We start from the raw sequence: 61,885 nt of genomic DNA on the forward strand, positions 1-61,885 counted from the left end.
TTACTTAGCCTCTCTGTACCTCGGGTTCCTCATCTCTAAAATGAGAACAATCATAGTACTGACTCATAGGCCTCTTACCAGGATTAAGTGAGTTATATAAAACACTTAATGACTGGCACATGGCAAACATAAGTGTTTATTAAATAACTCTTTCACATCTAATGGGCTGACTCCTCCATTCATTCTCCACACATTTATTGATTTCCTGCCATATGCCAGAAATGAAAAAGACAGATTGCCTGCCTGAAATAATGGCGGGCATTGTTGTGTGAAGCCTGCACCCCACGCTCACCCCAGAATGGTCTTCCAGGCTGTGTCCGATGCCGCGGGACTGCCCGGGAGGGTTTGGGGCACAGAGTTTGGGGGCTGCAGACTCCCTAGTGTGGACCCCCAGCTTGCTGTAAGCCCCTAGCAAGTTTCTTTCCTGGTACAGTACACTTTCTCTCCCTCTGACTAAGTGTAGCAAGTGGTCCCTTGCCTTCCACAGCCCCATGCCTGGGACCAGAGAGGGGTTGGACAGAGAGGGGCCAGAGAGGGGTTGGACAGAGAGGGGCCAGAGAGGGGTTGGACAGAGAGGGGCTGGACAGAGAGGGGCCAGAGAGGGGTTAGACAGAGAGGGGCCAGAGAGGGGTTGGAGAAGTCAGGCTGGGCATCCAGAGCCCTTGCACCCTTTCCTCCCCCCACATCCCCACCTTGTTCCTCAGAGGCCTCGTGACTTGAGCATAGAATCTCCCTCAGGCTGCCCAGGCCACCAGACAGGTGGCATTTGTCATTGTCCTTGCAGGGCCTTAGGAAGCCCACAGAAACTGTGTTCAAAACTGCACATTTGGGCCGGGGCGGTGGCTCAAGCCTGTAATCCAATCACTTTAGGAGGCTGAGGTGAACGGATCACCTGAGGTCGGGAGTTGGAGACCACCATCCTGGCCAACATGGTGAAACCCTGTCTCTACTAAAAATACAAAAATTAGCCAGGTGTGGTGGCATGGCCTGTTGGCCTCAGCTACTTGAGAGGCTGAGGCAGGATAACTGTTTGAACCCGGGAGGCAGTGGTTGCAGTGAGCTGAGATGGCGCCACTGCACTCCAGCCTGGGTTATAATTCCATCTCAAACAACAACAACAACAACAACAAAAAAAAACTGCACATTTGAACCTGCATGAATATTTGCCATTATAGAATTCGTGCTATTAATTTTAGGTTTAAGAATGTATTGTGGATTTTAAAAAATCCTTACCTTGCAGAGATACAAAAATATTTATGAATAAAATGATATGACGTCTGGGTTTTGCTTCAAAACGATGGTGGGAGAGGAATGTAGATGAAATAAAACTGATTATGAGTTGAGGTTGCTGAGGAAGTGGGGTCAGTACGGGGGTTCACGAGAACCTCTTACCAGATGTGGTCCAGAAGCCTCTGATCTGGGAGCTGGCTAGAAAATGCCGAATTTCGGCTCCACCCCAGACCTACCGAGTTGGGATCTGCATTTTAATCGAATAAAATGCCCGGGACTTCCTGCGCACACTCGAGTGTGAGAAGTGCTGGCTTACTCTGTTCTGCTCTTTCCCGCAGGTTTGACTTGTTCCCTAAGGAAGAGGTTGTGGGGTTTTGTTTTGCTTTCCTGTGTCTTCACAGTCCCGGGGAGCTCTTCCTACGGAGATCCGGGCTGCAGGGAGCTGGGAGGCGCTGCCTCCCGGCTCCTGTTGGGACCCACCAGCCCCGCCGCTGGCCAGCGCTCGGCCGGGAGGCACCGGGGTCCCGCAGGGCTGCCTCGACCCGGTGCCTGGGCGACCTACCGCGGTGGCTCCGTCAAACCGGGCGGAAGCGCGGGAGCGCAGGGCTGGGCAGGCCCAGGCGTGGCTGCCCCGGCGCACCTGGACTAGCCGGCAGGTGGGAGCGTCGCAGCCCGGGGCCCCCGCCCTCGCGCGGGGGAGGAGCGGGCGGCGCGAGGCGGGCGCAGCGGGGGCCGGGGCGCTGGGAGCCCGTTGGGCCGCGAACGCAGCCGCCACGCCGGGGCCGCCGAGATCGGGTGCCCGGGATGAGCCTCATCAGGAAAAAAGGCTTCTACAAGCAGGACGTCAACAAGACCGTCTGGGAGCTGCCCAAGACCTACGTGTCCCCGACGCACGTCGGCAGCGGGGCCTATGGCGCCGTGTGGTGAGACACCCGAGCCAATGGGGCATGAGGGGCGCGGGGGGCGCGAGGGGCTCGGGGGGAGGCGGGGCGGGCGCCGTGCGCTCCCCTTTCCGTCCCGGCCGCCCTGGGCCCCTAGCCAGCGCCACCTGTACCGCGAACCTCAAGGCCCAGCGCCCTCCCCCGGGCCACCCAGCCGCCATCTCCCTTTTCTCACCGGGCGGCTGTGTGAGGTCTCTGTGGGTTGAGTTGAGACTGGGCCTGGCTCTCCAGGACTGTACCCCTGCAAGGCCCCGGAGTACATCAGACAGATCCTCCATGTTGCAGACGAGTACACTGAGGCCCAAAGACGGGGAAGTGGCTCGCCAAGTGGCAGGGAGACTGAGCCTCCCGCCCGTCGGGGGAGATCCTGTCGCGAGGAGACGTTGCTGCCCCCGGCGCTGTACCTCTCTCCCGGCTCCTGCCTGGCTTCCCATCCCCTGCCCTGCGCCCCGCAGCTCCCCCATATTCTAGGTGGTGGGCGTCCCCTCCCAGTCCAGCTGCCCAGCGGGAGGGGTGAGGGCGACCTGGGAGATACTGCCCAGGAGGAGAGCCTCGCATGCTGACCTGCCTGTGCCCGACAGCTCGGCCATCGACAAGCGGTCAGGGGAGAAGGTGGCCATCAAGAAGCTGAGCCGGCCCTTCCAGTCCGAGATCTTCGCCAAGCGCGCCTACCGGGAGCTGCAGCTGCTGAAGCACATGCAGCATGAGAACGTAGGCGGTGGCGGCGGCGGCAGGCGGCACTGGGGAGCGGGAGCGGGGCTGCCCTGGGGAGTCAGGGACGGGGGCTGCCCTGGGGAGTCAGGAGCGGCGCAGGCGGGGCCTCCCGGTACGGAGAGCTCGGGACAGTCTCCTCCCTGCTCCCCTGATGGGGCCTCTCGCCTCAGTATCGAAAGGAGAGGGTGCCGGGACCTGCCCTGCCCACTTTCCGGGAAGGGGTCAAAGGGTGTTTTTGGCAGAATGCACTTTGTGAGGTACAGACTGTCTCATCCTACCGAGAAAATGGGCACAGGGGAACTTTGTAATTGGTTCCCTGTTTGAGAGCTTGTGGCCAGCTGGGACTAGAATCCTGGTTAGTGTCCTGTCCACCTGACCCTGATGACAGCAACAGCAATGGACACATAGTGAGCACTTCCTATGTTCTGAGAGCTTGGCATACACGAACTTGTCTAGTCCTGGCGATACAGGAATACTATTGCTTCCGTGTCACAGATGGGGAAACTAAAGCACAGCAAGGATCGAAGGTTAGGTGGTTAGTTGGTACCAGAGCTGCGGTTTCAATCTAGGCAGCATTGCTCCAGCTCTGAGCACATGACCATCATGTCTGATAGAAGCAGCTTGAACAACCAGGGACCCAGCTCGGGGCCTGGCAGCCAGGCTTTGCTCCAGGATACCTAGATTGGAGGGCAGACATTTCAAAGACTGATTTCAAAATGTTATGTACATTTTAAGTCCATCCCTTTCCAGCAAACCCCTTCCTTCTGGCCTCCAGCCAGGGTGATCTTGCCCTTGGCTCTGAACCAGCCCTGTGACAGGCAAGGATGGATGTGGCTGTAGACCTGAGGTCAGGGGCAGGGAGTTTGCTGGCTAGAAAGCCTCTTCCCTGTTCCCTCCTTTTTCCCTTCCACCCTCCCTTCATGCTTTCCTGCTGCCTATGTGAGTTGAGAGTGGGTCTCATTGCTTGCCCTGAATACCAGACTTGAGAGCAATGAGCACACCTCATTCTTCTCCCCAACTTCCCTTCTCCCCAGCCGGACTCTGTCACCATTTATTGCAAACTCCTTCCAAATCCAGGGGATTCCTCTAGGCCTCCGCCCTTTTTACTGCTTCCAAGAAGGTTGGAGACCTGCCTCCTGCTGGAGGTGGTGTATTAGGAAAGGGGGGATGGCCCTGTGCATGGCCTGGGCCCAGGAGGAGGTGGGAGAAGGCAGCATCTCTCTAGCCCTCATAGGTGACTTCTTCCCCAGGTAATTGGGCTCCTGGATGTCTTCACCCCAGCGTCCTCCCTGCGCAACTTCCATGACTTGTGAGTTGAGCTGCACTGGGTTTCGGGGCATTAGCAGGCTAGGGAGCAAGATGGGGGAAGGTCCAGGGTCTCTATTTCGTGTGTGGTAGGGAGAGCCTCCTTCCCTGCCAGTCCTGTGCCTTTGCCTGTCAAGTGTGATTCTCTCTGGAAAGATGCTTTTAGCCAAAGACAGACAGGAAAAGGCAGGAGCGACTTTGTGGCTGCTTGACTGCGGGGAGCAGTCCACACAGCTACTTTGCTTTTTACCCAGCTTTAACACCATAAAGACACATCTGCCAGTCCTCACAGGGTTAGCACCAACTCGTCTTTCCTGGGGACACAGATGTGAGTCTGGACCTTGGAGCTCTTTCTAGCATGAAGCAAGGATTAAGAAGCCTTGGCTGCCTCTGGCTGATGGGTGTGTTTGAGAGAATGGCACAGAACCAGAACATTCAGTTGCAAAATGTATAGCTTTGCCTGTGCAGTGTCTGAATGAGACTGGACTATTTGGACAAGATGGAGAAGTCAGTGTGGTGAGTGGAGGCCAGCAGCTGGCTTGGCCAAGCTGAGTCTGGATTGGTCCTACAGGCAGCCTCAAGACCTGGGGATTTTGAGCAGGGAGGTGATGTGTTCAGATGGGATTTCGGGGATGCACTTGGGTAGCAGCAAGAAAGTAGTAGGAAGCAGCTCTGGGGCAGAGGGAGAGCCTGGAGGTCAGTGTTAGTGACCCAGACTGAGATCTAAAGTAGAGGTGATGGGACACCGAGAGCAGACTTGAGGCCCCCATTTGGGAGGCAGGGCCAACACAATGTTCAGTCTGTTGGGGCGCAGTGGCTGAGGGAGGTGGCAGAGGTGGGGGGATGTGCACGGTCCTGCTTGAAATACAAGGTGGGGGAAGAACAAGCCTTGAGGGAAAGATAATGAGCTCCATTTAGACACTTTACTTTTAAAGAGTCTGTGAACACTCATTCCGATGTTTAATCACAGTTGCAAATAAATGTGAACCTCAGGAAAAGAAGGTCTGGTCTAGGGATGTGGATTTGCGCTGGAATAATCACCTATGGGTGATAGCTGATGCCCGGGAAAGGTGATTGTAGAACGTGGTAAGATAGTGTAGATTCAGATATCAACATGAAAGAGGAGATCGAAGAGGATCAGCAGGTGGAAGAAGCTGAGGGCCTGATTGGAGGCAGAGGAGTCAGCAGAGAATTGAGAAGGAGTTTCAGGCTTGACCAAAGGTCAGGTAAGAAGAAAAGAGAGTCTCGGTTTGTTTGTCAGGTATTCACTGGTGACCTTGAGCTGAGTGGTCTGGCAGTAGGAGGAAAGCAGAAACCGGGTTAACTCAGGACTGGGAGTTAAGGCAGTGAGTCCAGGAGTGTGGACCACCCTTTCTAGAAGTTTGGTGGTGAGAGAGGGAGAAGGGGCGGTCAATTGAAGAAGCAAAGTAAAGGGAATGTGGTTGTAGCACAGAGAGGCTTCAGGAAGTTTGTGGCCAAGATGGAATAACCAGTGCCTGAGTGGAGGTGAAAGACACGGCAGGGGACCAGGCATGGTAAGGCCCGGAGCGGGGTGTGTGGTCGGGCAGGAGAGGGCTGCCAACATCCAGAGTCTCCTGGAGATGCCTCCAGTATGTCCTTTCCAAAAAATAAATCTATTTTACAATTTTTAAGGTAACTTTTTTTAAATTTTAAATTTATGATATTCTAGAGATAGGGCTGTGTCCCCCAGACTGGAGTGCAGTGGCACAAGCACTGCAGCCTCCAACTCCTAGGCTGAAGCCATCCTCCTACCTAAGCCCCCTGAGTAGGTGAACCTATAGGTGTATGCCACCATGTCCAGCTTTTTTTTTTTGAGACAGAGTCTCATTCTGTTGCCAGGTGCCGGGTTGGAGTGCAATGGCACAATCTCTGCTCACTGCAACCTCCACCTCCCGGGTTCAAACAATTCTCCTTGCTCAGCCTCCCGAGTGGCTGGGACTAAGGTGCAAGTCACCACGACCAGCTAATTTTTGTATTTTTAGTAGAGACGGGGTTTCACCATGTTGGCCAGGATGGTCTCGATCTCTTGACCTCGTGATCTGCCCACCTCGGCCTCCCAAAGTGCTGGGATTACAGGCATGAGCCACTGCGCCCGGCCTCCGCCTTTTTTTTTTTTTTTTTTATGGAGATGGGGTCTCACTATGTTCCTCATCCTGATCTCGAACTCCTGGCCTCAAGTGATCCACCCACCTCAGCCTCCTGAGTAGCTGAGACTAAAGGCTCATGCCACCACACCTGGCTATTTTTTTTTTTTTTGAAAGATGAGGTCCAGGCCAGGCACAGTAGCTCATGCATATAATCCCAGCACTTTGCAGAGGCCAAGATGGGCAGATCACCTAAGGTCAGGAGTTCGAGACCAGTCTGGCCAACATGGTAAAACCCATCTCTACTAAGAATACAAAAAAAAAAAAACAAAACAAAAAACCAGTAGGCAGAGATTGCAGTGAACCAAGATCATTCCACTGCACTGTAGTCTGGGCAACAGAGCAAGACTTCATCTCAAAGAGAAAAAAAAAAAAGAAAGAAAGATGAGGTCCCTCTGTTGTTCAAGCTGGTCTTGAACTCTTCACCTCAAGCTATCTCCAGACACCATCTCCCAAAGAACTGGAGTTGGAGGTGCGAGCCATGGCCCCTGGCCTATTTTATAATTTTTATTAGTTTTTTTGTCCTTATCCTGGACTTTGCTTTACTACTTTGAATAACGGTAACATTTTGCTGGCCTCATTCTGTTGTACAATCCCCTAGGAGACTGCGATAGCCTCCCCATCTCCCCCTTCCACCCTCCTGGGAACGGTTTCCTTCTTGGAAAGGTAGACATGTTCGTTTCTGGGGGCATCTCAGCTGGGCATGATGGATACAGTTTTTGGACAGAAGCCGAAGGAAATACTGGCAGATTTTCTAACTCCTAGCTGTGGCTTTCCCTGGGGTGTGGAAGAGGGCAAGGAGAGAGTACCTTTGACGAGCAGAAACAGCTCCATGTACCTTTCCAGAGCATGCTCCAACTGCCAGCTGGGCGGCTCACCATGGGAGGCTGACAGCCAGGAGCCCAGAGGCCAGTGCGGTGATCTGGCTGGCTGAGGTGGGGCTGGCTTTTGTACACTGGAGGGTGTTTCTTTGGCCCCTGTTCTGCCCTGAGGCCCCTCCTCTGAGCTCAGACCTGGGGCTGAGGTGGGACCTGGGACTGTTCCAAGAAGCCCTCACACCTTCCAGCTACCTGGTGATGCCCTTCATGCAGTCGGATCTGCAGAAGATCATGGGGATGGAGTTCAGTGAGGATAAGATCCAGTACCTGGTGTATCAGATGCTCAAAGGCCTTAAGGTAGGTGGGGACTTGGAGGGTGGTAGAGGGGATGCCTTGGTGTCGAGACCTGAGGTTTGGGGAGGCTGGAGGGAGCGCATTGTTACAGGTCGGAGGTTTCTGAGCCAGCCTGAAGTGCCTGATGCAGAAGCTGGGCCATGGACTCACCCTTCTCTCTCTCCCATACAGTACATCCACTCAGCTGGGGTCGTGCACAGGGTGAGTGCTTTCTCTGCCATGGTCCTCAGAGGCCCCTGTCCCATCCCTGGGTGGGGGACTCTCTGGAAGCCTCGGGCTGCCTTACCTCCACCCACAGCCTCTCTTCCTTGCCTCCTCCATCTTTATGCCTGGCCTCTGCCAGCCCTACCTGCCACCTGAGGCTCCTGCTCCACCTTCTTGGTGGTGCTTCTTTCTCCGGGTGCTTCTTTCTCCTTGAGCTGACTTCACTCTCCATGCTCTGACTGAAGTGGGGTGGGAAGGAGTGGGAAAGGTGGAGGGATAGGACACTTCCCAGGAGCACAGAATGTGGAGTTTTTCAGACCCAGCCACGGCCAGGGAAGGCCTGCTCAAAAGAGTCAGTGTGTCCCAGGGGACTTCCTGGGGAAATTGCTGCAGACACAGTGAGCCCTGAGCTGAGTGTTTCAGGCTTCAAGAAGCAAGAACATTTTAGAGCTGGATGGGCCCCAAGAGAACACCTAGTCCAACCCTCATTTACACATGAGGAAACTGAGGCCCAGAAAGGGAAGGAGCTTGGCTGAGGTCACATCCCTGGGTGGTGGTGGAGCTAAGACTAGCTCCGTCTCTGCCTCAGCCTAGCACGCACTCTCTGTCCTCCCCCCAGGACCTGAAGCCGGGCAACCTGGCTGTGAACGAGGATTGTGAACTGAAGGTGAGTGGGCCACAGGCTCAGCCCAGAGGTGGATGAGCCCTCCCCAAGGGGAGCCTCTGGAAGCTGCTCCCAGAGCCTCTTCCCCTCTGCAAGTTCCTTTTCCGTTTATCCCCTGAGCCATAGATCCTGGATTTTGGGCTGGCACGGCCTGCAGATGTCGAGATGACTGGCTACGTGGTGACCCGCTGGTACCGGGCCCCCGAGGTGATCCTCAGCTGGATGCACTACAACCAGACTGGTCAGTGGTCAGTGCCTGAGAGGGCAGTCCTGGGGCCATCTGGTCACTCAGCGCTGACTGGCTGCCGGGTCCTGGTCAGACAGCCCAGGTGACACTCTCCCTACCTCTGCAGTGGACATCTGGTCTGTCGGCTGTATCATGGCGGAGATGCTGACAGGGAAAACTCTGTTCAAGGGGAAAGATTGTATCCTTTGCTGGAAAAGCCAAACTCCATCTAGGGATTCCTTCCTTCAGCAGACACTTTATTTAAATAACTGTCTTTTTTTTTTTTTTCTTAATGTGAGAGTGATACATACTCCCTGTAGAATAATTTGTAAATGCAGATAAGGCCGGATGAGGTGGTTCATGCCTGTAATCCCAACACTTTGGGAGGCTGAGGTGGGAGGATCATTTGAGCCCAGGAGTTTGAGACTAGACATGGCAACAGAGACCCCATATCTAAAAAATTTTTTTAAATTAGCCAGATATGGTGGCATGCACTTGTAGTCCCAGCTACTAGAGAGGCTGAGGTAGGAGGGTTGCTTGAGCCTGGGAGGTTGAGGCTGCAGTGAGCTATGATTGTGCCACTGCACTCCAGCCTGGGCGACAGAGGGAGACCTAACTCAAAGAAAAAGAAAAAGAAAATGTCGGGTGGGCGCGGTGGCTCATGCCTGTAATCCCAGCACTTTGGGAGGCGGAGGTGGGTGGATCACCTGAGCTTAGGAGTTTGAGACCAGCCTGGCCAACAAGGTGAAACCCTGTCTCTACCAAAAATCACAAAAATTAGCCGGGTGTGGTGGCATACGCCTGTAATCCCAGCAGTCTGAGGCAGGAAAATCACCTGAACCCAGGAAGTGGAGGTTGCAGTGAGCCAAGATCGTGCCACTGCACTTCAGCCTCGGTGACAGAGTGAGACCCTGTCTCAAAAGGAAAAAAAAATGTAGATAAGCAAAATGATGAGAAATGAGTCACCTATAATTCTACCACTATGGAAAATACATGTTGGCACCATCCACATGAATTGAGTGCCTGTGTGTGCAGGGCAGGCCTTTAGACAGAAGACAAGGAAACAAAAAAGAATGACTGAGTGGGATGAAAGCTGAGAAATCCACATGCATTTGTTGAGTAGGGACCCTCGCTCAGCCTGCCATGTTGGAAGGCCCTCTGGAGCCCTGAGCCCTGGAGAATGAGCCTCCTCCTGAGAGCAGGAGATGGTTAGGCAGGGCTGGAGTCTGGACGACCCATTGCCACAGTGCCCAGGTGGAGTGATGGTGGGATCACGGGAAGGGCAGTCTCAGACCCACAAGGAGAGCAAAGCTAAGCCTTAACCTGCCATCAAGACCTGGACCAGCTGAGCCAGATCCTGAAAGTGACCGGGGTACCAGGCACAGAGTTTGTGCAGAAGCTGAAAGACAAAGCGGTGGGTGGTAAATGGGACCTAGGGTGGCCTGGGCTGTGTGCTTGGCTGACGTGGGCCTGGTGGACTGGAGGCCTTTGTGGAAGACGGCTCGCCAGCACCTTCCCACAGCATCCTCCTACCCTGCAGGCGCTCTTGTCTTCATCTCACCATGGACTGTGACCTGAGCCTTTAGCCCTGCTCTGAGGCTTTTCTGAAATTCCTGCTCTATGCACTAAGGCCAGAGCCCTGAGGGATTTGATGCTCTTCTGTTTTCCAGGCCAAATCCTACATCCAGGCCCTGCCACAGAGCCCCAAGAAGGATTTCACTCAGCTCTTCCCACAGGCCAGCCCCCAGGGTGAGTCTCAGGGTCCGCTCCCCAGGGGCCTCTCAGCACACCCCCACGGGTGGGCTCTCCCCAGCCTGGTGTGAGGCTCACGGCTCTGCCACTGCAGCCGTGGACCTGCTGGAGAAGATGCTGGAGCTGGACGTGGACAAGCGCCTGACAGCCGCGCAGGCCCTTGCCCATCCCTTCTTTGAACACTTCCGGGACCCTGAGGAAGAAACGGAGGCCCAGCATCCATTTGATGATTCCTTAGAACACGAGAAACTCACAGTGGATGAATGGAAGCGTAAGAGCTGGGGCCTTGGGCTTCTTCGCCTCCACTCACAGCCTCTCTTCCTTGCCTCCTCCATCTTTGTGCCTGGCCTCTGCCAGCCCTACCTGCCACCTGAGGCTCCTGCCCCTTCCTTCTTGATGGGCATTGTCTCCTGTGGGCTTCTTTCTCCTTGAGCTGACTTTGCTCTCTGTGCTCTGTCTGAAGCGGGGTGGACTTCTCGCCCTCAGCACCTTCTTGCCACCTTAAACCATGCTGCCTTTCTCAGAGCACATCTACAAGGAGATTGTGAACTTCAGCCCCATTGCCCGGAAGGACTCGCGGCGCCGGAGTGGCATGAAGCTGTAGGGACTCATCTTGCATGGCACTGCCAGCCAGACACTACCCAAGGACCAGTATTTATTTGTCACTACCAAACTCAGCCCTTCTTGGAATACAGCCTTTCGAGCAGAGGACAGGAAGAGTCCTTCTCCTTGAGTGGGAAATGGGCCTAGTAGATGCAGAATTCAAATGCTGGTTGGGAGAAAATAACTCTGATTCTAATGGGCCACATTAAACTGCCCATCTGGAGAATCGCCTGCAGTGGGGGGTCTTTCCTTTCTGCTGGAGTGGGGCTGAGCAGGTGCTGAGCCAGGCCGGGGGGCTGCTTTGGTTTCCTAGGGATGCTCTAACCAATTTCCACAAGCTGGATGGCTTGAAACAGCAGAACTTGATTCCTTCATGGTTCTGGAGGCTGGAAATCTGGGCTGGAGGTGTTGGCAGGGCCGTGCTCCCTTTGAAGGCTCCGGGGAAGAATCCTTCCTTGGCTCTTTTTAGCTCATGGTGGCAGTGGGCAGACGGTGGCATTCCCGGCTTGGGCTGCATTCCTCCAGTCTCTGTCTCTTCCGTTCTCTCCTCTTTTAAGAACAACAATCATTGGATTTTGGGCCCACCCTAATCCTGTATGAGCGCATCTTGATCCTTATTAATTACACCTGCAAAGGCTCTAGTTCCGAATAAAGTCACATTCTCAGGTTTCAGGTGGACATGAATTCCGGGGGCAAACTATTCGACTCACTACACATAGCTGGGAGGGAGGGCCCCTTTCTGGGCCTGGTGCTGAGGCCTAGTGCTCTGTTAAGGAACCAAATGTGTTTGGCTGCTAAATTAAGGGAGTTGCGGAGAGAGCTGCAGCTGGTGAGATTGCATTCAGGTTATTTTGGGTGAGTGATAAGCAACCAAGATATGAAACAACAGCAGGCTTGGAGACTGTGAGCTGCACAGGCAGAAATGGGCTCTTGCCTGGCTTGATGGCAACCATTCTGCTCCCTTTGGGAGATGGCCTGGCTCTCCAGAGCTTTGACCTGCCAGTGGCTAGAACCTCTATGTTTTTAATCTGAGAAACTCTGGCAGAAATTTCCATGTGCACAAGCTGTCAGGAGCACAGTGGGTTTCAACTTCCCTGTGCACTAGGGGACTTGTTAAAATGCAGATTCCTGGGCCCCATTCCAGGGCTTGTGACTCAGCAGGTCTGGAGTTGAGACCTTAGAATGTGCATTTGAATGAGGCCCTCTAGCCCTGACCCAAGCCTAGTGATGCTGATGGATATCAGACCATAGTTGGAGACATTCAGTGGATTTCAGCCCCACTTGATTTGTTGAGAGGCCTTAATCAGAAACCTACAGTAGGAGGCTGAGGGGCTTCAGATGGAGCTTCACACTCATCTTACAGGTGTTAAAACAGAAAACGAAGGCTCAGACAGCTTTTTTTTTTTGAGATAGGATCTGGCTCTGCTTCCCAGGCTGGAGTGCAGTGGCACAATCACAGCTCACTGCAACCTCAACCTCCTGGGCTCAAGCCATCCTCCCACCTCAGTCTCCTAAGTAGCTAGGATTATAGGTGTATGCCACCCAGGTGTACCAGGACTACAGGTGGCTAATTAAAGCAATTTTTTTCTTTTTTGTATAGATGGGGTTTCTCTCTGTTTCCCAGGCTGGTCTTGAAATTCTGGACTCAAGTGATCCTCCCAGTTTGGCCTCCCAAAGTGCTGGGATTATAGGCATGAGCTACCCTGCAGGCCCAGACAGCGTTTTTAAGGCCTTGAAACTCTTCTGTATGACACTGTAATGGTGGATACATATTGTGTATTTGTTACAGTCTGTAGGACTGGATAACACAGAGTGAACCCTCAAGTAAACTATGGACTTCAGTTAATAATAATGTATCAGTATTGGTTCATAAATGGTAACAATTGTGCCATACTAATGCAAAATTATACTAATCAGGAAAATTGGGGAGAGGGAAGGGGAGGGAGTACGTGGGAACCTCTGTACTTTTTGTCAACCTAAAACTGCTCTAAAAAATAAACAAGGTCAGGCACAGTGGCTCACGCCTGTAATCACAGCACTATGGGAGGCTGAGGTGGGTGGATCACACGGTCAAGAGATCTAGACCATCCCGGCCAACATGGTGAAACCCCGTCTCTACTAAAAATACAAAACTTAGCTGAGTGTGGTGGCGGGTGCCTGTAATCCCAGCTACTTGGGAGGCTAAGGCAGGCAAATTGCTTGAACCCAGGAGACGAAGGTTGTAGTGAGAGCCAAGTGCAGTGGAGCCACTACACTCCAGCCTGGCGACACAGCGGGACAACAACAAAAATTAACAACAACAAGGCTGGTTATGGTGGCTCATGCCTGTAATCGCAGCACTTTGGGAGGCCAAGCCAAGTGGATCACTTGAGGTCAGGAGTTCAAGACCAGCCTGGCCAAAATGGTGAAATCAACCCCGTCTCTACTAAAAGTACAAAAATTAGCCAGGTGTGGTGATTCTCCTGCCTCAGCCTCCTGAGTAGCTGGGATTACAGGCTACTCAGGAGAATGAGGCAGGAGAATCGCTCGACTCTGGGAGGTGGAGGTTGCTGTGAGCCGAGGTCACGTCACTATACTCCACCCTGGGTGACAAAGTGAGACTCCATCTCAACAACAACAACAAATACCCTGAGGCCCCAGAGACACTGGGTCAGATTCCAACGTCTGACCCACAGCTAGGAAGTGGTAGAGTCAGGACTGGAACCCAAGTAGGCTTGACCTGCGCCCAGCTTGGATTCAAGGGTTGCCCAGCCTTCCCTTCTCGCCAGTCTCGCTGAGACCCTTACTGCTGGCTGTGTCCATGGTCTCCGTTTTCTCTCCCACAGAATGACCCTGCTGTCAAGGAGTTGGGGAGTCCTTGACAGGGACTGGCTCTGTCCTGCCCCAGCCTTGACCTTGCTGGTTACTGAACTGCTGCAGGTTCCTTGAGTCCGAGTCCCTCTAAGTCTCCTGCTGAGAATCCTCACTGTCCCAAGGAAAAAGTCCAGCCTTCTTGGCCTGGCCTTCAAAACCCCTTGTGTTCTCTTTAATCACATCAGCTCCTATTGCCTCCCATAGTCCTTAGGTCAGTGTGGCCTGCCCATGGGACACCAGTCCTGGAGTCCACCACAAGGTTCATTCTGTATTCACAGGTTAAAGGTGTTGGTAAGTCCTGCAGTAAAGAGATTCGTTCAACTCATTTAATTCAGCACTTCCCAGATATACTTAACCACAGGACCCATTTTCTCCCCCAATACATGACACATAGCCTTTTTGGCCCAGTGCAGCCCAATGCACAGGTCCAGATACTGCCTCTCTCCAAGCAGGCTTAGCCTTCTTTTAGTGCCTGTGTGTGGAAGACCCTCCATGCTCCTCTTCATTGTCCTTGGCCTTCAGGGCTCTACATTAGGCCTCCCTCCAGGCAGCTGTTCTAGCATTTACAGTGGTGTGTGGTTTGGCCTCCCCTTCCCTTTGCCCACAGTGAGCAAGTATCTGTGCATGAATGAATGAATAATGAGTGAGTGAATGATGTCCCAGAGGCCTTTTGGTCACTTCTTTGCCCTGACACGGCCACTGTTGTCTGGAAGGTGGCAGAGAACACAGCAGGAAGCAGAAAGTGGGCATCCCCAGGCTTACCTTGAGCTGCTCTCCTGAATCATCTCTGTTCTCTCAGACTCCCAGACCCTCCCTATCATCCCTTGGTGTCTCCCCAAGTCGTCCCCACTTCAGAATTAAACCTCAGCCCACTCCCACAGAGTTTTCTCAAACCTGGGAAGTTTCTTCAAAACCTAGTGGAGATGCTCAGCAGTGCAAAGTTGGGGGTGGAGGAGTGGGGGTGGGGTGGGGGTTCCATGTGTTTGGGTCTTGCCCATTAGTTACATGGCCTGTGTGATAGGAAACAAGTCTCTTCTCCCGCTGCCCGGGGGGCAGAGGAGCTGGCGGTGGGGAGGGGAGGGGATTTGGGCTCAGGTACTCTTGGTGGATGGGCTTTGTTCTGTGGCTGATGGGGTGGCTTAAAAGATCTTAACAGAGAGATCAGGAAGCTTAAAAGATCTTAACAGAGAGATCAGTGCAAGGTGAGGTACATTTCCTAACAGTAAGCGTGCCCTCCATTCCCTCTTTTGAGGAACAGAAGGTATTTTTGCTGGGGCCTGAGTCATCCATGAGAACAGACAGCCTTGGATTGGGGTGGCGCTGCTCCAAGTGAGGGGCAGCTCAAGGGGAGATGGAAATGGAGGAACAGCCCCCATAAGGGTGAGCCCAGTGTGCACCGGTGCCCCGAGCTGCCTGTGCAAGGCTGGAGGCTAGTTTGGATGAGGACATGGCTCAACTTTCACTTGGCACATTGAAATAGCTTTTGCTGTCTGCTAGGATGTGGAAAGCTGTTTTTCCATGGCCCTGAGCAGTGCTGCAACCACAGCTGAGACGGGAGGAATCTCTTCCCAACTCTTGGCTTTTGCATCCTTAAATTTGGTTGCAACAATTCCCTAAGATCCAATGCTGGGAGGCTCCTCTTCCTTCTTTCCACAGTGAACTCTGTGCTATATCCACATTCTCCATAAATCTCCCTGAGCTTTTTGGTAAGAGGCTGGTGACTTTTCCTCTTTCACAATGGGCAGCAGAGGCCTAAGGTCATTCCATCAAACCGAAGATGGCAGCAAGTTGTCCCCACTTCTTTACTGAGCGCCCAGGGGTATGTCCTGGAGCAAGGGTGGTGCCAGGGATTCTCCTGCTCTGATTCCTCCTGCGAGGCCCCTGCTCAGCTGGACAGCTACCCTCACTCTGGGTGGGTGGCACATGAGCGTCAACAGGGACCCTCTCAGCCAGGGGCTCTCGGCCATTTTTTGTGCCATGGATCACTTCTCAAAATAATATTTTCTTTTCTTTTGAGACAGGGCCTCACTCCATTTCCCAGGCTGGAGTGCAGTGGTGAACTCATGGCATACTGCAGCCTCGACATCCTGAAGCTCAGGTGAGCCTCCCACCTCAGCTTCCCAAGTAGCTGGGACTACAGGCATGCACCACTAGATAATTTCAGAATAATATTTTTATACACATAAAATATGTAGGAGTACAAAGTAAGCTAGTTATATTGATATATAGTTGTCATAATATTTTAAAAATGTGTCTCATGAGCTGGGCATGATGGCTCATACCTGTAATCCCAGCACTTTGGGAGACCAAGGCAAGTGGATCACCTGAGGTCAGGAGTTCGAGACCAGACTGACCAACATGGAGAAACCCTGTCTCTACTAAAGATACAAAAAAATTAGCTGGATGTGGTGGTGGGCACCTGTAATCCCAGCTACTCAGGAGGCTGAGGCAGGAGAATTGCTTGAACCTGGGAGGCAGAGGTTGCAGTGAGCCGAGTTCATGCCGCTGCACTCCAGCCTGGGTAACAAGAGCAAGACCCTGTCTCAAAAAAAAAAAAAAAAAAAGTGTAATGTGATGGTATGCACACAGATTTCTTTATTAACATATTGAATAACAAGATCTAGGGGTGGGCCTATTAAGCAATGGCAAACTGAAGTAGAGATGAGTATAAATGATATTTAAAGATACCTGTGGCAAACTGTAAAGGGATATGAAAAGCTCTGTGGTTTCTATTGGGGCTGCTGATACAACGCACTTTGCCACCTTTGTTCATAACCAAGGAAATAGAAGTGACTGAAAATAAAGTTGTATACTATTTCAATCCAAGTGCATAGACCCCTGAACTCTATAGTTTGTGGACCCCAGTTATGAGCCCCTGTTCTAGCTACTGAAATGAGGCTTTAGATATCCTCTGCAAATTCCTAACAAAACCCCCAGCACCACCCTCTATGATCACGGAGCCAGACTGGAAACTCCCAGCCCTGTGCCTGGATGCCCGCACATCACCATCCCACTCCTCTGGACTGCCCAACCTCACCATCCAGGTAGAAATGGGTCTGACTGGGCATTTTGCTGGGGAGGCAGTCCCCAACCTTTTCAGCTCCAGGGACTGGTTTTGTGGAAGACAATTTTTCCATGGATGGAAGGTGGGGAATGGTTTTGGATGAAACTGTTTCACTTCAGATCATCAGGCATTAGATTCTCATAAGGAACGTGCAACCTGGATCCCTCGCAGGTGCAGTTCACAACAGGGTTTGTGCTCCTATGAGAATCTCGTGCCACTGCTGATCTGGCAGGAGGCAGAGCTCAGGCTGTAATGCTCACCTGTGGCTCATCTTCTGCTGTGCAACTCATTCTTAAAAGGCCACAGACAGGTATCAGCCCCCCGCCTGGGGGCTGGGGACCCCTGTGTTAGGGAATTGGTGGAGGCCTCTAGATCTAGTTTGCAGAATGGGTGGAACTCTTCCCGAGTGGTCCCTCCAAACAATTTTACTGATGGAGACACTTAGGCCCAGAGTAGAGCCAGGACCCAAGTCCCCAATCCAGCACTGCACCATTCTTCCTGCTGCCAGTGGCATGGGCACTATGGAGGTGAATGTGTGTTTCTGGCTCCCTGTGTTACTGCTCCTGAGCTCCCCCTGACAGCACTACAGGCACAAAGGTAGCTACATCTTGGGACAGGTTTGTGTTAACTGGCCAAGAGAAGGAGCTACCACAAGATATTCCTCTCTGTTTTCCCAAAAATCTCATTATTGAGAATATTTTGCCAGGACCCTGGGATGGGGCAAGATGGGGGACGAGGGAGGAAAGTGCGGTTGTGAAACACTGTGGCTTAGATAGGATATTTCTCCTGACCAGAAGGACGTAGAAAGAAGCCCAGGAGTCCCCATATTCATTTGGGATGGTACCAGCTCCCCACAACACCCTGGCAAAGCCCAGGAGGGAGCTGCTGGGTTGCCTGGGGAGGCTGGACCTTAAGCCCAGGACTCCTGATCTTGGCTGAAATTTCTGTGTCTGGAGTGTGGCCTGGGGTGGCAGACCATGGACCCCAAAGAGCCCTGTGGACTGGGACAGTGGTCTTCTGGGACAGAAGTATTGGTTACTCACCCAGCAGCCATTCTCCCATCTTCCTTAAACACCCCACATTTTCTTCTAGATGGAGCTTGCTCGGGAATGTGGGCCTTCCCTCCATCTCCAGAGGGTGACCCATAAAAGCCCTATACTAAGTGTGCTGATTTTCCCTTTGCTAGGGATCCATTTAGGACTGCCCAAGTGAACTTGGGGGAATTCTGGGAAGGAGATACAGGTGGTCCATACCTGCCGCCTGCCCTGAAGATGGTTTTGTGAGCTCTGCAGCTCTGGCAGCCATGAGGTAGCAAGCCTAGGGTAAAAGGCCCATACACTGAGGATAATGTAATGGAAGGATGGAAAGATCCTAAATGCTTGGATACATCGGGGAGCTATGAAACCACTCTGGGACTGCCTGCCTCTAGACCTCTTGCTATGTGAAATAATTAAATCACTTTTTAGCTTAAGCCATTATGAGGCAGGCTTCTTGTATGTATGGCCCAAACATTTTTAACTGGCACAGCATCTCAGTGGTTTCAATACAGACTCATACTCACGGGGCTTTCTCCAGATTGTGGGGTCCATAAGATGGCAGAAGTTTTGTAAAGTTCCAGGGAAGAGCCCCAGTAACGACTGCAGGTGGATTTCCTCCAGGCCGGCAGGATAAGGCATTGGCTTTAGAAATTCGAGCTTAGTTCACCCTTTCTTTTTCTTTTATCTTATTTGTTTCTTTTTTAGACACAGGGTCTCACTCTGTTGCCCAGGCTGGAGTGCAGTGGCACGATCATAGCTCACAGCAGCCTCAAACTCTTAGACTCAAGCAATCCTCCCACCTCAGCCTCCCAAGTAGCTAGGACTACAGACACATGCCATCATACCTAGCTAATTTTTTAATTTTTTGTAGAGACAGGGTCTTGCTGTGTTGCCCAGGCTGGCAATCTTTCTTTTTTATCCTCCATCAGAAAAAGTGGCACCCCTCTCTAATGCTGCTCTCTCCCTGTGTGGTACACTATAGTAGTTAAGTGCCAGCTCTGGAGACATATCACATGCTGTTCTTAGCAGCCATGTGATCTGGGGCCTCAGTTTCTTCATCTGTTAAACGGGGACTGTAACACTAAAGAAATAAAGATAAAGAATGTACTCAGAACAGTGCCTGGCACAAAGGAAGTGCTTGCCAAGCATTAACTGTTCTTTTTATTGTTTTCTCTACCACATCCTCTTCCCTCCTCGATTACTCCATCTTCCTGACATTTCTACTTCCTCCTTCTCAGTAGCTGTTTTTTCCACTCACCTTATCTCCAAAGTTAAATCCTTCCTTGATGGGTCTACTGCCTTATTTCCATCTGGGTTCTTTTCCTTCTTGCCAAACCATCTGTTTTGTCACCTCTGTTTTCCCACAACTCCCTAGCAAACACCCTGACACCTGCCTTCAGCATCTACCCTTCTTCCACAAGGACTCTCTCATGTTCTACAACAGTCCCTGATTAACGAATTTCCCGGTCCTGGGTTCCACGCCTTTCCACTATGCCCTCCACCCCTGTTCTACAGGGAGCCCCTGTACCTCAGTGGTGTGACTGTCTCCCACCTCCCAGTGCCTTCCAGCTCTACCTCCCCAGTTTTGGCCACTGGGCCAGTGTCCTCCTGCCTTTGACCTAGCTCAGAGAGCAAAGTCTTTAGCCTGTGGCTTTCGCTTCTTTGCAGCCTTACTGGCCCTCCAGCATAGTCCTTTCTCTAGAGCCTGGATTAGACTCCGGAGGCTTTCTGTGGAATCCTCCCACTGGGGCACCCCATCTCTTCCCACTTAACGTTCCTAAACTAACCTCTCTAGACCATCTCTCCCACCAGACTCCCCTACTCTGGCCCATGATGCCCTCTGTCTCTTGGCCATTCAGCAGGGCCACCATGCAGACCCTCCCTGCCTCTGCCTTGTTTCCCTGTTCATCCCACATCTAGGGACCCCTCCATGAAAATGCCAGTCCCAGCTATTCTGTGTTGGCCACTCTAGGCCCCTTCACACCTGTTCTATTATAATATTAATAATACACAATGATTTCCTCCCTCTAGGCTCTTCCTTTGCTTATCTGTTCTGCTACCAGATTCTTCTACCTTAATGATGCTGAGACACCTCATCCCCTTGCTCAAATGCCAAAGATAGCCTCCTCTTGCTTATAGCACCAGATACAATACCTTGCCTGGCTGTGTTAATTCCCATAGTAGGAACATAGCTGGGTTACAGCTGTTCTTGCTTATATTACAGCTCTGATATCTGCAGCCTTTTAGGCAAGGTTTGCAGAGTGTGGAGTTAAGAGCCTCAGCTTTATATTCAAAAAGACCTGGGGTTGCATCCTGGCTTTGCCACTTATTAGTCATGCATATTATTCATGGTTCTCCAGAGAAACAGAACCAACAGGATATATGCAGAACCTGCAAAAATTATCTATCTATCTATCATCTATCTATGTATCTAGGTGTCTATGTATGTATGTATCTATCTATCTATCATCTATCTGCCTATCATCTATATCTATGTATCTATCCTATCTATGTATCTATGTATGTATGTATCTATCTATCTATCTATCTATCTATCTATCTATCTATCTATCATGACTTATTTTTAGGAATTGGCTCACAAGATTGCCAGGGATTAGCAAGTCTGAAATTTGTAGGACAGACCAGCTGACTAGCAGTTCAGGTAAGAGTTGATATTGTAGTCTTGAATCTGAAATTCATAGCGAAGGCTGGGTAGGTTGGAAACTCAGGCAAGATCTCTATGTTGTAGTCTTGACTCAGAATTCCTTCTTCTTCTAGAAACCTCAGCCTTTGCTCTTAAGGCCTTCTCCTGATTGGTTGAGGCCCACCCTCAATAGTGAGGGTAATCTGCTTTGCTTACAGCCAACTGATTGTAAATGCTAATTCCAGCTACAAAATTTCTTTGCAGCAACATCTAGACTATTTAACCAAATAACTGGGCATGTAAGCCTGCTCATCACACTATGCATTTTGGAAGAGGGTATTTTCCTCCTCTGAGCCTTATTTTTCTTCTCTAAAATGGAATGTTGGAAGAGCTTAGCTTGAAGGACTAGTTAGGGTAAAGTGCATACACAGAGTGCACAGTAAATATTAGCTATTTTTGACTGGGCACGGTGGTTCACACCTGTAATCCCAGCACTTTGGAAAGCTGAGGCAGATGGATCACGAGGTCAGGAGTTTGAGACCAATCTGGCCAACATAGTGAAATCCCATCTCAACTAAAACTACATAAAATTGGCCAGATGTGGTGGTGTGTGCCTGTAATCCCAGTTACTCAGAAGGCTGAGGCAGGAGAATTGCGTGAAATCGGGAGGCAGAGGCTGCAGTGAGCCGAGATTGCACCATTGCATTCCATCCTGGGCAACATGCAAGACTCTGTCTCAAAAAAAAAAAAAAAAAGCTATTTTTACTGTTGTTATGGTTGTATCTGTGGGTACTCAAAAACACTCGTGGACTATGTCAATACTCTTGAGAATACTGGGACCTACAAAACATGGCTTCTGCCCTCCAGTTTTTGGTTGGGCTATGTAGGTATAACACGCAACCACGGAGGTGAACTGTGCTTATTGCCATCTGACTCTGGCCCACCGGATTGGCTCAGAGCCTTTACTTCATGTACAAACTCCCAAAGGAACAAAATCATCCAGAATTCTTCATGTTCTTTTTTCGTGAAGGAAGGAAGAAAGTTTCTCCACTGATTTCTTCAGTTTGAGAGGATTTGGAACAATATGTCAAAAGAATTAAATTTCACTTCTTCAGCAGCCATTTCACATTTTGTAAGAACTGCGTATTTATGCCAGTAAACAACGAAGTAGGAACAAGATGATAGCTCCGTTTTCCTGGAAATCAGGAAATCAATCAAGCTGTCTCAATCTGAGATGTCTGCATTGTGAAATCCTGCTAACATTACAAAAAGCTGTTTTAAATAAGAGTAATTTTTATAAATGGAAATTCTCTCCTCTCTTTCTCCCTCCTCTCCCCTCTTCCTTCCTTCCCTCCTTTCTTTTTTTAAACCAGTGTTACCCACTGACTACTGACGTGTTCAGCCCAGGCATCGATTTTTGAAAATAGGTGGGATGGGATATGGGTTTCTCTGCTCCTCTCTCTGAGACCTTTCCATTGTTTCTGCCCAATTAATTGGCACCCATCTCTGCCTGCCTAGGAGTCTGCTTGCTTACCTTTGTCCACACCAGCCCTGCCTGTTCCTATCCTTTTTTTTTTTTTTTTACAGTGAAGCCATTACTTCAGCTACCTCTTTCAGAACCAGGAATAAAATGATCGCAAAACAACTTCTCTGTGTACAGTATTAAGATTATATATATACATATTTTATTTTATTTTAAGAGTACAGTGGGGCATGACTGTTTTCCCAGCTACTTGGGAAGCTGAAGCAGGAGGATCACTTGAGCTCAAGAGTTAAAAACCAGTCTGGGCAACACAGCAAGACCTCATCCTTTAAAAAAAAATGTATACAATGAACAACTTTTTCATTTTAAATTTATAGAATAGCTGCAAGAAGAATACAGCGAATTTCTATATACCCTACACCCAGCTTGCCTCTTATTAACATCTTAATATGGCACTTTTGTCACAACTAATGAACCAATATTGATATATTATTTTTTTTCTTGAGATGGAATCTCACTCTGTCACCCAGGCTGAAGTGTAGTGGCGTGATCTCAGCTCATTGCAACCTCTGCCTCCCAGGTTTAAGTGACTCTCCTGATTCAGCCTTCTGAGATTACAGGCATGTGCCACCACACCTGGCTAATTTTTGTATTTTTAGCAGAGATGGGGTTTTAGCATGTTGGCCAGGCTGGTCTCGGACTCCTGACCTCGGGTGATTCACCCACCTTAGCCTCTCGAAGTGCTGGATTGTAGGTGTGAACCACTGCGCCCAGCCTGATACATTATTATTAACTAAAGTTCATACTTTGTTCAGATTTCCCTTGTTTTTACCAAAGTTCTATGGTAAAACTTACTTCCTAAAGTTTTACGTAATGTTCATTTTCTGTTCCAGGATCCCATCTAGGATGCACATTGCATTTAGTCATCATGTGTCCTTAAACTCCTCTTGGCATGACAGTTTCTCAAACTTTTCTTGTTTCCAATGACCTTGATGATTTTGAGGAGTATTGGTCTGGGATTTTGTAAAATGTCCTTCAATTGGGGCTTGTCTGATGTTTTTCTTGTGATTGGACTCAGGTAATGTGTTTTTGGGAGGAAGACTACAGTGGTAAAGTAACCTTTTCATCACATCATATCAAGGCTATGATATGACTCAGCCCTGCTGATGTTCACTTTGATCACCTGGCTAAGGTAGTGTTTGCCAGACTTCTCCACTGTGAAGTGATTTTCTCCCCCTTCTTCCCAGTCTATTGTATTTGGAAATAAGTCACTAAGCACAGCCCATACTTAAGGAGGGGAGTGTACTCCACTTCTCTGAGGAGGGAATATCTAGATAAATTATTTGAAATATTTCTGTATAGGAGATCTTTCTGATAATTTGTCTATGGACCCACATGTGTTTATTTTATACTTTGCTTATAATCCAATAAATAGCACAATAAGAATAAGGAATAATAGTGATATGGGTTGGCTGTGTCCCCACCCAGATCTCATCTTGAATTGTAGCTCCCATAACTCCCATATGTTGTGGGAGGATCCCAGTGGGAGATAATTGAATCATGGAGGAGATTCCTCTGTGATTCTGGTGGTAGTGAATAAGCCTGATGAGAGCTCGTGGTTTGATAAGGAGCATCTCCTTTTGCTTGACTCTCACTCTCACTCTTGCCTGCCGCCATGTAAGAGATGCCTTTTGCCTTCTGCCATGACTGTGAGGCCTCTCAGCCACATGGAACAGTGAGTCCATTAAACCTCTTTTTCTTTATAAATTACCGAGTCTTGGGTATGCCTTTATCAGCAGTGTGAAAACAGACTAACACAAATAGTAAATCATTTCTTTTTTTTTGAGATGGAGTCTCAAATTGCTTGAACCCCAGGATGGAGTGCAGTGGCGTGATCTCAGCTCACTGCAAACTCTGCTTCTGGGGTTCAAGCAGTTCTCCTGTCTCAGCCTCCCAAGTAGCTGGGATTACAGGCACCCACCACCACATCTAGCTAATTTTGTATTTTTAGTAGAGATGGGGTTTCACCATGTTGACTAGGCTGGTCTCGAACTCCTGACCTCAAGTGATCCACCTGCCTTGGCCTCCCAAAGTGCTGGGATTAAAGGCATGAGCCACTGTGCCTGGCCAGTAAATACACACAAACATACATACATACATACATATATGTATACATGCACATATATACACACACACGTGTGTATGTGTGTGTGTGTTTGCGTGTGTATTTTTTTTTTTTTTTGAGATGGAGTTTACTCTGTTGCCCAGGCTGGAGTGAAGTGGTATGATCTCAGCTCACTGCAAACTCTGCCTCTCAGATTCAAGTGATGCTGCTGCCTAAGCATCCCGAGTAGCTAGGATTACAGGTGCCTGCTGCCATGCCCAGCTAATTTTTTTATTTTTAGTAGAGACAGGGTTTCACCATGTTGGCCAGGCTGGTCTTGAACTCCTGACCTCCAGTGATCTGCCCATCTTGGCCTCCCAATGTGCTGGGATTACAGGCGTGAGCCATGGGGCCTGGCCAGTAAATAAAATTTTAAAGAGCTCTGCCTTTTGACTTTGATTTGTAGGATTTACTTCCTTTTGTGTGGATTGAGCCCACTTCCCTGAAAGAACCTGGAGGTACTGCCCATAGCCAAACGGAATCAACTTATCAGTCATGTAAACACATGGAGTCTTAGGGGTGGTGGAAACATGTTTTGCTTCTCCCATTTTGATGCTGATCAATCCAGAGTCCACTTTGGATGGGCACCCTGGAGGCCCTTCCCAATCTCATCTGGCTTCTTCCTTGTTGATCCTCTCTGCCTTTTCCATCCCAACACCCACCTACCCCCTGGTAAGACATGTGGGAGATCTTCATTCTATTTGCATGAAATAAGGAAGCAAAACTTAACAGATATAAGTCATGGGTAGGGTAGTTATCCATTTGTTACATGTTTTCTAGGTGCACTCTTCTGGGTACTTTAAATATATAATTTCTAATCGTCACACTAATTACAAAGCAATTATTATTTCAAGTTAACAAACATAGAAACTGAATCTCTAAGAGCTTTTTTTTTAATTCCTCAAAGTTTTCCTCTTACTGCAGTTTTTTCTTTTCAGTCTCTTCCACCAGAAACTCCTCTTATGCATCTCCTAATGGTGGAGTGCTCATGGCTCTCTCCTTGGTTGCCCTTTTCTGTTCGTGCTCCCCTCTAAATGGTCTCCTCTACTCTCATGGCTTTCCATACCATCTATATGCTGATGAATACCAAATGCACATCTCTACTGGGATGTTTGTATTTGATTTCAGACGAGTCAGCATCTTCACTTGAGTGTTTTAAATCAAAAGTCAGAGGTTATGCTTCTAGTAGTGGTGGAGTTGCTTGTATTGTATTATAATCATTATAGAATCTGGGCAAAATAAAAAACACAACTATTGGAAGGCACTGGAGAGACCAAAAGCAGGCAGAAATGAGAGGCGAGTAAACCACCAGAAGAAGGGCGTGCAGTGGGGAAGATTTGTGATCACAAGGCTGTTGCCTGAGGGTACTCTTCAGAACAGGTAGCACAGGATGGCCAGAAAGCTGCTAGTTTTACTGGTTTGACAAGTCAGAGAATGGGATTTAGAAAGAAAATCTCAGAAATAAAGAAGCCACAGAAGCTTCTTAAAAGTGCATATAAAATGTAATCAGATCCTTGGCTGACTCCTGACCTGTGCATGGATAGGAGATACTTTAAAGAACCCAGCAAGAAACAAGCAGAAAGTTAAAAGACAGGAAGTTGAAAGAACTGAGCAGAAAGTTTAGCTGCCACCCATCTCAGGGGACACAGAATTTGGAATTTTATGCCTGCCAAGTTAGCTGCCTGGAAATAAATGCTCTTTAGAGGAAGGTAACAGAATCCAGATTCTCTACATTGTATTATCTATAATGACTAGTATAATAAAATTTTTTTTAAATGCTAAACTTGAAAACAAGCAGGGAAATGTAATCCATAGTCAAAAGAAAAGCAGTCAATGAGAGCCAATCCTGAAACGCTTCATATATTGGAATTAGTAGACAAAGATTTTAGAGCAAATATAATAAATGTTTTCAAGGACTGTGAAAACACAGTCATAATGAATGAACAGATGGGCAATTTCAACAAAGAACTAGAAACTATAAAAAAGAACCAAATGGCAATTCTAAAATTAAAAAGCATGATATCTGAAGTGAAAATCTCACTAGATAGGCTTAATAGAATATTGAAGATAAAATAAGAACAGGTGAACTTGAATAAAAATCAGTAAAATTTGTAATAATCTAAGGAACAGAGAAAAAAATCTGAAAAGATACACAAAGCTTCAGTGACTTATAGGACAATATAAAATCACCTAACATGCACACAATTTAGTTCCTAGAAGGTGAAGAAATAAATAATGGGACAGAAAAATTATTTGGAAAAATAATGGCCAAAAATTTCACAAGTTTGATGATAAATATAAGCTTACAGATCCAAGAAGCTCAACACAACTTGATAAATACAAAGAAAACTACTCTTAAAACACATCATAATCAAGCTACTAAAAAACAGAAAATCTGGAAAATGACCAAGAAAAACAGTATATACTAACTACATTCAGGGAAGCATGAGTAGAAAAATCAGCTAACTTCTCATCAGAAATAATGAAGGCCAAAAGACAATGAAATGCCACATTTGATGTGCTAAAAGTAAAACCCTGAAACCCAGAATTGTATATATACAATATATTGATTTCATTATTATCATGTTGCTAATATATTTATTATGGCTTATTCTAAACTCTTGGTTCATCTGTTCTAATATATCTCCTTCTGATGGTATCTGTCATCTGGCCATTTCTTTTCTCTTTTGAAGTGGTTGTGTTACTCAAATGTCTTAGTCTGGTCTGTGAACTCATATCCCCTAGCTCCTCTGTCCAATAATGAACACTGGGGAAGGACAGAAGCCACAGTATGACAGTAATGAGCTAAAGTGTGTGTGTGTGTGTGTGTGTGTGTGTGTGTGTGAAAGACAGGACAGAGAGAGAAAAATGGGAAGGGTGTGATGTGGAATAACAAACACTAAGAGATCCCTGGTGTATTCGTCTGTTCTCATGCTGCTAATAAAGACATACCTGAGACTGGGTGATGTATAAAGGAAGGAGATTTAACTGACTCACAGTTCAGCATGGCTGAGGAGGCCTCAGGAAACTTATAATCATGGTGGAAGGGGAAGCAAACATGTCCTTCTTCATACGGTGGCAGGAAGGAGAAGAATGAGAGCTGAGTGAAGGGGGAAGCCCCTTATGAGATCTCATCAGTGCTATCACTATTACTAATTATTTATCACAAGAATAGCATCAGAGAAACCGCCCCCATGATTCAGTTACTTACCTCTTACCCGGTCCCTCCCATGACATGTGGGGATTATGGGAACTACAATTCAAGATGAGATTTGGGTGGGGACACAGCCAAACCATATAAACTTGGGCACCAGAAAACCAGTAACATCAAACCAATCTTCAGGTTAAGTCTTCATTGCAAACAGTCAAGGAGAAGTTATATTGGTAGGAGGGTTGGGAAGGTGACTTGAGGCTCTTCAACATCCACCTATGCGACTCCTCTAAAGAGCAGAACTTCTGCACTGTCCTGACTGTATTCCCTGAACATCAGTTCAAAACAGTCCAGTACAATGTTAAATAGAAGCAGAGGTAGCTAGATGAATCCATGGGTATAAAGAGCCAAATATATATACACATACACATATATATAAACACACACATATACACAAAATATATGATATAAAATACACATATATACAAATTATGCAAAATATATATACAACATATATAAACTCTTACAAAACTAAAATTTATCAAAGCAAATTGACAGATACTATTACTCTGTATCTTCAACAACCATATTTTTTACACTGTTTTCTCAGGTAGCAAGTAAAGATCACTTGTCCAATAATTTTACTAGGATATGTTTGAATAAATTTTCTGGCATATGGTATATTCTTTGACTTGAAAAGAAGAGTCAATCTTCTTTTATTTCAAGAAAGATTTTTAAATTTATATATTAAAATATATCTTGATCTAAATCATAAACATAGTTGGCCATCCATATCTATGGGTTCCACATTCATGGATTCAACCAACTGGGATCAAATATATTCCAAAGAACAACAATACAAAATAACAATACAACAATTAAAAACAATACAAAAGTTAAAAATACAGTGTAACATCTATTTACATAACATTTACATTGTATTAGGTATTATAAGTGATCTAGAAATCACTTAAAGTATACAGAAACCCAGCCTGGGCAATAGTGAGGCCTTCATTTCTACAAAAAATAACCTTAGCCAGGTGTAGTGGTGCATGCTTGTGGTCCCAGCTATTCAGGAGGCTGAGCTGGGAGAATTGCTTAAGTTGCGGAGAAGGCTGCAGTGAGCCGTGATCACACCACTGCATTCCAGCCTGGTCAACAAAGTGAGACCCTGTCTCAAAAAATAAGTAAGTATAATAAAAAATAAAGCACACAGGAGGATGTACATAGATTATATGCAAATCTCACACCATTTCATATAAGAAACTTGAGCATCCTCAGATTTTGGTATCCATGGAGGGTTCTGGAACCAATTCCCTGTGGGTACTGAGGGATCACTGTATACACACAGACACACACATACACACACACACACACACACACATATAAACACACACACACACACACAGAATGCAATTGCTGGAGTGTCTGGTAAGCCTTTGTCAATCTCATAAGAAACTGCCGAACTGTCTTCCAAGTGGCTGCATCATTTTGCATTCCCACCAGCAATGAATGAGAGCTCCTGTTGCTCCACATCCTCATCAGCATTTGCTGTATTTTGGATTTTTAGCTCTTCTAATAGGTGTATAGTGGCATCTTGTTTTAATTTGCAATTTTCTAGTGACGTGTTATGTTGTGAATCTTTTCATGATTGAGAATCTTTTCATACGTTTATTTGCCATCTGGAATGATTGCCAATGGAATGAGGTTTTCATTCAGATCTTTTGCCCATATTTTAATCAGGTTGTTCATGTTCTTATTGTTGAGTTTTAAGAGCTCTTTGTATTTTGGAAACACATCCTTTATCAGATAGGTGTTTTGCATATATTTTCTCATAGTCTGTGGCTTGTATTTTCATTCTCTTAACAGCGTCTTTGCAGAGCAGAAGTTTTCAATTTCAATGAAGTCCAACTTATCTATCTTTCCTTTATTTTATGGATTGTGCTTTGGTGTTATATCTAAAAACTCACTGCAGCCTAACCAACATGGAAAACCCCATCTCTACTAAAAATAGAAAATTAGCCAAGCGTGGTAAAGCATGCCTATAATCCCAGTTACTCAGGAGGCTGAGGCAGGAGAATCGCTTGAACCCGGGAGGTGGAGGTTGTGGTGAGATGAGATCACGCCCCTGCACTCCAGCCTGGGCAACAAGGGTGAAACTTCGTCTCAAAGAAAACAAAACAAAATAAAACTCACTGCCAAACCCAAAGTCACCTAGATTTTCTCCTATGTGACATGCTAACCTGACTTGAAATGTTTGGCTTTTTCATTCTTCTTCACGTACAACTCTCATCTAACTTCATTAAAAAAAAACTGTAAGTCATTCATTCTAGTTTTTCTATATTTTAGCAGCCACATTACCAAATCACTTATTTTTCAGGTTCCAATTTTCTTCCTTCTTGGGAAATCATCTCCCTGAGTCAGCAAAGGCCCATTACATTTTTAGTTTTCTAGTGTCCCTAGTCTCATAGCTGTGTTCTCTGACTTTTGGATAACCATCGCTCTCCTCTTTAATCCTCAAGAGTTTAATCCATGGAGTTTTAAAAGGAAGGAGAGCAAATGATATGAGGTAGCACTTGCTGATTTCCTGAACCGACTTCAGGAGATAAATCAGCAAACACTTCCCAAACTTCACAATTCCAGCCTGTTTGGCCCAAATTTATATGCAGAGCTCATTTGTCAATTAATAGCTTTTTAACTGATTTTTCTTGCAGCCTTAGTAAGGAAACCTCTTTTATTTTTTGTTTCTTTTAATGAGACAGGATCTCACTATGTTGGCCAGATTCAGCTGAACACTTGCCCTCAAGCAATCCTCCCACCTAAGCCTCCCAAAATGCTAAGATTACAGGTGTGAGCCACCATGCCCAGCCAGGAAACTTCTATAAGAAAAGATTTCTGTTACAGATTTTTTTTTTATTTTTAAAACAAGGTTTTGCTCTGTCACCCAGGCTGGAGGGCATGGCACAGTCACAGCTCAATGCAGCCTCAACCTCCCAGGCTCAATCAATCCTCCCACCTCAGTCTCCCAAGTAGCTGGGACTATAAGGCATGTGCCACCATGCCTCGTTAATATTTTTAGTTTTGTAGAAACAGGGTCTTACTATGTCGCCCAGACTGGTCTTGAACTCCTGGACTTATGCAATCTTCTCGCCTTGGCTTCTCAAAGTGCTCGGATTACAAGCATGAGCTACTGCACTTGGCTCTGTTAGAGAGTTTAAACCGACAACAACTCTTGTATCAAAGAAAATTTAACTAGTTTCTTCCCATTTGCCTTTTCTTTCTGTAATGAAGTTGCAAATGGAATTAGTAACAGGTATAGTAATTTGAGTTCTGAATGGTTTTAACAATCACACTTTTATTTCATTTGAAAACAGTGTTAGTAAGAAATGTATACTGTTCTCCAGCCTGGATGACAAAGTAAGACTCCATCTCAAAAAAAAGGAAAAAGAAAGAAAGAAAGAAAGAAATGTATTTGACAGACTTGTTAGGTAATTGATTTTGTAAATAACCACTGGTTCTGATTAAGCATACTTTTTTTTTTCTTGAAACAGGGTCTCACTCTGTCACCCAGGCTGGAGTGTAGTGGCTCCATGTGAGCCTCCGAAGCTCAAGTGATCCTCTCACCCCAGCCTCCTGAATGCCTGAGACTACAGGCACATACTGTGACGCCCAGCTAATTTTTGTATTTTTTGAGAGGCAAGGTTTTGCCTAGGCTGGTCTTGAACTCCTGAGCTCAAGTGATCTGCTTGCCTTGGCCTCCCAAAGTACTGGGATTACAGGCATGAGTCACCACACCCAGCCTAAGTGTGCTTCTTATAAAGATAACCCACTAAATCATTCATAGTGTTTCTGTCTGACATGTTTAATTTAGACAAGTTGAGGTGAAGAGTGAGTATGAGTTTCCTAGAGCTGCTATGACAAATCTCTACAAACTGGATGGCTTGAAACAATTGAAATGTATTCTCCCACAGTTCTGGAGCACATAATTCTGAAGTCAAATGTCAGCAGAGTTGTGCTCCTTCTGAAGGCTCTAAGGGAGGAAGAATTCTTCCTTGCCTTTTCCTACCTTCTGGTGGTTGCTGGCAATTCTAGCATTTCTTGGCTTATAGCTGCATCACTCCAATCTCTGTCTGCACATGGCTGTCTTCCCTCTGTGTGTATGTCTTCAAATCTCCTTCTCCTTAAAAGAACACCAGTCATCGGATTTAGGGCCCACCCTATTCCAGTGTGACCTCACCTTCACTTGATCATGTCTCCAAGGATCTTATTTCCAAATAAGGTTACAACCACAGGTATTAGGGCTGAGGATTTCAATTCAACACACAACAGAGTGATGCTACAAGGCCTAGGAAATAAAAAGAAAATTCAGAGGAGATACGCTAGAGAGAGAAAAACACAGAATAAAACATGCTTCAGGAAGAACAATTGGAGGCATGTGTGATGTGTGGTTACAGCTTTGAAGACAGGCTGCTTCAGAGTGAGAAAATGCGTCTTGCAAATATACATAGAGAAGCTTAGTCTAAATATGTTTGATTTTAACCTTGAAAAGAATAATTAAGAAAATAAGAAACCCAAATCCTCAATATTAACTAAAGGACACCGTCAGAGAGAGTAAAAGTTTAAAGCATAATTGCAGCTGAACACGGTGGGATGTGAGAGGTAAGGTCTCATGACTGGTCACCAGTCAAGTAATAACGGGCAATGTACTACCTGTACCTTAATTTTTGTTTCATTTTGTTCCTGTTTCTGTTTTGCTTCATTATTGATTGATCAGGCATCTGGTAAACATTTCTCATCAACATTATTGATTGGCATTTCGCTCCACCATTTGCTCAGGTATCAAAAGTATTGGCTGTGCTGTCACGCACACAAGTCACCTGGGGAGTGCAGTGGAGAGAAAGACCTTGGGTCTGCACAAGGACATCATGCCTTCTGAGTATGACTGAGAAGGTGAAGCTAAAACCTGCTGGTCTTGCAGTGTCTCAACTCCCTTACAATGTTGGAGATTACAGTGGGTGGCTTTAAATGTCAATGGTTATTAATTAATTATAGTAACAATGCAATAATTTATCATCTTTTGCATTGACAGATTTTTCAAATTCACTTATTAGTTCTAGTAGGGTTTATTTTTTCTGGTCCCCCTATATCCGATTTCCATCTACGCCTTACCTATTATTTTGTTATGAAGACTTCCTAAGCTTCCTTATGAGGGAGGAGGCAGGACTTTAATATGGACCACATTGAAGACTGCCTGAAACAGGGAAGAGGTGAAAGCACCTCTCCAGGCTGGGCACAGTTGCTCACTCCTGTCATCCTAGCACTTTGGGAGGCCAAGGCAGGTGAGGCTTGCTTGAGGCCAGGAGTTTGAGACCAGCCTGGGCAACACAGGGAGATCCCATCTCTACAAAAATACAAATGTTAGGCAAGTGTGGTAGCATGTGCTGTAGTCCCCAGCTACTTGAGAGGCTGAGGCTGGAGGATTGCTTGAGCCCAGGAGTTTGAGATTGCAGTGAGCTATAATTGTGCCACCAAACTCCAGCCTGGGTGACAAAATGAGATCTTGTCTCCAAAAAAAAAGTAAAAGAAAGAAAAGAAACACCAATGCCAAATATTTCTAAAATTCATATGGAACCAAAAAAGGGCCTGCATAGCCAAAGCAAGACTAAGCAAAAAGAACAAATCTGGAAGCATCACACTACCTGATTTCAAATTATACTATGAGGCCACAGTCACCAAAACAGCATGGTACTGGTATAAAAATAGGCATATACGCCAACTAAACAGAATTGAGAACCAAGAAATAAATCCAAATACTTACAGCCAGCTGATCTTTGACAAAACAAACAAAAACATAAAGTGGGGAAAGGACACCCTTTTCAACAAATGGTGCTGGGATAACTGGCTAGCCCCATGTAGGAGAATGAAACTGATCCTCATTTCTCACTTTATACGAAAATTGACTCAAGACAGATTAAAGACTTAAATCTAAGACCTGAAACTACAAAAATTCTAGAAGATAACAAGGGAAAAAATGCTTCTAGACTTTGGCTTAGTCAAGGATTTCATGATCAAGAACCTAAAAGCAAATGCAATAAAGACAAACATAAATTGTTGGAACTTAAACTAAAGAGCTTTTGCACGGCAAAAGGCACAGTCAGCAGAGTAAACAGACAACCCACAGAGTGGGAGAAAATCTTCACAATCTATACATCTGACAAATGACTAATATCCAGAATCTACAACAAACTCAAATTAGCAAGAAAAAAAATCAAACAATCCTGTCAAAAAGTGGGCTAAGGACATGAACAGACAAATCTCAAAAGAAGATAGACAACTATACAAACATCTGAAAAAGTGCTCAGCATCACTAATGATCAGGAAAATGCAAATCAAAAACCACAATGTGATACCACCTTACTCCTGCAAGAACGGCCATGATCAAAAAACAAAACAAAACAAAAAACAGATGCTGGCATGGATGCAGTGAACGGGGAACATGCTACACCACTGGTGGGAATGTAAACTAGTATGGCCACTATGGACAACAGTGTGGAGATTCCTTAAATAACTAAAAGTAGAACTACTGTTTGATCCAGCAATCCCACTACTGGGTATTTACCCAGAGGAAAAGAATAAGTATATTAAAAAGATACTCACACACATGTTTATAGCAGCACAATTCACAATTGCAAAATTGTGGAACCAACCCAAATGCCCAACAATCAATGAGTGGATAAAGAAATTGTGGTATATATATATGACGGAATACTCAGCCATAAAAAGGAAAGAATTAACAGCATTTGCAGCGACCTGGTTGAGATTAGAGACTATCATTCTAAGTGAAGTAACTCAGGAATGGAAAAACCAAACATCGTATGTTCTCACTGATATGTGTGAGCTAAGCTATGAGGATGCAGAGGCCTAAGAATAATACAATGGACTGTGGGAACTTGGTGGAAAGAGTGGGAGGGGGGCAAGGGATAAAAGACTGCAAATATGATGCAATGTATACTGCTCCAGTGATGGGTGCACCAAAATCTCACAAATCCCCACTAAAGAACTTACTCATGTAACTAAATACCACCTGTACCCCAATAACTTATGGAAAAAATAAAAATTTAAAAATCCATTCTTTTGGCTTATGCATACATTTTCCTCCATCATCGAGAATATGTTATCATAATTTTGTGTTTTTATTTAATACCTTTTTCTGATAAAATGTTGTAATAATATTATTTGCTAGATTAAGGCAAAAAGTGTTTCTGATATAATGATAGTGGCCATGTAAATTTACATGCTCTCTTCTCATACCTCCTTAAATCATAACAAATGGGAGAGTCAAGCTATTTCACCTTTATAATAGTAACTTATACGAAATTCATTCTCTTTTGCTCATTTTACAGTGACAGATTGCTAAGTATTGTGACAGATAAAGAGGATCTAAAAAAAAAAAAAAAAAGATAAGTTTGTGACCTGGAATACTTACAGTCAGGGACAGGGAATGGACACAGTCAATAAGCACATAATTTTCCAGGGGAAGGTATGAAAAAAAAAGCACATAATTACAGTTTTATATGTGAAGATATGATAGACACAGCTCTGAAAACATACTTACACAGTGTTAAAAAAGCACAGAGGAAGGCATGTAATCCAGAACTGTGGATGGGGCGGGGAAAGAGGACTCAGGTAACACATCATAGAGAAAGTGATGTTGGAATTGAGTTTTGAAGGACACATTGTAGGGTGCCAAGTGAAGAAATGGTGAAAGACATTTTAGGCATAGGACTGACTGAGTAATGGCACAGAGGAATAATAATAAAGCATGATCCTAGAATTTCAGAATGTTCAGCATTACACCACACAGAACATGTGTTGGAAGAGGTGCAAGAGGAGGATGGAGAAGTCTTTTTCAATATGTAGCTTTAAATCATTTTTTAAAAATCAGAAAGATTTTGTTGAATTATAGTTTTTAGTACTTGTTCTATTCTCTAATTTTTTTAAAACCCTGGGACTCTTATTACACATATGTTGGCTCTTCTTTATCTTCAAGAGGAGATATCTTCGATATTGGCTATTTTCTCTCAAATCCTTTTTTATATTTTTGTTTGCAAATTATATTTCTTTTCATCTTATAGCATCATCTGTTGTATTTATTCTCTCTTGTGTTTCTTTTAATTTGGTTTTCATTTATGAAACAATCTTTTATTCCTAATTATTTTCTGAATTTTGTCACTCATGCTGTTTTTCTAATTCTGATTTAGGGTTTTCTTTATCCCATGTATTATTTTATTTTAATGTCTTTTAGCTTGTTTTAAAGTAACAAGTTACAGTTTTGATCTATCGTATAGGCTCATCCTGGTATGTGTTTGTTAGTTGTAGACATGTTATTCTACATATTATTCCATTTTTATTATAATAATTTTGTATCATTTTGATCTGGATACTTTCTGTTGCATTTTTTTTTTTTTTTTTTTTTTTTGAGACAGAGTCTTGCTCTGTCACCCAGGCTTCCAGGCTGAAATGTAGTGGTATGATCATGGCTCAATGTATTCTGGAACTCCTGGGCTTCCTGGGCTCAAGCAATCCTCCCACCTGGATCCCAAGTGGTTGGGGCTACAGGTGCATGCAACCATGCCCAACTGATTTTTGCTTTTTTGGTAGAGACAGGGCCTTGCTATGTTACCCAGGCTGGTCTTGAACTCCTGGCCTCAGGTGATCCTCCTGCCTCGGCCCCCCAAAGCACTAAGATTACAGGCATGAGCCACTGCACTGAGCCTCTGCTACTCATTTTTATCTGAGATTTGTTTTTCTGAACTTTTAGAAGGCAGTATGGTTCAGATGAGGTTTTTCCAACCTCACAGAGTTCTCTCTTCTGTTTCTGTGTACTGTTCAAATAAATTGCAGCTTACTTTCTGGGATTTTCTGGCTCTATCTCCCTGTCCCTCCAAATTTTGTTTTGCCCTTCCTTGTTTTCTTTGGTCCTGATATTGTCCCTGTCCTGCTCAATTTTAATTCCATTCCTCAGTTTCTCCTCAATGTGGAAGTCTTGGGAGGTCAGTCTCATGAGAATAAGGTACTGTACTTCTACAGTCTTATCAGACTTTTCTGGGGATGGCCTTACACTTGCCAGCTAGGGGAGTGAGCAGAACTCCTCCTGGTTTCTGTGGCTGTTCTCAGAAAGCCCTAGTTCACTTTCCAGTAATACTTTTTTGGGAGCACTTTGGGGTTCTCATTTTCTCAGGTCGCCCGGGAACACCATCTTTCCTCTGCTTCCTCTCACACAGATGCTGGTACTGTGTAGTTTTGGGGCTGTTGTTTTGGCCTGCTCCTTGATATTTTCTGGGTTTGTCACCTAGTTTGGTTATAAGTATCATCTACATGGTTTTGGTTTCACTATCTAGTTACTCTGTTTTTATTTGAACATGAGGGGAAATTCATTATGCCAATTTCACATATTCTGTGATTCCATTTATATAACATTCTTGAAATGACAAAATTATGAAGATGAGAATCAGATTAGTGGTTGCCAGAGCTAAGGGATGTTGGACAGAGCAGTAATGAGGAAGAGCATGATGGTGATAGAATAGTTCTGTATCTTGGGTGTGGTGGTGGTTATATGAATGCAAACATGTGATAAAATGGTACACACCATTTTATTTTTACCAATATCAATTCCTGGTTTTGATATTGCACTATAATTATCTAAGATGTAATCACTGCGGGAAACTGGATGAAAGTTACACCAGACCTCTCTGTACTATCTTTGCAATTTTCTGTGAATCTATAATTGTTTAAAAAAATTTTTTTTAATTTTGAGATAGAGTCTCACTCTGTTGCCCAGGCTGGAGTGCAATGGTGCAATCTCGGCTCACTGCAACCTCTGCCTCCCTAGTTCAAGTGATTCCCCTGCCCCAGCCTCCCGAGTACCTGGGATTACAGGCATGCGATTACAGCTGGGATTACAGGGATACTGATACCCAGCTAATTTTTGTATTTTTAGTAGACAGTTGGTCAGACTGGTCTCGAACTCCCGACCTCACCATGTTGGTCAAGCTGGTCTCAAACTCCTGACCTCAGGTGATCTGCCTGCCTCAGCCTCCCAAAGTGCTGGGATTACAGGCATGAGCCACCACACCTGGCCAATTATTTCAAAATTTAAAAAAATGTTTAAAAGAGGAATGACATATTGATACATGCAACAACATAGATGAGCCTTGAAAACAGTATGCTATGTGAGAGAAGCCAAGCACAAAAGACCATATATGATGCAATTTACATGAAATGTCCAGAATAGGCAGATCTAGAGACAGAAAGCGAGGATTAGACATTGCCTAGGATGGGAGATGGAGTCAGGGAGAGGAGAGAGTAAGGAGTGAATGCTAATGGAGATGAGGCTTTTACCAAAAAATTAGGTAGTCATGTTGATTGCACAACTCTGTGAACATGCTAAAAAGTTATTGAATTGTATATTTTAAATAAGTGGATTTTGTGATATGTAAATTATGTAACAATTCAATAAAGTTGTTTTAAACCATTAAAAATTACTGGCTGCTCTGCTCATGTACCCCAAAACCTAAAATACAATAAAAAATTTAAAAAAAAAAATTACTGGCTGGGTGTAATGGCTCACTTCTATAATCCCAGCACTTTGGGAAGCCAAGGTGGGAGGATTGCTTGAGTCCAGGAATTGGAGACGAATGTGGGCAACATAACGAGACCCTGTCTCTACAATTTTTTTTTCATTAGCCAGGCATGGTGGTGCATGCCTGTAGTACCAGCTACTCAGGAGGCTGAGGCAGAGGATCACTTGAGCCTAGGTGTCCAGGCTGCAGTGAGCCATGATCACACCACTGCAATCCAGCCTGGATAGCAGAGTGAGAGACCCTGTCCTAAAAAGTTTTTTAAAATACTGTCCATACCAAGTATTGGTGAAGATGGAAAAAAGTTAGAACTCTCATTCACTGTTGATGGGGATGTAAAAATGGTACAACAGCTTTGGAAAACAATTTGGAAGTTTCTTTTTAAAAAAATGATCATAAGCCTGCCATATGATTCAGCCATTTCACTGCTAGGAATTTATCCAAGAGAAAGGCAATATATCCCCATACTTGTTCTTGAATGTTCATAGCAGCTTTATTTGTAATGGTCAAAATATGAAAACAATCCAAATGTGTATCCACAGGTGAATGCATAAATAAACTGTGGTATAACCATACGATTGAATACCACTAAGCAATAAAAAGAAATTAATGATTGAAACATGACATGATATGGATGAATCTCAAAATAATTATGTTCAGTGAAATAAGCCAGATAAAACAGAGTAATACTGTATCATTTCATTTGAATATAATTGGTTGCCAGTCAGGGATTCAAAGGAATAAAAGAAAGGAATTACAAAAAGACATGAGCAAACTTCTGGAGGTGACTGTATGTTCATAATCTTGATTGTGACAATTTCATGGGTATATACATGTCAAAGCTTATAAATTATATACTTTAAACATAAGCAGATAATTGCATACCAAGTGAACCTTAATAAAGCTGCTTTAATAAAATCGCTACCATCATCTTCTTAAAATCAGTTTTTAAGAATTAAGCTGCTTTAATAAAACTATGCTACCATCATCTTCTTAAAATCATGTTTTTAATTCTCAAGAAATCTTTCTTGTTCTTTGTTACTGTTTAATAATATTCCAACCCTTTTTAAATTAAATAAAGCTCTATCTTTGAGAATACAAATTATTCGTTGTTTTTAATGTATTTCCTGAATTGTCTCTGGTGTCATATTTTTTCTATTTTTTACTTTTGATTTTCCAGTTGTATACTATAGACCTTTCTCAATGTCTGGTGATCTTTGGTTTTCTACTCACATTGTAAAAATAGAAAAGAGGACATCTCACTGAGGGCCAGCTACATGGGAGACCTGCATTGCTTTGGGTAAGGTGGAGGAATCTCGCTTTACAATGAAGTTCTCAAATTCCAGAATGAGGAGGGCTTTCGTGAGGTGCCAACATCACACTAGCTGCCTCCAGACTTTGTATTCTATTCTTTTTAGACAAATATTTTGTGCTATTTGTGATAGGACTTGGGTGGAAGGGATCGTCATTTCAATTACCCTCCTGTGTTTAGCTTCAACTTTAATTCACTTCCACTTTAATTACCCACTGAAGCAGTCTCTTCTCCCTTACATGATGAAGCTGTCTCTTCCCTACTTGAAAACCCATCTATCCCCTTTCTTTGCAAGAGAAAGACAATCCTAACTAAAGGCAAATCCCAGTAGGCTTTTAGAGATAAAAGTCCAAGTCAAATCTAGGAAAAGCTTTATACACAAAAATAAGTATAGGGATATTGCCCATTTATAGCAGAACTGGATTCTGTGTCTACCCACCAAATGAGGAGGAATATAGTTTTAGTTTGGGACTGAATTTTCTGATGTGATGTCCTTATGCTTTTGGATTCATTATGCTAGCAACAGGAAATAGTTCTAACAATTTGCTCAGCTGGTTAACCAAAACCCAGACCCACCCTGGTGTTCACTTAACAATGGACTACACTAAGTTGAGGTGCCGTAAGTTTCCTGAAATAATGCAGTAGTTTATAGGAAGCTCCTTTGCCTAGCATTTATGAGCCAGTGGATCCAATGGTCTTCCATAAATGAGTGGCAATTGTGAATGTCATAGGGAATCTGTGGCAGGCCTCAATAGGAATTGCAGCAGAAGCCCGTAGAGTAATGGAGCAAAGCCATTGTCTCATAAGCAAGTGATTATTTTCATTTTGGAAAACTGCTCTAGCCTTGCTCTAGGGATCTGGGGGATGTACAGTGCTAAGATCAAAACTGCCCACTGTGAACTGTCTCAGCTACCTAGCTATGCAACATTTTAGCATTGGCTATAAGAGGTATAAAATAAAGAATGAGGCTCTAGCCATAGCTGAAGATACAATAAGCTATTGTCTGAATATAAGTTACACATGCTCCCACCATGCCTAGTCTGACAGCTTGCCTTAGAGAATAGCAGAGGCCCTGCTGAAGAGCCAGTTGTGTCTCCAACTGGGACAACACCTCATGAGGTTGGGGCACTGGCATGCAGGATGTATTATATGTTCTGAATCATGAACCAATGTATGCATATGTGTTGCTTCTCCTGTAATTAGAATATACAGGTATGGAAACAATGGGGTGGAAGTGGGATAGTACCTTTCGTGATTAAGTCTAATGTGTTTATTACTCATCAAATTGTTGCTTCTGCTCTCCATGATTTGGGGCTCTGTTGACTTGGCACTTGGGGATCCAAGAGACAACTGCTTCTATAAGAAGACAAAACAATGTTTCCACTGCTGGTCATTTTGGGATCTTATACCACAAGCAAAAAAAAAAAAAAAAAAAAAGGAGGTCATGATTATGACTGGGATGACTAATCCTGAATAATCTTGACCACCATGGGAAAGAAGGTTGCTGCTTCATAGTGAGGATGGGGAAATCTTTTTTAAATTTTTATATAGGGTCTCACTCTCTCACCCATACCGTCATGGCTCATTGTAGCCTCTACCTTGGGATGGAAAAATCTTAAGAGAACTCAGGTCTGCTACTCTGAAGCAGGTCTTAAACAACCACATCCAATGGAAAAAGTTACTGGAAGACTGCTATATCCCTGTAAGGACAGAATTACCAAGGAAGTAATTCTTATGAGGTGAGTTTGGTAAGAAACTCCAACTTACTGAGTTCCTCTGTGAAGGCAAAGGGAACATGAAACAAATTACAGAGACAAAAATTTATACGTATCAACCACAGCCCCATAAGCAATTACAGAATAGGAACTGTCACCTCTTCCCATATTTCTTTCCTTGTTGGGTATGTATTTATACATTTTAATGAATTTTAAAATCCTCTTCCCCACTTGTACTATTTATATTTGGTATGTAAAAGTGATTATATAATTTCTTTTTTTTTTTTTTTTAAATATCAGGTTTACTGAGGCCTAATTTTTTTTTAACAGGGTCTAACTCTGTTGCCCAGGCTAGAGTACAGTGGCATGATCTTGGCTCACTGCAACCTCCATCTCCTTAGTTCAAGAGATTCTTGTGCCTCAGTCTCCCAAGTAGCTGGTATTACAGGTGCCCACCACCATGCCTGGCTACTTTTTGTATTTTTGGTAGAGACAGGGTTTCACCATGTTGGCCAGGCTGGTCTTGAATTCCTGACCTCAGGTGATCCACCTGCCTCAGCCTCCCAAAGTGCTGGGATTATAGGCGTGAGCCACAAAGTCTGGCCAAATTTTTTTGAAATATTTTAAATCAGCAATTGGTTGACTCTGAAGATTCAGAACCTCAGAGGAAGACTATGTTGTTCAGAAGACTTACAGATTTGATTAGCTCAAGACATTTTAAAGTACACATGGTAAAATTTTAATTTTAACCACAAAAGAATAAAATTAGAATGTATAATTTCCAAACCAATAGAGAGAAGATACATGCAAAAGAAAGAAAAGGAAGGAAGGATTGATTGAGAGGCAAAAATCTAAAATGAGGCAAGAAATGTGTATATGTGTGTGGTGGGGGGAATATAGTGAAAAGGGGACAAAGCACAAAGCAAGGTGATGGAAATAAGGCCAGATATATCATAATTACAATAAAGTTAATGAGCTAAATGTGCCATTTAGGACAGAGATACTGAAATTTGAAATTAAAAAGTCCAATAATATGCTGTACAATCGGCTCACTTAAAACAAGTCAACAGAGAGGTTGAAAATGAAAAGATGAAAAAGACTAATCCAGATAAATACTAATAAAAGAAAGCTGAGGTAGTTATAGAAACATTAGAGAAAATGGATTTTAAGACAAAAACATTAGTAGGGAGAAGTTTTTTATATAATTTTATAAATATGCCAGGGAGTTACAACTATACAAAAAAATTGATTAAAAAAATACAAAATACAAAAGATTTGAAAAACACAATTAATTTGTTTTATTTTGTTTTGTTTTTGGAGACAGGGTCCACCCTGTCACCCAGGCTGGAGTGCAGTGGTGCGACCTTGGCTCACTGCAACCTCTGCCTTCCAGGTTTCAGTGATTCTTTCACCTCAGCCTCAGAAGTAGCTGGATTTTGATAGGCAAGTGCCACCATGCCTAGCTACTTTTTGTATTTTTTGGTTGAGATGGGGTTTCACTATGCTGGCCAGGTTGGCATAATTATTTTATTTTATTTTTTTGAGACAGAGTTTCGCTCTTGTTACCCAGAGGCTGGAGTGCAATGGTGCGATCTTGGCTCACCGCAACCTCCGCCTCCTGGGTTCAGGCAATTCTCCTGCTTCTCAGCCTCCTGGGTAGCTGGGATTACAGGCACGCGCCACCATGCCCAGCTAATTTTTTGTATTTTTAGTAGAGATGGGGTTTCACCATGTTGACCAGGATGGTCTCGATCTCTTGACCTTGTGATCCATCCGTCTCGGCCTCCCAAAGATTAATTTTTGATCACACAATATAACACAATAGAACTCTTCATCTAAAAATTAGGGAATATTCATTCTTTTCAAGCACATGTGGAACATTTATAAAAATTAAATACTAGCCCATAAAGTATCAGCAAATTTCAAATAATTGCTATATTATTGATAACATTCTCTGACTACACTTAATTTTCACTAGAATTAAGTTAGATGTTAATAATAAAGAAATAAGGCTGGCTGTGGTGGCTCATGCCTATAATCCCAGCACTTTGGGAGGCTGAGGTGGGTGGATCACCATAGGTCAGTAGTTCAAGACCAGCCTGGCCAACATGGTGAAACCCCATTTCTACTAAAAATACAAAAATTAGCCAGGCATGGTGGCATGTGCCTGAAATCCCAGCTACTTCAGAGGCTGAGACACAAGAACTGCTTGAACCCAGGAGGCAGAAGTTGCAGTGAGCTGAGATCGTGCCACTGCACTCCAGCCTGTGTAACAGAGTGAGACACCATCTCAAAAAAAAGGAAGAAGAAACTATGTATTTAGAAATTTAAAAACATCTAAAAATGTCAATACTCTCCAAATTCTTATATAGGTTTAATAAAATTTGTATTAAAATCCCATCAAGGTTTTATGTAAAATACATATTTTACGTAGAAAATTATTCCCAAATTTATATAAAAAGACAAAGGAACTAGAATGGCCAGAATAATTTGGAAAAAAGAATAAAGTGAGGAAACCAGTACACCCAACTTTAAGACTTTTTATAGAGTTACACGAATCATGACTGTGTGGTACTGGGAGAGGGATAGATACAGATCTGTATCCTGTATCAACAGGATACAGGTTACATTGAATGGTTACAATGAAACAGGATACATTGAATTGGTTTTGCACCTTTGTCAAAAATCAGTTAGAAATTTTTATGTAGGTCTATTTCTGAGTTCCGTATCCTGACACAGAAAATAGGCCTACACAAAAATGTCTGATTTTTGACAAAGGTGCAAAACCAATTCAATGACAAAAAGCCTTTTCAACATATGGTGCTGAAGTAATTGAAGATCCACAGGCAAAACAAATGAAAACCCATGAACTTTGACATGTCTCATACTTTCTACAAATATTAACTCAAAATAGATTACATACTTAGTGTAAAGCATATAAAACTACAAAACTTTAAGAAAAAAAAACAGGAGAAAATATTTGAGATCTAGCACTAGCAAAAATTTCTTAGACTTGACAACAAAACATAATTCATAAAAGGAGAGATTGATAAATTGGACTCTATAAAAATTAAAAACTGTTGGTCTGTCAGAAATCCTGTTAACAAAATTAAAAGAAAGGCTAAAAACTGAAGAAAACTACTTATCCAACAAAGGACTAGTATCCAGAATATACTCTTCAAAGAAGTCTCAAAACTCAACAGCAAAAAATAATCCAATTATATGGGAAATGAGCACATATTGGGATGCTTAATATCATTAGCCATCACATAAATGCAAATTAAAGCCACAATAAAATATTAACATATATCTCTCAAACTAGTTAAAATAAAGAATTTCAACAACATCAAATGCCGGTAAGTATGCAGAGAAACCAAATCATTCATATATTGCTGATGGGAATGTAAAATAGTAGAGCTGAATTGAAAAACAGATTGGCAGTTTAAAAAAATTAAATAAATGAAATATGTAAATGCCATATGACTCAACAATTGCACTCCTTGGCATTTATCTCAGAGAAATAAAGACTTATATTCATGTAATAGCCTGTATGTGAATATTCATAGCAGCTTTATCCTTAAGTCTTTAAACCGGAAACAACTCAGATGTTCTTCAGTGAATAAAGAGTGGTACATCCATATTATGGATTACTCCTTAGCAATAATAACAAATTATTAATCAAGGTAATAATCTGGATAAACCTCAAGGGAATCATGCTGAATTAAGAAAAGCCCAAAAGGTTATATACTGCATAGTTCCATTTATATAATTCTTGAGATAACAAAATTATAGAAATAGAGAACAGATTAGTAGTTGCCAGGGCTTAAAACAGTTATAGGAAGGAAACGCATATGGCTGTAAAAGAACAAACACAAGAGATCCTTGTGTTGATTGAATTGTTCTGTATCTTGACTGTATTAATGTCAATATGATGGGAGCTGCATTCAGATTGGTGGAGTAAGGACTGCCAAAAATTGATTTCTCCAGAAAAGCAATGATAGCACTGGCCAAAAATCGTTAAAATCAATATTTTTAGAACTCTGAAAATTAACCAAAGGCTCACAACAGTCTGGGGAGCATTCTCTCTCTCTCTCTCTCTCTCTCTCTCTCTCTCTCTCTCTCTCTCTCTCTCTCACACACACACACACACACACACACACACACACACACACAGAGGCTAAATCTCATAAGAGCAAGCTTTGTGGCAGTTTAACTTGTCCTATTGCCATCCCTCTTTCTGCAGTTCAATGGTAGCCTTGGAAACCAACAACCTTGCAATCACGGTAACCCGGAAAACCAGCAACCTAGCAGACACTGAAGGGAGCAGATGGGCTTGGAGTTCCCCTAAATGCTCATCTTCTATGAGTTATTCTTTGACTTGTTGGCAGTTTCCTGGAAACCACAAGGGCTCTCAGAGCTGGTTTTTATTGGAACTGACTCAGAGGTCATTCACTGTGAACAGCCTTTTCTCGGCAGTGTTTATTGAAAACAATTAGTGGCAATTGTTTAACATCTCAGGTGCCTCAGGTGATAACAATTGGGGGTAAAAAGATTACAAGGAAAAAGTGAGGAATACGATTTTTCTTTTTTAAGATGGAGTCTTGCTTTGTTGCCCAGGCTGGAGTGCAGTGGCATAATTTTTGCTCACTGCAAATCTCTCCCTTCTGGGTTCAAGTGATTCTCCTGCCTCAGACTTCTGAGTAGCTGGGATTACAGGCACACACCACCATGCCCAACTATTGTATTTTTAGTAGAGACGGAGTTTTGCCATGTTGGCCAGGCTGGTCTTGAACTCCTGGCCTCAAATGATCTGCCCACCTCAGTCTCCCAAAGTGCTGGGATTAAAGGTATGGGCTACCATGCCCAGCTGGAATAAGAAGTTTATAAGTGTGTTTGGAAAGCTTAATCATATTCCTGGAAATGCAGAAGACCACAGGCATGTATAGGTGTGTCCCTGCCCAGAACTATGTGTGTACCCAGGAAAGGTTTGAGAAGACCTCAGTCTCTCACTATTGGCTGACCTTGAGGGTCTGCCCAAGAAGAAAGTAAAGACTAAAGCAGAGTTTTCCAGTGTGTGGTGTAGCTTTATGGATATGTCCCAACACACACAGAGACTTTTGGCAAAGGCTGGGAGACTTATCAATTCAAAGCATTTAAAAAAATATCTGTCCATTTATTACCTGATCACTAAGCTAACTGAGCAGAGGCTATAGCGGACACACATTACAAAGAATACAGACTTTACAGAATTAGTTTAGGAAAGTAACTAGACAAACAGCAGCAACAGCAACTGAAACAATAAATTCTGGGGAGTAGGGGGAATCTGATTTCCAGAGTTGCCACATTTTATTATTTAAAACATCTAGTTTCCAATAAAAGCTTATAAGACATGCAAAGAAACAGGAAAAATAACCTATACACAGTTGGGGCTGGTGGGGGCCAGGGAAGGGGGAAGCAATGAATAGAAACTGTCAGGAAGCCCCAATGCTGGATTTACTAGACAAAGATTTAAAATAAGATAGTATAAATATATTCAAATAAGGAAAGGAAATCATATCTAGAGAACTAAAGAAGAGCATGAGAATACTGTCTCACTATAAAGAAAATATTGATAAAAAAGATACTTTATAAAAGAGGAACAAATAGAAATTCCAGAGTTAAAAAGCACAATAACTGAAATGAAAAAAATCACTGGAAGAGCTCAATAGTAGAGTCAAGCTAGAAGAAAGAAAACGCAAACTGGAAGAAAGGTCAATTGAGATTCCCCAACAGAGAGAAAAAGAATAAAGAAAATGAACAGAGCTTCAGACATCTGTGAAACACCATGAAGGTGTACTATCACAGGCACAAAGGAAATCAAAGAAATAGATGAGGGACCCAAAAAGAATACTGGAGGAAAAAAAGGCCAAAACTCCTCAAATTTGATGAAAAACATTAATCTATACATTTAAGAAGCTCAGCAAACTCAAAATATGATAAACTCAAAAAGATTTGCACCTAGACACATTATAATCAAATTTTTGAAAGCAAAGGACAGAGAATCTTGAAAGCAGTGAGAGAGAAGTAATTCATCACATACAAGAGATCCTCAGTAGAACTAACAGCTGATTTCTCATTAATGTCAATTGATTGTGATATTTTCTATAGTTTTACAAATGAGAGAAATTTTACAAATTAAGAGAAACTGGGTCAAGTGTACACAGAATCTCTATTATTTCTTACAGCTGAATGTGAATCTATAATTATCTCAAAATTTAATTAAACATACTTCTGAAACAACATTTGAATCAAAGATGAAATTGTAATAGAAGTATAAAAATATTTAGAAATGAACAATAATAAAAATACTATGTATCAAGATGTGGGAAACAAAATGATGGTAATTCAAGGTAAACTTATATAGCTTTCTATGCTTATATTTTAAATTAAGAAAGCCTGAAAATTACATAATTAGACATCCAACTGAAGACAGGAGAAAATGAAGAATGAGCTCAAAGAAAGTAAAAGGAAGCATATAAAAATTATTAAAGCAACAATCAAGAAAATACAATAACCAGGCACAGTAGTGTATACCTGTTGTCCTGACTACTTGGGAGGCTGAGGCAAGAGGATCATTAAAGCCCGGAAATCTGAGTCCAGTCTGGACAACACAGGGAGACACCATCTATAAAAATAAAATAAAATGAGGTACTTTAAAAGATTAAGGTACTTTTTAAAATTATTTTTAAAAGTACAATTGAGGAACCAACAAATCCAAAAGCTTTTTATATAGGGGAGAAACTAATAAAATTGACAAACTGTGGTGGCAGGGGGAGAAGAGAGAGGGAGAAAAACTATTAGTAATGCAAAGGAGGACATAACTACAGATGGAGCAGAGATAAAAAAAATTTTTTTAAACATAGATGAACAAAATTCTAGGAAAACATACTTCAAGAAGAAATAAGTCCTATGACCAGTAAAGAAATTGAAGTTAGTAAAAATCTTACAATAAAGGCATCAGGATTAAATAATTTATATGACCTGAAAGTCCCCTAAAACTCATGTTGTTTCATGTTGAAACAGTCTCACCAATGTAATAGTACTAAGAGGTAGGTAATTCTTTTGTGTCAAAACACGGGGGATAATTTAGAAAAGGGGTAACCCCTTTAGGTAATGATTAATTCATGAGGAAGAGTCTTCGTGAATGGGATTAGTGACTTTATAAAAGGGTCCAAATAACTAGTCAGTTCCTTTTGCCCTTTCATCTCTTCTGCTATGTGAGGACACAGCGTTCGTCCCCTGAAGGAGGCAGCAACAAGGCACTACCTTGAAAGCAGAGACTAGATCCTCACCAGACACCATACCTGATGGCACCCTGATCTTGGACTTTCTGGCCCTCAGAACTGTGAGAAAAAAAATTTCTTCATAAATTACCCTTTGTCAGGTATTTTGTCCCAGCAGCAGGAACAGAGTAAGACAGTGAGTTCTACCAACTTTTCAGGAAACGGTTTATTCCAATTTTATACAAACTCTTACAGAAAATAGAAAAAAAGAAAATATTCCCAACTCATTTATGAGATAAATAAAACTTGATTACCTAAACAATCAAATTATAGACAATCTCACTTTGGAGCCTATATGTAAAATATTAAAGTATTAGCAAACCAAATCATTAAGATATTTTAAAAAGGTAACAAATAATGACAAAGTTAGGCTAATCCAGGGATGCAAGAATAGTTTAATAGATATATTTTTTGTAAGCAGAATTTTCCATTGCTAAGAGAATGGTTTAATATTACAGAAACAATTATTCACATTAACAAATTAAAGGGGTGCTTGATATGGAAGAAAACAAACTCAGTTTCTCCTACTATGCCCTCACAACACAGAACACTTCTGTGCCTCCAGATGTGTAGGGGTTTATACCCAAACATCAAGCAAGCAATCAGTTCTACAGCAGATATCATCTGAGTGTCTTTCAGTTCTATTTGATTCTGATACTATCTGGAGTTCCAGAGTTCTCTACCCATAGGTTAAGAGATCAGTCCCACAAGACTCCTCTCTACTTTAGATGCCAGTTGCAATCATAGATTGTGCTTACATTGTGCAACCTGAGCTTCTGATCAACTGACTATAAATTGAGGGTTCCCATGACTCCCTCCTTGGGTTTGCTTAATTTGCTAGAACAGCTCCCTCAGCTCAGGGAAGCACTTTACTTACATCTATCCATTTATTAAAAAAGATATTACAAAGGATATAGATAACAGCTAGGTAAAAGAGATGCATAGGGTAAGGTACGAGAGAAGGGACATGGAGCTTCCATGCTCTCTCCAGGCCTGCTATTTTCCAGGAATCTCTACATGTTCAGCTATCTGGAAGCTCTCTAAACCCAGTCTTTTTGGGTTTTTATGGAAGCTTCATTACATATGCATGCTTGATTAAATCATTAGCCATTGGTAATCAACTTAAGCTTCAGCTTCTCTCCCCTTCTTAGATGTTGGGAGGTGGGGCTGAATATCTCAACTCTTTAATCATGCCTTGGTCTTTCCTGTGACCAGCCCTCATCCTGAAGCTATCTTATCAACTGCCAGCCACTAGTCATCTCACTAGCATACAAAACATTCCCTTAACAATTATCATTATGGCAGCCTTCTCATGAAATCCCCTCCAGAGATTTCAAGGGTTTTAAGGGATGTATGTCAAGAAATAAGACTAAAGACCAAATATATACTTCACAATATCACAAGGAGAAAGCTAATTATAATCTTAATAAATGCAGAGAAAGCATTTGATAAAATTCAACATCCGTAATGATACAACAATTTAAAGTAGAAATTATTTTCCTTAATTTACTAGAGGGTATCTAACATACCTTTCAACAAACATTATTCTTGATAGGGAAATGTTAGAAGCATTCTTTTAAATGTGCAAACAGGGCTTGGCATGGTGGGAGGTTGAAGCAGGAGGATTGCTTGAGTCCAGGAGTTCAAAACCAGACTGGGCAACACAGTGAGACCCTGTCTTTACAAAAAATACAAAAATTTAGCTAGGTGTGGTGGCATGCACCTGTGGTTCCAGATACTCAGGAAGCTGAGATGGGAGGATTGCTTGAGCTTAGGAGGTCAAGGCTGCAATGAGCCATGATCATACCAGTGCACTCCAGCCTGGGTAGTAGAGCAAGACCCTATCTGAAATAAATAAATAAATAAATAAATAAATAAATAAATAACAAGACAAGTAAAACAAGGATTTCACTTTTTCTATCCAATACTGTGCTGAAAGTTGGAGAGGTGGGGGAGAGAGGAAGAGAGAGGAAGAGAGAGAGAGAGAGAGAGAGAGAGAGAGAGAGAGAGAGAGAGAGAGACAATAATGAAAGTATATACATCCAGGGGACCCCAGTCTCTGGCTGGTCCCATTAGACCCAGGCACCAGGCCTACCTGCCCACTGATTCAGGCACTAAGCCATGCTGCCCAGGGACTCCAGCAATAAGTCTTCTCATAGGCCCCACCAGCTGGCCTGCCCAGAATCTCTAAACAAGCTGACTGGTGAAGGGCTTTCCCTGCTGAAGCCAGTGTGCAAAGACTGGAAGAGATGCCTACTTCTTCAAATGTACAGACATCAACACAAGGCAATGAGAATCAAGAATAATCAGGAAAACATGACACTACCACCAAACTAACAAAATAAAGCACCAGAACTAACTCTAAAGAAGCAGAAATATATGAACTGCCTGAAAAGAAATTAAAAATAATAATTTTAAAGAAGATCAGTGAGATACAAGAGAATACAGACAACTAAGCAAAATCAGGAAAACAAGACATAAAGAAAATGAATGAGATGTTCAACAGAGATAGAAACCATAAAAAGAACCAAGCAAATTCTGGAGCTGAAAAACACAATGACTGAACTGAAAAATTTCATAGACAGCTTCAATAGCAGATTCCAACAAACAGAAGAAAAAAATCTGTGAGCTCAAAAATAGGACATTTGAAACTATTCAGCCAGGGAAACAAAAAGAAAAAAGAATGGAAAAGAATGAAAAAAGCCCATGGTGGGATACTATCTAGTGAACCAATGTCTATATTATGGGATTCCCAGAAGAAGAGGGAAAAAAGGACAGAAATAATATTTAAAGAAATAACGAGAGAGAGCTTCCCAAATCTGGAGAAGGAAATGAACATCCAGGTCGATTAATCTGCCCCAAAACTCAAATAGTTAAACACAAAAGGATTTTTTTTTTTTTTTTGAGATGGAGTCTTGTTCTGTCACCAGGCTGGAGTGTAGTGGTGTCATGTTGGCTCACTGCAACCTCCGCCTCTCATGTTCAAGTGATTCTCCTGCCTTAGCCTCCCAAGTAGCTGGGACTACAGGACATGCCACCATGCCCAGCTAATTTTTGTGTTTTTAGTAGAGATCGGGTTTCACCATGTTGGCCAGGATGGTCTTGATCTCTTGGCCTCATGATCTACCAACCTCAGCCCCCAAAGTGCTGGGATTATAGTCATAAGCCACTGCGCCTGACCCATAAAAAGATTTTTACTGAGACACATTGTAATCAAATTCCTGAAGAGAGAATTTTGAAAGGAGCAAAAGAAAAAGACTTGTCATATCCAAAGAAACTCTGTAACACCATGAGTGCATTTCCCAGCAGAAACTCTGTAGGCCAGGAGAGACTAAGATGATATATTCAAAGTGCTGAAAGAAAACAACAACAAAAACTGCCAACTCCAGCAAAGCTATCCTTCACAAACGAAGGAGATATAAAGACTTTCCCAGACAAACAAAAGCTGAGGGAGTTCATCACCTCTAGACCTGCCTTATAAATGCTAAAGAAAGTTCTTCAAGGTGAAACAAAAGACATATGTCAAAGAGATATCTGCATTCCACTGTTCATTCCCACACTGTTGACAATGGCCAAGATTTGGAATCAAAGTTTCCATCAATGGATGAATGGATAAAGAAAATATTATAAACACATACAATGAAATATTATTCAGCCTTAAACAGAAGGAAATCCACCGTGAATGATGGCTCATGCCTGCAATACAGCAGTTTGGGAAGCTGGAGTGGAAGGATTGCTTGAGCTCAGTTTTTGAGTTTAGTCTTGGCAACCTCATGTGTACAAAAAATTTTTAAAAAAATAGCCAGGTGTTGTGGCTGACACTTGTAGTCCTAATTACTTGGGGGGCTGAGATGGGAGGATCACTTGAGCCCAGGAGATGAATCCAGCCTGGGCAACACAGTAAGACCCTGTCTCTAAAAAAATTTAAAGGAGGAAATGCTGTCATTTGTGACAACATGGATGAACCTTTTAGGGTCCCCAGTTTCCCCTGCTTTCTTCCTTTGTTTTGACTCAAGAGGCAGAATACCTTGACCATTCCTATGGCTTGGCCAGCTGTATGTTTTCTCCTGCAGGCTTGAACCCAGGCTGGGACCTTGAACATCTCCATGAACTGATAAAATTTTTTAAGGATTTGCCCAAAACACTGAAACATCAACATGTTGCTAAATATGTAGAAAATAGCCTTGGCCCTGAGCGAAACTCCTTAAACCTCCATATAAACTTTATAACCCAACCTCTTCATTGTTGACATACCTAGGTAGAACATCTTTTTTCTCACTGTCCATCATTAGGACTGCTGAAGCACTCTGTAGGTAAGTTTCCCTAATTAGTGCTTTGGACAGATCATTCTGACACTTAATGCTTCTTTCTTTGGAAACCTCACTTTCTCCGTCTCAGGATGGTTTGGTCAGTCCCTTGCAGGAGCTCCTCTGCTGCTACTTTTGTGTCAACTTCAGCAGTGGACTTAACTGGATAGAACAAATGTAGAGAAGATTATGCTAAGTGAAATATGCCAGAGACAGGCTTTTAGTAATCATTTCACAATGTATACAAATATCAAAACATCACATTGTATACCTTAAATATGTACAATTTTTACTTGTCAATTATATCTCAGTAAAGCTGGGGGAAAAAATACATTAAATGTCTTTTTTTTTGTTTGTTTGAGTTGGAGTCTCACCCTGTTGCTGAGGCTGGAGTTCAATGGCGCGATCTTGGCTCACCGCAACCTCCTGCCTCAGCCTCCCGAGTAGCTGAGATTACAGGTACCTGCCACCACACCCAGCTAATTTTTGTACTTTTAGTAGAGATGGGGTTTCACCACATTGACCAGGCTGGTCTTGAATTCCTGACCTCGTGATCCACCCGCCTCAGCCTCCTAAAGTGCTGGGATTACAGGTGTGAGCCACCGCACCCAGCCTGCACCCCATCTTTAAAAAAAATTAGATTGTTTGAATTATTTTTTGTTGCTTGCAAGCACACATCCTGTAACTACATTAGTGCACACATCCTGTAACTACATTAGTTAATATTTTATAATTTATCATTTTATTTTATTTATTTTTATTTCGTCTGAGACAAGACCTGTCACCCAAGCTGAAGTACAGTGAGCCATCATGGCTTACTGTAGCCTTAATCTCCTGGACTCAGTTGATCCTCCCACTTTAGCCTCCCAAGTAGCTGGAACTATAGGTGGGGTGCCACCATGCCTGCCTGATTTTTTTTTTTTTTTGTAGAGACAGGGTTTCACCATGTTTCCCAGGGTGGTCTTGAATTCCTGGGCTCAAGCAATCTGCCTGCCTCAGCCTCTCAAGGCACTAGGATTACAGGTGTGAGACACTGCACCCAGCCCTATTATTTTAATGAGATATTTGAATTACAACATATGTGTTGGGATCCCCAAGATCATCCTCAAGTCCAGTGATTTGCTAGAAGGAATCACAGGACTCAGTATACAGCTGTACTCATGGCTGTGACACACTGAAAGGATATAGTACAAAATCAGTCAAGGGAAAATACACATGGAGTGAAGTCCAGAGGAATCCAGGCCCAAGCTTCCATGAATCCTCTCCCAGTGGAGTCACTCTTATCAGTTAGAGTGGTGGAGAACACTCCTAAAATCCAAGTCTCCAGATGCCAACTATGTGCCTGGTTTGGTCACCATCCTTTGAAGGATCTGCTTACAATATTGGCTCACTATAACCTTGAATTCCTGGCTTAAGTGATCCTCCCACCTCAGCCTCCTGAGAAGCTGAGACTACAGGCATGCACTACCACGCCTGGTTAATTTTTTTAAAAAAAATTTAGAGATAGGGTCTGGTTATGTTGTCCAGTCTGGTTTTGAACTCCTGGCCTCAAGTGATCCTTCCACCTTGACCTTTCAAGGTACTGAGATTACAGCATGAGCTACTGCACCCAGTCTATATTTCTTTTTTATGTGTGATGTGATCTGGCTATGTTCCCACCCAAATCTCATCTTGTAGTTTCCATAATCCCCATGTGTCATGGGGAGGGACCCAGTGGGAGATAACTGAATCATGGGGTAGTTACCCTCATGCTGTTCTTGTGATAGTGAGTGACTTATCATGGGATCTAACAGTTTTATAAGGGACTTTTCTCCCTTTTGTACATTCTACTTTTTGCTGCTGCCATTTGAAGAAGCATGTGTTTGCTTCCCCTTCCACCATGATTGTAAGTTTCCTGAGGCCTCCCCAGCCATGCTGAACGTGAGTCAATTAAATCTCTTTCCTTTAAACTACCGAGTCTTGGGCAGTTTTTCATAGCAGCATGAAAACAGACTAAAACAATGTGAGTTATCTTTCTTGAAATTAGTAATTCTCTGATTTAAAATGTTTATTTTCTACGTATACATTGTTAAATCCATCCTAAAATTCTCCATCAATATTGAAAAACTTCCTCTCATATGGTCAAATGTATGTGGTAATCCATTTCAATTGTTTCTGGAGTCCTCTGTCTTTCTACTCCAGTGGTTTCACTCTAGACCTGCCACACATTTCTCTTCCTTGAATTTCCCTTCATCATAATCATGGGGATATCTTTTGCTTCTTTCTTTCTTTTTTTTTTTTTTTTTGAGACGGAGTTTCGCTCTTGTTACCCAGGCTGGAGTGCAATGGCGCGATCACGGCTCACCGCAACCTCTGCCTCCTGGGTTCAGGCAATTCTCCTGCCTCAGCCTCCTGAGTAGCTGGGATTACAGGCACGCGCCACCATGCCCAGCTAATTTTTTGTATTTTTAGTAGAGATGGGGTTTCACCATGTTGACCAGGATGGTTTCGATCTCTTGAGCTCGTGATCCACCCGCCTCGGCCTCCCAAAGTGCTGGGATTACAGGCTTGAGCCACCGCGCCCGGCCTTGCTTCTTTCTTATATGGAATCCTGTATTAGTCCATCCTCACACTGCTATAAAGAAATATCTGAAACTGGGTAATTTATGTTTAAAAAACAGGTTTAATTGGCTCACAGTTCTGTAGGTTATATAGGAAACATGGTGGCATCTGTTTCTGGGAAGGCCTCAGGAAACTTACAATCATGGGGGAAGGTAAAGAGGGAAGCTTGCACATTACATGGTTGGAGCAGGAGGAAGGGTGGGGATAGGTTCCATACACTTTTAAACAACCAGATCTCACACGAACTCATTATCGTGATGACGTACCAAAGGTAAGGAGGAAATGTGCCCCCATGATCCAATCACCTCCCACCCAGGCCCCACCTCCAACACTGGAGATTACAATTTGACATGAGATTTGGGAAAGACTCAGATCTAAACAATATCAAATCCCATTTCCTGGATCCTGAATACTTTAATTTTCTTGTTTTTTTCTCCCTCATTTTTGTGAAAAATGTCATGCAGTTATTTCCTGAAAAAGTATAGATAAATGTGAAATCTTGAATGTTTGAAAATGTCTACACTATTTTCACACTTGATATTTTGGCTTGGCACAGACTTTTCTATTGGAAACATTGTTCCTCAGGATTTGAAAGAGTTGTTCTACTGCCTTCTAGCTTCTTGATACCATTTTGATTCCTAGTTTTTTGTATGTGACCTGCTTTTTCTCTCCAAAAGCTTTCAGGATTCTCTCTATCACTAGCGTTCTTGGTTTAGATCTTTTTGCATTTATTGTACCAGAGCACGGGGGGAGGCTTTTATTCTGGAAACTCACTACCTTCATTTCTGGGAAAAAAGGTCTCATCTCTTTCTAGAACTACTGTAAATGGGATGCTGAACTTCTTAAATTCATCCTCAAATTCTCTTTTTTCTTCTATTTTCTGTCCTATTTTCCATCTCCTTTTCTCTCTGGGAGAGTTGTTAAATCTCACCTTCTAACTCTTTCATTATAACTTTAAAAATATTCAAGATTTGCTCTTTTCTGACTCCTTCTTTCCCATTCTTTCTTCCTTCTTTCCTTCCTCCTTCCCTTCCTCTCCCTCTCCTCTCCCCTTGCCATCTTTATTTCTTGAGACAAGGTCTCTGTCATCCAGGCCAGAGTGCAGTGGTGTGATTTTGGCTCACTGCAACCTCAAACTCCTGGACTCGAGCAATCCTCCCACCTCAGCCTCCCAACTAGCTGGGACCACAGGGACATGCCACCATACCTGGCTAATTTATTTTTATTTTTTGTAAAGACGGGGTTTCTCTATGTTGTCCATGCTGATCTTGAACTCCTGTGCTCATATGTGCCACTCACCTTGGCCTCCCAAAGTGCTGGGATTACAGGTGTGAGCCACAGTGTCTAGCCTCCCCAACTTTCTTAATGGTATCATGTTCCTGTTTCATGGATGCTATCTTTTTTTTTTTTTTTTTTGAGATGGAGTCTTGTTCTGTTGCCCAGGGTGGAATGCAGTAGCACTATCTCTGCTCACTACAACTTTGCCTCCCCAATTCAAGCGACTGTCCTGCCTTAGCCTCCCGAGTAGCTGGGATTACAGGTGCCCACCACCATATCCAGCTAAATGTTTTTTGTATTTTTAGTAGAGATGGGATTTTGCCATTTTGGCCAGGCTGGTTTCGAACTCCTGACCCTAAGTGATCTGCCCACCTTGGTCTCCCAAAGTGCTGGGAATACAGGTGTGAGCCACCATGCCTGGCCTTTTCTTTCTTTTTTTTTTTAAATGGAGACAGGGTATTGCTATGTTGCCTAGGCTGGTCTGAAACTCCTGGCCTCAAGTGATTCTCCCACTCTGGCTTCCCAAAGTGCTAAGATTACTAAGCATGAGCCATTGCCTCTAGCCGGCTACTCTTTGAGGCTCGTAGAGATTTTTGTTTGTTAAGACTTCTTTGGTTCTCTATATTGTTTTCCCATTTTCATGATACTTTCCTCATATATCTGTTGGCTTTTGTCTATTTAATGTTAAGAGGTAATTTTTTAAAACTGTTTAAAACTCTAGGTCTGTTGAGGTAGGGGTGGGGAATGCTTGATACCTGGTAAGCTTCAGTGTAAGACAAAAAAGGTGACAAGTTGGGGCCAGGTGCAGTGGCTCACGCCTATAATCCCAGCACTTTAGACGCTGAGGCAGGTGGATCACGAGGTCAAGAATCGAGACCATCCTGGTCAACAAGGTGAAACCCTGTCTCTACTAAAAATACAAAAATTAGCTGGTCATGGTGGCGCACGCCTGTAGTCCCAGCTACTCAGGAGGCCGTGGCAGGAGAATTGCCTGAACCCAGGAGGCAGAGGTTGCACTCCAGCCTGGGTAACAAGAGCGAAACTCTGTCTCAAAAAAAAAAAAAAAAAAAAGGTGACAAGCTGGATGTTTTAGTCAAGATGTTCCATCACATATGTTCATAAATAGGTCTTTTTTCCATCTTCAGAGAGGAATCATGGTATTCTCTAACAATCTGTAATCCACTGCTTCAAACCTTAATATACATATGAATCATATAGGGAGATATTGTCAAAATGCAGATTCTGGTTTTGTAGGTCTAGAGTAGGGCCTAAGATTTCACATCTTTAACCAAGCCCCAGGAGATGTCAATACTACTGGTTCTTGGACAATAATCTAAGTAGCAAGGTTCTGACTGGGGGTGGTGGCTCATGTCTATAATCCCAGCACTCTAGGAGGCCAAGCTGGGAACACTGAGCACAGGAGTTCCAGACCAGCCTGGGCAACAAAGTGAGACCCTGAATCTAAAAAAAAAATTATCAAGGCAAGATGCTGTGCACCTGTTAGTCCCAGCTACTCAGGAGGTGGAGACAGAAGGATCGCTTGAGCTTGGGAGGTTGAGGCTGTAGTGAGCTGTGATCACACCACTGCACTCCAGCCTGTACAACAGAGCAAGACCCCATCTCAAAAAAATAAAAACTAAAACAAACAGTAGCAAAGTTCTAAAATAAACCTGGCTTCCACTGTTTTGCAATGTGATTGGGAGAGGAGGCAGGACCACTTAGAATTCTGATCTATTAAACATTTATTTCAACTAAAAGGATGGACTGACTAGAAATGTTTTCATGGAATTTTCTCTTAGCTGCCTTCTGGACCACCAGATTCCAGCAATTTGTACCAGATTTCTCCTCCTTGATAGGAGGAGAAATGATGATAGGGGATAGGGGGAGCATCTTACTATTTAGCATGCAGAGTTTCACTTTAATTTCCATTTTCAGTATGATACTTCATCTCTGTCTTCATTGGTTTCTGGTGGCCCCAAGACTAGAATCTCTTTAGTTTAATTTCTTGAGATAGTAAATCTCATCTGCTGTTGTTTTCCCTCATTGTCTTTGTTCTTGTGGATTTCACTGTCCTGTGGATTTTTTTTTATCTTTACTAACATTAGTGAAATTAGGGGAGGAAGTGGGGACAAAGGCATATGTTCAAGCCAGACATTTTAACCATCCAATCATTAAACTTTTCCAGAAATGTCCCACTCATTGTGGACTACTCTTTCTACAGTGTACAAAGTAAATTATAAATTGAATTTAAATTTGCCATCATTTCATTGTTTTCTTTGCTTCACCTTTACTATATTTCCTTTTTTTTCTTTGACTTCTTTTAGGTTGGTTGAATTTTTACTCTTTTTTTCCTTTCTACTAGTTTGAGTCATATCCTCATTTTTTCATTCTTTTAATGATTAGTCTAAAAATTGCAAGAGGTATGCTTTACCAACTTAATTATGGTAAAATTTATGCAAAATAAGACAGCTACTCTGTACAGTTGCATTAAGTTTTGACAATGTATATACCTGTTTCTCTACCACTGCAATCAACTTACAGAATGTTCCTATCACTCCAAAAAGTTTCCTCACGCCCTTTATAGTCCCTCCTCCCCTCCACAACCAGGAAACCACCAATCTATCATTATAGAGCAGTTTGCATTTTCCAGAATTTCATATAAATGGAAACATGCATTACTATAGGTATTCTTGAGTAATCAAGTTACTATTAATTCTTTAACTTTGCCTTTTTCTCAGACAGTGTTTTAATCCTGGAATTCTCTAAACTCCTCCAGTTCATGTTTCTCAACTTTAATTTGCATATAAATCACCTACAGAAGAAATCTTGTTAAAATGCAGGTTCTAGTTTAGTATATGCTATTATTTTTGTGTATTTTCTCTCCTTTTAGTAAAATTATCCCAAGAAGATAGCTACTTTTAGGGTTGGTACTTCTGCTAAAATATGGAATTATATTTTATGGTGTCCTGGCTTCACTCACAGTTAAGAGTTTAGGACTTAATAGAAGTCCTAATTAAAGGTTGAAATGATCAAACATTAGATCAAGCCGAACAATTTATACTTGTCACATACTACTTGCTTTCATACTTACTTGGTTTAGCATTCTGCTGAGTATATGGTAAAAAGTTCGAGCTAGAATTCAATTCCAAAGAGGATAATGCAAGCCATACTGGATAGCTAATTTAAACCATACTGTATCATACTCTTGCCTGACTAGAACTTAAAGCATGGAACTATTGAAGTCATTTCCCTGTTCCAAAAATCATCAGGGTCTCCTGCCCCTTCATGTCTAGCTCCCTGCCCAACAGCCTCCATGCTCTGACTTTACCTTACTAGCTTTCTCTCACATATCCCCCATTTTTTGGTCAAAGGGGTAACCCATTGTTTCCTGAATCAATCTTATGGCATTAGAAAAGAAAAGACAGCAGTCCCCAAATAGAGTCATTCATGCTGAGAGGTTCCATGACACCAAATCAAAACCTGTATTTTACTGTAAGATCTGACCCTTCAAGAAATCAGGAGATATAGTCAAATTCCATTAAACTAACAAGATTTCGTTTACATTCCCATGAAAAAAATAATCTTGAAAAGACCAATCTGCTATTTGCTCACTGTTCCTGATTTCTTTCACTTTTTTCTGCCTGTAAAACTCACCTACTTGTCTAGTTCATAGGAGCTCCTGTTTTGCAGACTGGACGTTGCCCAGCTCATAAACAGCTAATAAAAGCCAACTGGATCTTTGGGACTCATTTGTTGAAATTTTATTCTTTGACGCGTTATTTCTCTTTGCTCATGCTGGTGGCTCAGCCTGGATCACACTCCCTCTACCATCTTTCTAGATGACACCCTACCTGAGAGTTTTAAGGTGGAGCTCAGATGGCACTTTCTTCACCGAGCCTTCCCTCTTCTCCCAAACAGATGAGCTCACTCCCTCTTCCAAACCTTTTCACTTTGTTTGCATCTTTCTTGAGGTGCTTATATTGTGACACATTCCAGTGTCACAATATAAAAATCCTTGCTTTCTTCCATGATTAGAATGTAAGCATACTCTTCAACTTTTTAGCCTTTGCAGGCATAAAATAGAACCTTACCAGCAGCTTACAAATAATTGAATAAATACATATTTCAGTGTGACCAAAAGAGGTTCCAGAGAACTTAAGCAGATCTCATTTCCTCAATCCTAAGATTCCCACCTCTAATAGGAGCTCCCGAGCTACCCTTTACCACCTGTTAATTAGCAAGGATAGTATCAAACTGTGAAAACCTCCCAAGTTTGAACTAAGATTCTTCAATCTTCTCCCTTGTTTTTATGTCCAATCAGACAAAACAGTTGCTTTGTTGTGTGACTTAGATTTTGCCTTCCTTTTCCTCTTTCTCTACCACATTTTCCATCATTCTGTTTAATGCCTTTTTATTTTCATAATGCCTAATTACCAATGGTAAACTTTTCCAGGTTTACTGGATCTCCTGTTCTACTTCCTCCAATACATAATGAGGATAACAATATTTTATAGAGTTAATAAGTTGAAAAATGAGATATGGTGTGCATACTGGACCTAGTTTGTACATGTACATACTATCTCTTTGTAGAATCTTCTGCTCATGTCCTCTGGTTTTAGGAGTTGATACATAACAAGTAGCATGTCCCTCAGGCCATAGTTATTGGTTCAGGATGGCTGAGAAATTGTAAGATACAGGATGCTGATGACATAATTTGAGTCCCTTGACTTGATCTTGCCTATAGCTAGATGTACCCCTGGACTTTCTGGTTATGAGAGTTGATTTCCTTTATTAAACTCACTTGAGTTGGTTTTCTGCTAAGTGCAACAAAGATCTTTGATAAATGGAGTATATAAAGCACTAAGCACGGTACCTTGCACGTAAGTGTTAGGTATTATTTTTATTATCCCTGTCCCTTTGCCATACCTCCTACCCAATTCAACCTTTTTCTTATCATCTGCCCATCATACCATCTAGAATAATTGCCTTATTATTACCTGTATATTGTCCCTTTGCCTGGGCTGCCCTGCCCAACTCAATGTCATTTTATACTCTTTTCACCAATTCATATCCATCAAGATTTAGAATTTGGCTTAAAGAAGTCTCCCATTTTCCAAGAAGCCTTCTTTGAATAATGGTGACTCCATACTCTTCACTGCTTTATCTATTTTTTTCTGTATGTGTTTTCTACTTATTTCTACCATTCTGGATTGCACACTACTTAGGGCAAGAAAAAATATGTTCTATCTATACATATGATCATCAGTCCTTTTCTAAGTTGAGATTGTCATTATTTTCCAAAGAAACTTACACAGTATTAGACACACTCTAAGTGGTC

At 43.2% G+C, this 61,885-nt stretch overlaps 1 protein-coding gene and 1 long non-coding RNA gene across 6 annotated transcripts; one reads left to right on the forward strand and one right to left on the reverse strand.

Annotated features, from left to right (window-relative positions):
• Nucleotides 1–1,972: 1,972 nt before the first annotated feature.
• MAPK13 (mitogen-activated protein kinase 13) lies at nt 1,973–11,645 on the forward strand. 3 transcript variants are annotated; one of them, XR_013534191.1, is made up of 12 exons: nt 1,973–2,153; nt 2,753–2,882; nt 4,136–4,194; nt 7,422–7,530; nt 7,699–7,728; nt 8,351–8,398; nt 8,522–8,643; nt 8,749–8,820; nt 9,956–10,035; nt 10,292–10,370; nt 10,468–10,644; nt 10,898–11,645. XR_013534191.1 is itself a non-coding variant. In XM_002746473.7 (12 exons), exons 1-12 carry the CDS (start codon nt 2,035–2,037, stop codon nt 10,975–10,977), a joined length of 1,098 nt encoding a protein of 365 aa, XP_002746519.2. In that variant the 5' UTR covers nt 1,973–2,034; the 3' UTR covers nt 10,978–11,645. The 3 variants fall into 3 exon arrangements, 2 of the variants coding, with proteins under 2 accessions (XP_002746519.2, XP_054109901.2); XM_002746473.7 differs by having other exon boundaries at nt 8,522–8,636; XM_054253926.2 differs by lacking the exon at nt 1,973–2,153 and adding an exon at nt 2,162–2,362 and having other exon boundaries at nt 8,522–8,636.
• A 19,968-nt stretch (nt 11,646–31,613) lies between these two features.
• Nucleotides 31,614–52,753, reverse strand: LOC144582133 (uncharacterized). Of its 3 annotated transcripts, none has more exons than XR_013534192.1 (3): nt 52,616–52,753; nt 47,613–47,703; nt 31,614–31,717 (listed from the first exon to the last, which is right to left on the reverse strand). It is a non-coding gene; the product is annotated as an uncharacterized LOC144582133 (long non-coding RNA). The 3 variants fall into 3 exon arrangements; XR_013534193.1 differs by lacking the exon at nt 52,616–52,753 and adding an exon at nt 49,891–50,028; XR_013534194.1 differs by lacking the exon at nt 31,614–31,717 and adding an exon at nt 40,578–40,680.
• Nucleotides 52,754–61,885: the final 9,132 nt, after the last annotated feature.

The sequence above is a fragment of the Callithrix jacchus genome, chromosome 4, assembly GCF_049354715.1.
Source record: "Callithrix jacchus isolate 240 chromosome 4, calJac240_pri, whole genome shotgun sequence".
Classification (NCBI taxonomy): domain Eukaryota; kingdom Metazoa; phylum Chordata; class Mammalia; order Primates; family Cebidae; genus Callithrix; species Callithrix jacchus.

Excerpts from the sequence above, each read along its gene's own strand:
- MAPK13 (XM_054253926.2), top strand. The coding sequence starts at position 2,178 with ATGAGGGGCGCGGGGGGCGCGAGGGGCTCGGGGGGAGGCGGGGCGGGC. Across the intron at positions 4,195-7,421 it reads CTGCGCAACTTCCATGACTT|CTACCTGGTGATGCCCTTCA; the intron begins GTGAGTTGAGCT and ends CACACCTTCCAG. Across the intron at positions 7,729-8,350 it reads CAGCTGGGGTCGTGCACAGG|GACCTGAAGCCGGGCAACCT; the intron begins GTGAGTGCTTTC and ends TCCTCCCCCCAG.